Source organism: Colobus angolensis, unplaced genomic scaffold (genome assembly GCF_000951035.1).
Source record: "Colobus angolensis palliatus isolate OR3802 unplaced genomic scaffold, Cang.pa_1.0 Scaffold142, whole genome shotgun sequence".
NCBI classification, from domain to species: Eukaryota; Metazoa; Chordata; class Mammalia; order Primates; family Cercopithecidae; genus Colobus; species Colobus angolensis.
In genome coordinates this window covers 1,220,699-1,292,208 of record NW_012114511.1, presented here as the reverse complement: position 1 = coordinate 1,292,208, position 71,510 = coordinate 1,220,699, and the positions used below count along the sequence as shown (strand labels likewise).

Sequence of the window (71,510 nt, the reverse complement as noted above, 5' to 3'; positions counted from 1 at the left end):
AGTTGGATCTTACGGAGGATCTAAACCCAAGGGTGCTGCTGGTGCTCACCCAGTTAGAAAATCACCTCTGAGTGACACCGTCAGGGTCATTATCTGGCCTCTGCTTCCTTATCCAGACCCTTCTTTAGTCACTTCCTGCACAGGAACCATCAATTCCTCCACAGCCAGCGACTGGCAGCCTCAACACCCCACCTCCACTCTCACACTTTTGCAGGGACTAGTCTCTGCCTGGAAATTCTTCCCTGCGAGCCAGCTTGAGTGAGACTCAAGGCTCACTCCATGCTCCCTTCCTCTTCACCCCCGCCAAACCAGAGGTGGGAGCCACGTCCGGCACCTTCTGCAATATAGCAACTATCTATCCCATTGGCCTTGTCTGCATCCCCCAACCCCAGTCCCAGAACCTCAGGGCCCTGAGTATTCGCCTCATTTCCCACTCCCCACCAGGGCTGTAGGGCTGGGGCTGCCGCCCCACACTCAGCTGACTCCCACTCAGGAAATGGCCTGTCTCTATTTTGAGCAGAGGAACGTGTCACACCTCCTGGGCCAGGACATCTCCCCCCTGCCAAGAAACCACACTCCAACTGTGCTTAGACAATGATCTTTCAGTTCTGCCCTGCAAAGTCCTTCAAGTTGCCCAAATCCTCTGAGCCTCCAAAAAAGTAAATCTTATTTTCTATTTCCTCCCAACAATCAGCTATATATAGCTCCTCACACAATATCTAACCTTGGAGGGCTGAGCATTTGGACAGGCTTGGCCCATTGTCTCAGCACCCGCCCACGTGCAGTGACTTGGAGCTGCCCAACTGGGAGCTATCTGTAGGGAGGGGCCGGAGAAAGGGAGAGGAAACAAGTCCAGCCCTGTCAGTCCAGGTCTTGGCCCTGTCATTTCCTTGTGGTTCAACTTTGGACAGCTGACTCGAGGTTTCTGAGCCTCGGTTTTCTAAACTGCCAAAATAGTGTAAATTTGTTGGGAGTATCAAAATGATTAGTGTACAAGTTTGTCAAGAATCTGACACAGGCTGGAGACGTGGTGGTTTCCAAATAAATACTTGCTGTTAATTATGTTATCTGGTGACTTTTTGAAGCCTCCAGGTATTTGGGCAATTGAGAAAAACATCCTTTCTCTGTCTCTCACAAACACAGCACACTCACACAGACACACTCAGAAAAGGCTCTTTGCTCCTCACCTTTCTGAATGTTTAACTCTTTTCCACTGATGTCCTATCACCAAGCTGGTTCCTAACATTTGCGCAGCCCCAGACTAGAGTATATAAGGAGACTCATATACTATGTAGTCTTTTAATAGCTTTAGTGAAGTGAAATTGATACACAATAAACTGTCCGCGATTGATTTTGACATTGTATATACCCATATATACCTCCATGAAAACATCATCACAATCGAGATAGGGAACATATCAAATACACTCCAAAGATCAAAGATCCCCCCTCTGCCCCTCTGTGAGTCCACCCTCCCACCTTCCCACTGTACCCACCCTCCAGCCCCAGGCAACCTTTGCTCTGCATCTACTTTTGTCAAAATAGATTAGTTTGCATTTTTTAGAGTTTTATATAAATGGAACAAAATAGTAGTACTCTTTTCATTTGGTTTCTTTCAGCAAAATTGTTATGAGATTCATCCCCGTTGATGCATAGATCACTATTTCATTCCGTTTCGTTGCTGAGTAGTATCCCATTGTATGAATATAACACAGATTGTTTATCCATTAATCTGTTTAGGAACATTTGAGTCATTTCCACTTTGGGGCTATAATAAATGAAGGCACTAGGAATATTCATGTACAAGATTCTGCTTCTATATATGCTTTCTTTTCCCTTGAGTAAATATTTTGTAGTAGATTGGTTGGATCATGTCATAGGTGTATGTTTAGCTTTTTAAGAAACTGACAAACTCTTTCTCTTCCAAAGTAATGATATCATTCTACATCCCCATCAGCAGCATATGTGTTCACATCCTTGCCAACACTTAAAATGGCCTTTTGTTTCAATCATTCTAATAAATGTGTAGTAGTATCTTACTATGGTTTTAACTTACAATGCTGAGATTTTTTTTTTCATGTGCTTATTTGCTATCATATATCTTCTTTGGTGAAATGTCTATTCACATCTTTGGTCCATGGAAAAAAATGAGCTGTTTGTTTTCTCACTATTGAGTTATTTTTTATTCTGTATATAAGCCCTTTATCATGCATGCCATTTACAAAGATTTTCTCTCAGTCTGTGGCTTGTCTTTTTATTCTCTTAACAGCATCTTTTAGAGAACAGAGTTTTAAATTTTGATGTAATTCAGTTGGTCAGTTTTTTTCTTTTGTGATTCTTTTGATTTTTGATATTTTGTCTAATAAATCTTTGTCTAACTGAAGGTCAAAAAGATTTTCTCCTAGAAGTTGTATGGTTTTTACTTTTAAAATATTTTTTAATTAATTAATTTTTTCTTAGAAGTAAGGTCTCACTATGTTTCTCAGGCTAGTGTGGAACTCCTAGCCTCAAGCAATCCTCCCACCTTGGACTCTCAAAGTGTTGGGATTACAGGTGTGAGCCAGCCACCATGGCCAGCCAAAGCTTTATGCTTTTTAAGTTATATGTTTAAATCTGTGATTCAGCATTACTTTTAATTTTTATTTAATGGTTTCATTTTGTGTATGGCAGGAAGTGTGGTTCAAACTTTATTTTTCTGCATATGGATAACCAGATGATTCAGCCCCATTTGTTAAAAAGACAACACCTTCTCCATCTAATTGCCTTTGCAACTTTGTCAAGAATCAGTTATCTATATATGTGTGAGGCTATATATGTGTGAGCCTATTTTTGGAGTCTATTCTGTTCCATTGAACTGTTTGTCTATCTTTATACCAATACTACACTGTCTTGATTTCTGTAGTCTTAAAATTGGATGGTGATAGGCTTCCATATTTATTCTTCTTTTTCAAAGTTGTTTGGCTTATACAGGTCCTTTACTTTGTATATAAATTTTAGAATCAGCTCATCAACTTTTTACAAAAAAAGCCTGCTGGGATTTGATCAGGAGTGTACTGAATCTACAGAACAATTGGGAGAGAACTGACAACTTAACAATATTGAGTGTTTTGGCCCATGAACAAGATATGTTTCTCCGTTTATTTAGGTTTTAATTTCTCTCAGAAGTGTTTTGTAGTTTTCAGTGTACGGGTCTTGCACATATTTTGTCCTATCCATTCTTGAGTATTTCATAAGTTTTTTGTGCTTTTATAAATGGTATTTTAAAAATTTCAATATCTAATTGCTTGTTGCTAATAAATGAAAATACAATTGATTTTTCTATGCTGATCTTGTATCTTGCAACTTTGCTAACTCACTCACTCGTTCTTGCAGCTTTTTCTAGATTCCATCAGATTTTCTATATTCTGCCAACAATTCTACTTCTTCCTTTCTCAATTGGATAACCTTTATTTCTTTTACTTGATATATTGCACTGGCTAAAACCTTCAATATGATATTTAAAAGCGGTAAGAGCAGGCTTTCCTGTTTGGTTTGTGATCATAGGGGAAACACAGTTAATCTTTTCTATTTAAGTATGGGATTAGTGGTATCCCCGTGGTAGATGCCATTATCAGGTTTAGGAAGTTTCCTATCATTCTTAGTTTGCCGGGAGGTTTTTTTAAAAAAATCAGGCATTCCTGATGTTAAAATGTTCAAATGCCTTTTCTGTATCTATTGTTATGATAATATGAGTTTTCTTTTTTTGTTTCTTAATATAGTAAACTATGTTGATTGATTTTCAAATGTTTAACCAACCTTCCATTTCTGGGATAAACCCCACTTAGTCATGTTGTATTATCCTTTGTGTAGATTGTTAGATTTATTTGCTAAATTATTATTTAGAATTTTTGCATCTATGTTCATGAGGGACATTTTCTGCTGTTTTCTTATAATGAGCTTGTCTGGCTCATAAAATGAGCTGGCTTCCCTGTTGGCATGCTCTGTCTTTGGAAGGATGCCCTGAGAAAAAGGCCCACATAGATGCTGAAAGCAGGCAGGCACAGGGCCATTCTGGCAGGTGATTTGAGTGTTCTGGTTATGTAGAGCATGATCTAAAAGACTTCTGGGTTAGGTTATACATTTAAATCTATGCTCTATCATTACCTAAATTTTATTTTTTAAATGGTTGCATTTTGTATATGGTAGGAGATATAGTTCAAACCTTTCCCTTGGTTCCTTCACAGTTCCTTATTGCACTGTGGAGAGGGTTACAGGGAGGGGTCTTTAAAGCATTAGGCTTAGGGCAGGGACCCCTTTTGCCCAGGACTAAGGCATGCCACCTCCATGAAGCCTTCTGGAATCCTGACTAGCTATCATTTGGAATCCTTGCCTACTATGAATTCCACCTCTTCTGCAACCTTCCTATATGAATTATGCTAGTGAAAATATTCTCTAATGTATTTTCAACTTTTTTTTTTTTTTTTGCTACTGCTCCTTCTCAACAATGTTTAGACTTGCACAAGGCTCCCATCTGAAAAACCTACAACAAAACAAAGCTCTCCCTAGTCCTGAAGATCCTTACAACCCTTGCTCCCTCTCTCCTTTCATAGCCCAACTTCCAGAAAGAGCTGAACACGCACTCTGTCCCATGTCCCATTCATTACTCAACCATCAAAAAGCTGACTGTCAGTCTCACCTCTCCTGCCAAGGTGAACAACAAACTCCTTGTAGCCAGTCATTTGGGAGCTTGACTGTCTGCAGTCTCTGGCACTGCTGGCCTCACCTCCATCTTGGTCTCTGTTCTGCTGACTTCTCTAATGCCCTGGTTCTAAGCTTTTGCTTCTTCCATAGAACCCTACATATTGATGCTCCTCTGAGATCTCATTTTCTCTTCTCTTCTCACTCATCAGATTGTGCCCCTAAATCCAGATGAAGTATCCCATTCCCACTGGCAGCCATGTATGTCTGCTCAGGTTGTACACTGCATAGCTCCAGAGAGTACCACTCACATCACAGTCATTCTGAAGGGCAACACCCAAATTTGAGTTATGTACAACTTGGCCATATGTGATAGCCTTGCCTATACATACTCCAAACATATCACTTGACATCCTACAGAACAATGATCTGTTACATGTCGTGGCTGTAGGGCTTTTGAAGGCTGAAATTACCCCCTTAATCAACTCTGAAGGGTTTGGCACAAAGTAGATGATCTTTAAAGATGTGCTGAATAGCCTGCCACTGAATTTTAGCCAGTATACATTTCCTCGCTGAGAAGTACCACCATTCCACAAGCATGAGGTTGTACTTCCTTTTGGACTATATATCCTTTTGGACTAGAGGAAGAGACTGTTTTCTAACCTTCCCCTCACCAGGTACTCCCATTCTTTGAGTGCAACACTAGCTGCACATGCTACTTCGCCTTTGAGCCTCAGTTTACTCATCCAGCAAATAAAAGGGTCTACCTTGCAGATTTTGGTGAAGAATATGGAAGTAAAGGTGTGGAAAGCTCCTCTATCTTCTTTTCACTATTCCAGGGCACTCAGGATAATGCCTCTGGCTAAAGGCTAACCCAGGAAAAAATTATTATATTGATCACGAAAGGGCATATGAAGGGGTGGAAACAAACCCCCGGGAGGTATGTCCTGCCTCATCCACTGCTAGCCTTCAATTTCAGTTCTACTCCTGCTTGTTGGTATCATTTATTAATTAATTCATCCATTCATGTAATAAATGTTGAGCACTTTCTACTACCAGGTACTGTGGCAGGCAGGCACTGGGAGACAAGGAGCATACATAAGACAGATATGGTCTCTGTCTTCATGACACTTGTCTCTACCACATTTGGCAACGTCTGGGTTAATATCTTGTTAATGGTGGAAAGATGTAGGCTGATGTGCCAAACAGTAAGGAGGGTGTGCGGAGAGGAGAGAGGTGGCCTGGCCCTTTAGACAGTGTTCAACAGAGTTCTCTGAGGTGGTGACATAAGAATTGAGTGTTAAAGAATGAGACTGGAGGGTGGGGAATCTCTGAGAAAGAGTGAACAGGATGGAAAGGGCATGCCTGAGGAACCAGAGAAGGCAAGGTGGTTGCAGCAGAGCAAGGAAAGAGGAGAGGGGCACCAGGTACTGTCAGAAAGTTAGGTGGGCACCCAATCATCCAGCAAATTCTGTCTGGATTGGATTATAAGTATGAAAGGAGGTCTTTCAAGGTTCTGAGCTGGGAGGGATGTGATTTGATTTAGAGTGTACAAAGACGGAGGTTTTCCTTACTGTCCAGGGACATTTCCCCACCAGGGGGAGCACCTGGAACGCACCCGCTGGGTCCTTTCCTTTCTGCTGGCCAGTTTTCATTCCTAAACCCAGGCTCCAGGCAACTAAGCCAGGGCTGGATCACATCAGAGGCTGGAAATGGCTAGCAGGAAAATGGTCATTGGCAGTTATTTTTGTAATTGTTTACCGAGACTACTAGGTATCTAGCCTGAATAAAATGTGTTATTTCAGCATAACTTCCCATACTTCCCTTCATCAGGAGTGTGTTATCAATAGCCCCATTTTTGAATGACAACGTGACAATTACAATTAACGTATATGCTATTCAGCCCAGCAATTCCACTTCTGGGAGTTTATCCTCACGTTCATGAAATTGCCCATGTTCACAAAAAGGCTTGTGCAAAGGTGTTCATTGGAGTGCTATTGGTAAACTCATGGAAACAAACAAACAAACAAGCAAACAAAAACAAACCACTTCAATGTCTAGCCTTAACAGGGGATGGCAAAACAAATCATGCTTTATGCACTCTTGGGAGCCATTATAAATAATGAGAGACCTCCCAGGCATGCTGTGGAATTTCCCACAAAGCAAGTGCAGAACGATGTGTACAGGGCAGTCCTTCATATCAAAACACAGCCATAACCCAAATAAAGCTATATATTTTTATTTATCTTTATATAATAGAGGACTAGAAGGAGACACAGCAAAATTTTAAAAAACAGTGGTTACCTCTGGGGAGGGATCTGGATTGGAAGCTGCAGTTAGGTCAAGGGTGGCTGGCTTTCACTACCTTTACTGTTTTAATTTTTACTGTACTCGTGGTTTTTGTTTAATACAAAATGAATATGATAAGCAATTATTAAAAAGCTTAAAGCAACACAGCTAGGAAGAAGGGAAGCTGGATTCAAACCCACGTAGGGACAGCACAGTTTCTAGTATAATGGGGTCCTACTATTCCCAGTCACTTACTCACTTAAATGTTTATTGAGTGTCTACTGTGGACCAGGCTAGGAACTGAGGAGGATATAGAGAGACAGCAAAGGACAGAATGGAAGATCCCTGTCTAGTGCAGTTTACCGTTTGTTTGAGATACTTTTAAGCAAGACAGGCAGACAAACAGACACTACAGGCAACTCTTTCTCTTTCTTGAGAGTTCAAACTTTGGTTCTGTTCCTGAATATGTCACTTTTTGTAATTCCTAACATTTCAGTTGCTTATGACCACTGATTCTCAGTTTACTCATTTGCAAAATGGGGGCAACATTATGGATCTCACAGAGTTGTTCTGACCATGAAATGAGGTAAATGTTTAACCAAGAGCATGGCACATGGTGTGTGTGTGCTCAGCAAACAGGGACATTATTAATATCCTGAAAGTCTCATTTTCTTTGTTAGCAATTGTCTCCATCCAGCTCCTGAATCTTTCAAAAGAAAAGTAGTGTAGACAAGGGGTGGGTTGGGGAAAAAGAGGAATGATTCATTCTCCTTCAGCCTTAACAGAGAGTTTCTCTTGAGCTATGAAGCTTTTACGTCTTCAGCCTGTGGTCTCAATTCTGGGCTTACTCCTGGGCCCTGGCGCCCTGATAATCACTCATTAATTCATTCAACTCCCCATCCAAAGAGGATTTGCTGATCATGAACTCCGTCTCCAGGGTCCAGCCCAGGACCTGGCGAGAAATGAAATCACAGAACCCCTGCCTTCGGCAAGTTCATAGGCTGCTTGGGGGCAGTTTTATGGAGGCCTTAGGCTGCCCCGGTCTGCTGGAGAGAACCCCAAAAAGCCTTTGGCGGCGGTACTCCTCAGCAGCCCGGCTGCTGGACCTAGGTAGGCGGCCCACATGCTCCCCCGCGCCCTCCTGCCTCCCCTCCTGCGGTGGATTGTGCCCCCTTCCACGGTTCCCGCGCAGGATGGGAGCGGGAGGAACTGAGAGGCCCTCCAGGACACGCTAGCAGGACGCCTGGCGCAGAGCGGGCGGGACCGCATGACGCAGGCCTCTTGGGGGCGGGGAACACATGCAGCCCGTCCCTCTCCACGTCGTTACTCTTCTATGGTTTAGAAGTTTCAATCGCACGCTTCTAGCCGGGTCGGAGTTAGCTCAAGCGGTTACTTCCTCATGCCGGACTTTCTATCTGTCCATCTCTGTGCTGGGGTTCGAGACCCGCGGGTGCTTACTGACCCTTTTATGCACTAAATTCGGTATATTCTGTCTCTTTGAAGACTTTGTTATTTTTTGTCTCTTTTAACTTTGCTAAATTAATAGGTTGATCATATAAGTTGGTGCCGCTTTGATGGTGCAACAGAAAGTATGGAGGTGGGCCACTGGTCTTACAGGGCGTGCGTGACCGGCCTGTACTGCCAGGTGGGATGCAGGGGGAGAAAAAAATGCTCGTGCAGTTCACGAGACACACCCTGAAGCTCCAAGACCCCACAACTTCGGACCGCGGAGTGTGTTACGGATTTCGTCCCAAGTAGAGTGGAAGTTTAACAGCAATAGCTGCCGTCTATTATTTTATCTGTATGACTGTTTCCTTCACATATATTGCCGCCCACCAGGACTTGCCTGTTGGACCACAGCGAGTGAGACCCGCTCGGAATTTTTCTTTACATCTTTGAAAGCTCCAAGTTTCTTCCTCCCTGGTGGCCTGTGCCTACGCTGTTCTCACCTGTTTGCATCGTGTCCAGACATTTTATGCAATTTTTCTTTACCTTTAGTGTGGGGGCTCCCCGCTAGAAGCCGCACAAGGGCAGGGGCCTCTGCCCTTGCTGTCCTCACAGCGTCTAGTACGTTGTTGACCGGATTTGAGTATTAGCTGACTTAAGTAGCTTAATGCACAGGGACAAGCACACGTGTTTTTCATATTAAATTCCTGTAAGTAGAACTGTGGAACACAACTTGCCTATACTCAAGGCTTTAGATTGAAGTTGCCTCAGTTCCCTCGGGAAAGGTTGGGCTGGTATGGGGAGGGGTCTTTCCCAGGGGAGAAAATGCCTGCGTCTCTAGGGAGGCAGAGAATGCAAGCCCAGAGGCAGTGGGTGTTTGCAGTGATGGGCTCCTGGGGACGCTCTCGGGCGGCCTACAATCCAGAATTGTCTTCTTGTCCCTTGACCCGGTTGGGGACCACTGAGCAGCTGTTCCGCCTTACTCTGGTACCACCACAGGCACCTTTGATCAGGCCCGGCCTTCGCATTCACCAAGTCTTTTTGCTCGGTAATGCCCCTACCTGTGGTGCACGTTGCGCCGCACTTAAATTTTGGTGGGAGCACCTCCCCTCCGGTGTGCGCCTCCGGTCCCGCGCGCCTCCCTTCCAGTGTGCGCCTCCCCTCCTACGCTCGCCCCCAAGCAGAGAGCCCCAGGGACTGTTGGCAGGCCCCCTGCTACACCTAGGGCTAGTGGGAGTTCCTCCCTCAGTTTGGCAAGCAGAAGAAGGCCTTTGGAGACTCACGGACGCCCTCTGTTCCCCACCCAAGAGGTTTGGCTGAAGGATCCTTATAGGGGTTTCAGAAGAGCGAACCATCAGGAGCGAGCACCTCCCTCTGGGAGAGAAACAACCCAGGCACAGAAAGAGGAGCCCAAACTTGAACCTTTTAAGGGAGAGAAACTGAGCTAAGGGGAAACTACTGAGCTAGACCTATGATGGAAGCCGAGACATCAGCAGTGGTGATGGTGGTGGCGGAGTGAGGGAGTAGGGGGATTCAACTTGACATTTGGTCAATCTTCATTTTCCAGTTTACCATGAAGAACACAGATTACTTAATGTAAAATAAAACCAACACCAAATCCTTCCTGCTGTGGGTAGGAAAGGGACAAGCCCCACACCAGCACCAGCTGAGGGTCTTTTAAAAACTTCAGCTTCCTCCCCCGACCCATCCCAGACAGCTGAATCAGAATCACTGGGTGGTGCACAGGAACCTGCATTTTTAAAGAACACTAGTATGGCTATTTCATATTTCCTCTCCTCAAACATTCTCCCAAACTGATTTATCTGCCTTTTATTTCATGCAATGAATTTACGTAAACCTGAGAGTCTCCTCACCTTCCCACCATCAAAGCCAACATCTTTGTCACAATGGTTCTAGGCTCTCTGCCTGCCTTCTCACCGTTTCTAGTGGAGGGGTACGGGCATTCACTACAGGAGACGCCTCCTGCAACTCCAGATCCCAGCCGCTAACCCAAGTTTGTCCCACCTGTGGCCCACAGGCCATACGTGGCCCAGGACGGCTTTGAATGCAGCCCAACATGGATTCATACGCTTTCTTAAAACATTATGATATATATATATTTTTTTTTTGCGATTTTTTTTAAGGTCATCGGGTATCATTAGTGCTAGTGTATTTTACGTGTGGCCCAAGATAATTCTCCTTCTTCCAATGTGGCCCAGGGAAGCCAAAAGATTGGACACCCCTGCCTAACCTCTCACATCACCAGCTCCCCAGCTCTACCAAAATATTCCCATCAACCTTCAAACTCGCCTTAATATGGTCCCCCTCACAGCAAAAACAAAACGAAGTAAAACACAAACAAAGCCTCCCCTAACCCATGTCCCTTCCTGACAACATCTATTTCTTTGTCCCCTTTGTAGCAAAGCCTCTCTGTCCCTACCTGATTCATGTATTCACTATCTCTTCATTGGCCCCTGCTCCGTGCCAGCAAGTTCTCATCACAGGGGAGTGAGAAAAACAAGAGAGGGATGGAGAAGACAGCTTGGACACACTGGTCCAGTTCTCAGGATAAGTGGGATCCCAGAGCATCGTCTTCCTTCTCTACCGTGAAGAGATCCATCACACCTACTCCGGGGTCAGGTGCCAGGATCCCTTCCCCCATAAGATCACCACATTCCCTTTTCAGGGACATATATTCCTCTACCCTGGTGACTACTGGCTTCTAGACAAGAGGTCTTTGGGAGGGGAGGATGGGTCCTGTTGGTTCTACTTGTAAAATACATCCTGAATTCAATCACTTATCATTGCCCCTGCAACCTGGTCCAAATAAATTCTGACTCCATCCCTTTTCACCTGGACTGCTTAACAGCCATTTATCTGGGCTCCCTGCTTTCTGTGAGCACCCTTTGGCCCATTCCTCACATAGTAGAGTGGACTGATGATCCATTCTGATCTCCTTTCCTTCTAATTTTCTTTTATGAAAAAGGCAAGGAAATGCTCAAAGCTCCTGGGGTCATATTGGGATATAGAAGCTAGCTGGCCTAGAGGGATGTGGGGGGATGCTCTGAGTCTATTTAAATCCCTACATCTGAACCTTGTGAGATTGGCTGGAGACACACCCCATCTTAATTCAAGAGCCTCAGGCAGGAAACCAGTGGATGATGAAAAATGCATGTATTTGGCAGAAGATGAAATGGAGACAGCACTCTCCTCTTCCTGCTCAAAGGGAACTCTAACTAGCTGCCTTCTGAAGCTGTTGATGCACAGTTCTTAATGCTCCCTTTGTTTCAGACTTGAAACAGCATTACAGCAACACAACTTCTTAGTGCGGAACTCACCCCTCAGCTGTAAGAGACTTCTCGGTGGGGTTGTGCCCTGCTGCCTGTTTGGCTCCTCTTGTAGGTGTCCTGGATTTTGAAAGCTTCCATTTCAGGGCCAGGCAGAGCAGCTGAGCTTTAAATGGGAGACTCATGTGATCTCCCCAGAGCCCATGAGTGGGAAACTGGAGGACAGGAGCCGTTTTCTGAGAAAGCAGAAGGAACCACTTCTGATCCCCATCCTGAGGTCCAGCTCTCTTGTTCCTTCCACATTCAACTGTAACTGAGCACACTGTCTTCAGAGGGCCAGGGCTCCAATTCAGAGAGGCACAGCCATTCTGGGTTCTGCTTTTTAAGGGAGCTTATTTAGATTTCTTGCCCAGGCCAAAGACCCCTGAAAAGGGTACCTGATGACTCTTGGGGGAGGGGATCCTGGCACCTGAACCCTGGAGGGGGTGTGGGCTTGGTGGGATGGATCTCTTCAGAGTAGAGAAGGAAAAGGGTGCTGTGGGATCCCACCTATCCTGAGAACTGGACCAGTGAGTCCAATCTGTTTTCTCCATCCCTCTCTTGTTTTTCTCACTCCCCTGTGATGAGAAACTGCTGGCATAAAGTAGGGGCCAATGAAGAGACAGTGAATAAATGGACAAATTAGAGACAACTTACCAAATGGTGGTTGTCCCAGGAGGACATTCAGTGTCAATAGCTCTTCTTTTCTCTAGCTTTCCTGGGGATGGTATAGACCTGTGTGGGGCAGTGGCACAGGGAGTCACTGTGCACCAACCTAGCAGACACAAGCTGGCTAATTCTGCACAAGTAGCCATTCGCTTTAGGATCTTTAACAAGTGCCTCAATCCACAGTTTTGCAGGCCCGCAGGTAATGGATAAAGCCACTCTACTTCCCACTTTCCTCCCTGCCTCATGGCCCCACAATCAACCTGTGACTGGGGGCATGTGATGGTTTCTCTGAGCCCCAACTCATTGATCTACAAAATCGAGGGGAGGTTAATAATATTGTCTACCTCATAGAAGTGAGATGAGAAAATGATAAAGATATGACTAACACAATAAAGGGTATTATCATTTCTCCCTAGCATAGTGCTTGGCACACAACAGGCATTCAATACACAATTACTGACAGAATGAATAAATCAATACATGTTCAGAATGATAATCTTACTCCTCCTTTCAAGAAGGTATTAACTTTCTGTATGTCCCCAGGCCACGGAAATCCCACAGCTTTCCAGATATGGGTATTTAGGCTCCAGAAACTGATGCATTAAATTGAGAGAAAACAAACAAATCAACCCTGCATTGCATCTTCCAGGCAAATATTGGTAAGCCAGTAAATAGACATCTGGAGAGAGGACTGAGCCAGATCTCATTAAAATCAAAGTCAAGGGCTTTTCTTCAAGAATGTTGCTTTTTGCATATTTACATAATGATACCAACATGGCTGCCCCTGACCTTGTCGGGAAACTGGAGAATTCATGCTGGATTCCAGATGTGGCTGATAGGACGCTAGTCTTCTTACTACTCAACCTGACTGGGCCCCCTGGGGAAACAGAGTTTTGCCTTTGAGCAAAGAAGAGACCTCTAAGACCCTTGCACTCTGCATGTCCTGAGTGGCTGTCTCAGCAGATGTGGTCCCTTCCTCTGGTGGTGGTTCCCAAACTGGACCCTGTATCACCTGGGGTGGGGACTGTCTCAAACAGCTGGGCACCACTCCTTGAATTGTTGACCCAGTAGGGCTGAGGGGGGTCTCCCAATTTCCATTTCTAACAAGTTCCCAGGCGATGCTGCCAGTCCCAGGACTACTCTTTCAGAAACTTTAGCCTAGGGCAGCTCTTCCACACCTGTTGAAGTATTTGCCACTCAGAGTGTGGCCCCTAGACCAGTAGCAGTGTCTGAAAACTGGTTTGAAATGTAGAGTCTGAAGCTCCATCCCAGATCTCTCGAGTCAGAATCTTCATCTGAACAAGTCTGAGAAACACTGAGCTGGGAGGTATGGTAAAGAAGCTAATTCCTGGGGTCCTCCCTACATAACTGAAACAGGGTGACAAGGTACAGCCTAGAAATCTGTATATGTAACAAGGTTCTGAGGGGGTTCTGATGCATGGTAATATTGGAGAGCCTTTGCTCTACATATTGAAATCACCTGGGGGAGGTTTTAAAACTGCTGAGGACTGGGTTTCCTTAAGGTCAATTAAAATCAGAATCTCTGGTCTAGGCATCAGAATTTTAATAAGCTCCTTGGAGTATTCTAACATGCAGTCAGGATTGAGAACCACTTCTCTGTGTGTTGTTGCTGAATGCACACCCTGTCATTGACCACCCAAGGTAGTGGTTAAAAGAACCTAGAGTCAGAGTTGAGTTAGAATCCTGACTTCATCACTTATATAACAATGCTTCCTTGGGTAAATTCCTGCCTTAGTTCAGGCCTCTATAACAAAAATATCCTAGGCTGGGTGGCTTAAATAACAGAAATGTATTTCTTACAGTTCTGCAGGCTAGGAAGTCCGAGATCAAGGTGCTGGCCAATTCGGTTACTGGCAAGGGCCCTCTTCCTGATGTGGGGATTACTGCCTTCTTGCTGTAGTCTCACTTGGTGGAGAGAGGAAGCAAGCTCTCTCCACTCTTCTTATAAGGACACTAATCCTATCATGAAGGCTCCACCCTCATCACCTAAGTACCTCCCAGACGCCGCATCTCCAAACACCATCACAGTGAGGATTACATTTTCAACATAAGAATTTTAGAAAGACACAGACATTCAGTCCATAGCAATTACTCAATCTCTCTGAGCCTCAGTTTTCTCCTCTGTAAACTGGAAACAAAAATTATAACAAATGAGAATGTGAGTGTAAACTACTGAGAATGAGGCTTTGTGCAAACCAGGCCTTCAGTAAGAGATGGCTTTGATTGGAGGGTGTGAGGAGCTCCAGGGCCCTTTGTTACACAGTCTCTCTCTCTCTCCAGCCAGCCCTAAAGCCACCCTTGACTGCTTTGGGAGCAGAAATTTGAAGCCGTCAGTGTGTTAAAATGCAAAAGTGGACACTTATTCCCAGAAGACCCTGTGGAATCTCACAGGCCCAGCTGATGGGGATGACAGTTTGTCAGTCAATGTCATCCTGATGTGTGTGGATGTCCTCAGGCTGTCAGCTAGCTCACCAGGACAGAAGCCCGGGAACACATGTGGTAGAAGGTGCAGCCAGAGCCCCAGGGGAGTTCTGTACCCTAGCTCTCGGCAGGTCCCTGTGGATCTGAGGGATGGGGAATTACCCTGATTCCTAAGGGTCTTTTTCTTCACAGTAATGCCTCACAGGGCCTGGCCCTGAGGCCTAGGCCCAGGACTCAGACTTTCCATATACTCAGAGGTCTCTGCAGAGACAGAATGAAGAAAATGAAACAAAATTCACAGGTTTATTCCCAAATATGATTTTTCTTAGGAATATAGTAAGAAACATGACAAAGGGCATTTCTTTCTATCATCCACTGGTTTAAAGGCCTATATTAGTTTTCTGTTGTTGCCTAACAGGTTACCACAAATTTAGTGGCTTAAAACAATACCCATCAATGATTTCCTAATTTCTAAAAGTCAGAATTCTGGGTGGACTCAACCAGATTCTCTACTCAGGGTCTCACAGGCATAGTGACAGCAGGGCTCCTCTCTGGAGGTGCGAGACGAGAATCCCTCTCCAAACTAATTTAGGTTAGTGGAGAATGCAGTTCCTTGCAGCTGAAGGTCCAAGGTCTCTATTCCCTCACTGGCTGTCGGCCTAAAGCTGCCTGCATTCTTTTTTCTCATGCTCCTCTTTCTTCCGACAAGCAACCTTGCACCAAGTCCTTCTCAGGCTTCAAATCTCTCTGATTTCTACCTCAGCCACCAGCGGGAGAGAAAAGGCTTTGCTTAAAAGGCTGTTATTTGATTGGGCCCACCTGGATAATCTCCTTTTTGCTATCAGGGAAGTAACATTGTGGGGCAAAAGTCATGGCAGCCATCTTAAAATTCTGCTTACCACAATACCTATATTCTTTTTATTTTGAGACTTATAGCACAATAGGGGAAGACTGCAATATATTATATACGCTCATGTTTTCCTCAAACACAGTATCTGAAAGAATCTGCTCTAGTGATTTGATAATGGTTTACATTTTTTCTTTCTGCTTGCCTATACTTTCTAAAACTTCCACAAGAAAAAAGTGTCAATTTTGTAAAAAGAGAAAAGTTATCTTCAAAAGCAAAGAAATCTGACGGTATGAGTTATTAAAAGATACTAAATTAACACCAATTTACGTGGTGTGATCCAGGTGCAAGCACAGTTATGTAGATCAAAGGAACAGATATTATAGCCCAGAGACACAAGCTGATACGAATAATGAAACATATCTCCAAGAAGGCAGAGCAATACAATGAATAAGGAAATAATTGATACATTTCTGATGGTGGAATAAAAATTGTGAGGTGAAATTAATTCATTAAGACCCTGAATTTCCATCTTAGAGGAAACGAAATTCAAATTGAATTTAAAAGTTAAAAATAACACAATAGACACATTAGGAAATAAAACTAAATTCACAAATACAATTTTTCTAGAAGTCTGGTTAGAAAGATGACAAAAGGGCTTTTATTTTGAATCATTCACCTGTGTAAATTCTATGATCTTCAAACAAAGAGATAGGCTACTGAAAAATGTGTTTGAAGATTTCCTTCCTGGTTGAGTTCTCTCGAGTATGTAAATAATAAACCACAAAGAAGGTGCTTCCATGTTACTTAAGTTCTCAGGGTTTCCCAGCCTGTGAATTCTCCAATATTGAAACAGTTTTGCCTGTGGAGTAAAGGTCGTCTACATTCCTGACATCACAGGGTTTCTCCTCTGCAGCATAATTTACTAAGCAGTGCAGTGCTGTGAGCTCTGAAGGCCTTTCCACAGCCCACCTGGCTATGGCTCTTCTCTTTTCTATCTTGCTTTTAGGCTGCCACTGAGCCACTGGGGGATAGCCTCTATGCCCTGCTGCAGGCAAAGAAACTGGGCTGCAGTTGGATAGCCTAATTCTTCTATGCTTATGCATGACCTACTATGTGCAACGTCTAATGTTGATGCTTTGCGGGTAGAGGACTTGTTGACTGCAAGCAAGAAGCGCATGGTGCTGTGGAATTCAGGTCTGTATGAAACGTATGTCGAGTAGGGGCTTGATATGGTTTGGCTGTGTCCCCACCCAAATCTCATCTTTAATTGTTGCTCCCTTAATCCCCACATGTCACGGGAGGGAGCCAGGGGGAGGTAACCGAATCATGTGGGTGGGTTTTTCTGTTCTGTTCTCGTGATAGTTAACAGGTGTCACTTGATCTGTTGGTTTTATGAAGGGCAGTTCCCCTGCACACGCTCTTTGTCTGCTGCCATGTAAGACTTACCTTTGTTCTTCCTTTACCTTCTGCCATGATTATGAGGCCTCCTCAGCCATGTGGAACTGTGAGTCCGTTAAACCTCTTTTTCTTCATAAATTACCCAGTCTTGGATATTTCTTCACAGCAATATGAAAATGCAGTAATACAGGGTTCAAGGGGGAGTGGTCATCAAAATCGTGTTTATTGTACCTGTGCATTTTCCTGAGGAGAGGATCCATGGCTTTTATCAGGAGTCCCCGGCCTAAGGAAGACTAGGAATCCTGTTCTAGTCTAGAAGTGAATAGGATCTGATTGTAGGTGATTCCTCTCAAAGCAGGGCTGGGATTTGAGGCTACATCTTGGCTGTTCAAAGATCATGTTCTTCCTTAGTTCTCAGGCAACCCTGAACAACTGAGGACCCAGGAGTGCTTATTCCTATACCCCTTCTTTTCTCCTCCCTCCACTATAGAGGGGACCAAGCATTCTTCACTCCAAAGCTGGCTGAAAACAGCCCCTCTAGCAGGGCTTTTCCCCTCACTCTCCGATTCTGGAAGCCCAACTGAGAGCTGTCAGCAGGAAAAGGTCCCTGCATGCAGATGGCTTTCTTGAACTTGAATTATTCATAAGCTGTTGCCAAGAAGCCGCAGGGACTCACCCACCCCACTGACAGGAGAAGAGAGTAGTTTTCCATCTGTTCATTCAAAAACTCATTTCCGCTCAAATGAGGATATTTAATCATAAGTCTTTCCCCTCTGTCTCTGCTACTACCAAATGTCAGAATTTCTTCTAACACAATTAGTATATTCGGAATGGGGAGAAACCCTCCAAGCATGAAACTTCCTCCCCACAAGGGTTAGAGGGTCGAGTCACTTGCTAAAGATGAAGCAGCCCTTCTGCAGTGTGACTCAGCAGTCGTTTACCTGTTCTCTGGGCCCAGATGTTCTCTCTGAGCCAGGGCCTGCTGGCCCAGGGGTGCCCTTTCTCAGTTAGGGAGTCTTAGCCAGAGAGGACTGAGGCACACATAGCTGGGCAGGAGGCTTCCCTGGGAATGGTGATGCTCACAAGTCACCCTGCTTTCCTGAGGAGACCCTAGAAAAGCTCCGGTTGCAGGCTTCCTCCGGCCCACATGCATGAGAGACCCCAGAAGAATACCTCAAGGGTCTGGAGAAGTCTCTTCTTCCTTTTTTAGAGAGCAACAGGGGCCTGAACCCACCTTGTTGACTGAAGGAGCCATTTGTTCTCTGGAAACCAGGCTCTGAGATAGCACTTTTTGAATACGTACTGTGTGCCAGGCCCTGTGCTAAGCACTGGGTGGAGTCCCTACGTACCTCTGAGCAGCTCACCTCCTAGCAGGGAAGACCGAACAAGAAGTGGGGAATTAACCCAAATAAGTCCTTAGGGCTATGGCAGCACATGCATGGGGGTTTAGAAGAAGGAGCTGCTGATTCTGACATGAAGGGTAAGACTGAACGAGTAGATTTCCAAGTTTTCATATGCCTGTGGGGTTCTCAATCCCTGAAAAATGGCATCCATTCAAGCACTCACAGCAGCAAATGTATCCTTCTCTCCTGCCCCCTTTTCTCCCAGCCCAGAGGCAGTCCTCTCATCTCCCCTGAGAATGCTCTTGCCATGGTGCCTGATGACATGCATATGGCTAAACCCATCGGATACATCAATAATTCATCTGAGTTGATGCTTGTCCTTAAAAGGCTGTCCTTCCTCAGCTTCTAGAATTCCATATACATATTCTCAGACCCTTTTTGCAGGTTTTTCTCCCTCTTCCAGATCTCCAAATGCTGGAACTACCCAAGACTCTGCTCAGGCTCTCTTCTCTCTCTATACTCTCTCCCTGGGAGATCACATCCAGTCACTCTTTTTAAATAGCACCTATATCTACTAACTCCCCAACACTCCATCTCAGCCTAGACCTCTTCCTTGACTCTAGGCTTGAATATATAATAGCTATTTGTTAACATCCCACTTGGATTTTTAATTGGCTTTCCAAACCCAAACTATCCAAAGTAGACTCTTAGTTTTCTTTTACCAGTAGCTTCTTCCCTGCTCTGCATTTTAGAAAAAAAAAATGGCATAACCCTTTAGCTGGCTGTTTAAGGCAAAAACCTTGGTACCATTCTTGAATTCTCCCTTTCTCTCATGTTCCTCCTCCCACCTATATTTAAGTCCTATCTGTTCTACCTCCAAAATGTGTCCCAAGTTCCTCTGTGTCCTTCCATCTCTAGTGCCACTGCCCTGGTACTCCGTCATGTCTTGCCTGGATGACTGTAACAGGCTTCTAATTGGCTTCCCAGCTGCTACTCCTACACTCCACTTCAACCCACTTTCCACACAAAAACCAAAACAATCATTTAAAAACATATTTAAAAATTAAGAAGACAGTTCTATGTATGATAGCATCAAAAAGTATAAAATACTTAAGAATCAATCTAGCAAAGGATATGAAAGACTTGTACACTGAACACTGCAAAAAAAAAATTGTTGAAACAAATTAGAGAAGACCCAAATAAATGGAAAGACATCCCATGTTCATGAATTGGAAGACTTACTATCATTAAAATGTCAATAGTACTCAAAGTGATCTGCAGATTCAATATAATCCATATCAAAATCCTAATGATATATTTTGTAGATAGAAAAAATCTACCCTAAAATGTATACAAAATCTCAAGGAATTCCCAATAGCCAAAACAATTTTGAAAAAGAATAACAAAGTTGAAGAACTCATACTTACTAATTTTAAAACTTACTCCAAGCCTACAGTAATCAAAACGGTATGGTACTGGCATAAAAACTGACATACAGACCAATGGCATAGAGTAGAGACCCCAGAAATAAACCCTTGCCTGTATGGTCAAATAATTTTCAACAAGGGTGCAGAGATCATTCAATGGAGAAAGGACAATCTTTTCAACAAATGGTGCTGGGAAAACTGGGTAGCCACATGGAAAATAATGAAGTTGGGCCCTTTCCTTACTTCATATACAAAAATGAACTAAAAATGAATAAAAGGCCTACATGTAAGAACTAAAATTCTTAGAAGAAAACAGGAGAAAAGCTTCATGACATTAAATTTGGCAATGATTTCTTGGACATGACACCAAAAGCACAGGCAATAAAAGAATAAATAAATATGAACCTCATCTAAATTAAAGATGTTTATGCATCAAAGGACACTGTCAATAGAGTAAAGAGGCAGCCCACAGAATGGGAGAAAATATTTGAAAATCATATATCTGATGAGGAATCAATATCAGAATATATAAAGAACTCCTAAAGTGCAATAACTAAAAAAGAAAAAACCCATTTAAAAAATGGGCAAATGAATCAAATAGACATTTCTCCAAAGAAGAAATATAAATGACCAATAAGCACATGAAAAGAGGCTCAATATCACTAATCATTAAAAAACAGAGCAAAAATCAAAACCACAATGAAATATCACTTCACACTCAATAGAATAGTTATTACCAAAACCCAGAAAATAACAAGTATTGCAGAGGATGTGGAGAAACTGGAATCCTTGTGCACTGTCAGGGGGAATGTAAAATAGTGCAGCCACTATGGAAAACACTATAGCAATTCCCCTCCAAACTAAAAATAGAATTACCTTATGATTTATCAACTCCACTTCTGGGTATAACCAAACTAATTTAAAGCAGGGACTCTGACAGATATCTGTACACCCACATTCATTCACCATTATTCACAAGACCCAGAAGGTAGAAGCAAGCCTAATGTACATTAAAAGATGAGTGGATAAACAAAGTGAGTGGTATATATATGCAATGAAATATTACTCAGCCTCAAAAAGGGAGGAAATTCTGACACACACTACAGTATGGATAAGCCTTGAAGATATTATGCTAAGTGAAATAAGCCAGTCACAAAGAACAAATACTGATTCCACTTACATGAAATACCTAGAGAACTCCAATTCATAGAGACAGAAAATTGAACAGAGGTTATCAAGGGCAAAAGGGAAGAGAGAATGGGGAGTTAGTGTTTAATGGAACAGATCAGTTTTGCAAGATGAAAAGAGATTGGTTGCACAACAATGGGAAATGTACTGTATACCACTGAATTGTATACTTAAAATAGTTGAAATGGTAAATTCTATGCCATGTTTATTTTACTACAATAAAAAAAAATCTGATCATTGCACATCCCTCTCTATCTCCTTCCCCCATCTAAAACCCTCCAGTGGCTTCTCATGGTCTTAAGCATAATGTCTAAAATTCTTAACACTAATTATGATAGTACTTAGCCTACGAGGCCCAGCACAGTCTGGCTCCCAAACCTCTCACCAGAGGAATTGTCTCTCTCCTCTCTAGCCACACAAAACTCTCTCACGTTGTCTCAGAGGCTTTATGACACTGTTCTTCAGACTGAATTCTCTTCCCCAGCCTCTTCATTCTTCAGGTCTCTGTGACCTCCATTGCCTCCACAAATGATGGTGAGCTCCAGCACTGCAGGGACTGTTAGGGCCTGCAGGGGTGACAGAGTGCAGCAGCTCTGGGGAGCCTCCCCTAACAGGCCTGAGGCCAAAGCCTCGGCTGCTGCCTTCTGCCCCTAGGTCCCGGAGTCCTCTCCCCAGTCCCAGCTGGGTATGCTGTGCATGTTTTCTCTGCCTAAGGCTGTGTCTTGGGTTTTCCATGCAGGGGTGTGTGTGCGTGTGTGTGTGTGTGTGTGTGAATGCGTGTGCGTGTGTGTAGAGGTTGTCCCAGACTCCTCTCCTCTCCACCCACCACTTATTCTCTGGACAGGCTCTCTGGCTTTCTGGAATGGATGAGTTTCTTTCCCTGCCAGATAGGGATGGCCCAAGGTGGCCTCATTTGACTTCTCTGGACAGGCCTTCGGGCCCATCCCTCATTCCATGGCTTTCTCTCCTGGCTTTGAAAAGAGTTCTGAGCGTAATATTCCAGGCAGCTCTTCTAAGAGCATAACATTGAATTATGCTTTCAAGCACAGAGGTATTTTCCTCTTTTTTTCCTGACATGAGTTCTGGGGCACTCATGGCTATTGCTAATTCTTCTTAATGCCCTGGCACCATAGAAACAAGTTATGGTCTAGGCTGTGCAAGCAGAGACGTGGCCTGCAGGGGCTTCTCAGGAGGGTAGGGGATTTTGAGCCCCTCTGACCACCCTGGCATTCTTGTCTGCTTGTCCATGGCTGCCTTGGCTACCCCTCCTGGCCTCTGGTATAGTAGGGCAGAAGGGAGAAGCATGGTTAACAATGTGGGCTTGGGAGCCAAATGGGCTGGATTTGTGTTTCAGCCTCTTCCTATTTCGTGACCTGGCAAACTACTTTAGCTCTCTAAGCTTCTATTTCTGCAGCAGTAAAATGAGAATTTTAATGGGAATTACCTGTGTCAGAGTATCAATGTAAGTAATAGAAAAAATACTGCACTTAGGTGCAGAGCCCAATGCAGCAGGCCTCTCTGGCCCCATGACTGAGCTGGCCTCTTTGTTGGCCAATGTGGCCACGTTTAGGCCACTCCTGTCCTCTGTGTGGGAAAGGCATACCCCATCCTGGGAGGCCTCAGGGCCCAGTGCTGAGGGTCTTTGCAGTCCTCTCTACATCCCAGAAGGCTTTGTATTCCCAGAGTGACAGCAAAGACAGAAGAGTACCAAGAAGAGCCCATTCCCCTTCTTCCTCTCCTTCCTTTTCCTTGGCTGGGGCTCAGTGGTCAGGGCTCAGGCAAGGCCTGGGTGACCTCCTTCTAGCTTGGGCTACCCTCTGGCCTTCTGACGGGGTGAGGCACACCTCCCTCCCAAAAATCACCCAGCCCTGGAAACACACAGTGCTGGCCCCTCAGCTCCCTCCCTCCCAAAAATCACCCAGCCCTAGAAACACACAGTGCTGGCCCCTCAGCTCTAAGGGTCCATCCTCCAGATGGCAGCCGTAATTAATGCTTAGCCTGAGTCTTCATGAGAAAAGAAGGGGTGTGGATGGTTAGGAACCAGAAAAGGGAATTTGGCCTTCTTTGGTGGGAGAGGAAGGCTGTGCCTGGTCCTCAACCACAAGGAGTATTGCTCTCCAGGGAGAGTTTGGAGAATAGAGTAGAGCCCACATTACTAGGGGGTGGGGCAAAGTCAGGGCAGGGAGTGGAAGGGACAAATGAATGGGAGAAGTGGAAACACACATCTTAGTGTTTGGCATTTATAATGGATTCTGTAGTGATTTTTACTTTAAATTTAAGGGTCTTTAAACCTTATGCTGATCACCTCTTTGGTTTCTGAGGTCGTCTTGGTAAAGTGCAGTGTGTGTATTTTGGGTGCTCAAAGTGAAGCATAGCATAGGATACCCAGCATGATCAAGGCCCTCATTAGCCGTCCAAGCCCGCATGGCTGCCGGGGAGGTGGGAACTGCAGGACAGAGCTATGGGAGAGTGACAGGGACCGAGTGCACACCCAAAGTTAAGCTTTACCTCTCAGGACACCTTCTCCCTGAGCCCGCTAGCCTGATGCCTTCCTCTCCAGGTAAGTTCCTTCCATTCCTCTCATCTCCTCCCACTTCTGGGAGCTCCTGGGCATTCCTGCTTCCAAATCCTTCATTATCTGTCACAGAACCACAGTGCTGTCCTCAGAGTCATTAAGAACACTCAGGCTGTAGTGCCATTATCTGGTTGACAATTATCTTCCCCTGCATCAGTAGAGAAGCCTCATGAGAATGACATGTCTATTCCCTAGGGTCTAACATGGGGGTGCACATAGGTGGCCTTCAACAAATATTTGTGGAACCAATGGATGAATGATTTTAATGGATTGATGTCATATCTGTCTTTCCTCAGACTGGAAGCTACTTAAGAGAGGGCCTCTGTCTGCCACTACCATTGCTGTATTCCCAGCAGCAGTGGACTGTCCAGCAGTAGTGCTGGGGATATATCTTTGGGTCACTGGTTCCATGAAGTGAAACGAGCTCCGCCTGCTGTAGTGAATCAGCCTTGGCAGCAGGGGATGTGGGTGGGAAGGAGGTCTGTCTCCTTCTCCAAGAAAGTGGGCCAGCCCACCTGTGGGAAAGACACAAATAAAAGCTCTCAGGTGCATTGATCCTGAGCAGTCCCAGAGAGCAGGATAAAAATAAGGCCACCTAATGCCCTACCAAGCATTTTATATGGATCATCTCATTTCATCCTCACGATAGACCCACGGAGTAGATGTGACGGTCATCTCCCTATTACAGAACAGGAGACTCTGGAAGGTCACATGACTGGCCCTAGGCCACACAGGTAGGGGGCAACCGCACCACAGCCACATGACACCACCTCTCAGAGTGCTGAGGATATTCTAGATGCCAGCGATTACGGGAGCCAGGGAAGGAATCCGAACGTGGGTTGGCACAGAGGGGATGGGCCTGGAAAACCTGGACTTGTTCTGTTGTCAGTGGTGGTCCCTGAGAGTCAGGACGCATGGGTTGCAGTCCCAGCTCAGCTAGTTTACGTGTTGCCGGTGGTTCTCCTTTCCCTGGGCCTTGGTCTCCTCATCCGCATAATGGGATTGTACTGGCAACCACTTCACAGGTTGGTGCTGAGGATTCAAAAGTCCAGCACACAGGCAGAGGATCACCATGCTGGAGGGAAGGTACTTCCAGATAATAAGAGGAATAAAGTGCGGTGTGAAGGGAACACAGAAAACTTGAAACCCCAGGGCCAGAGGAGGGTGAAATAAAAACCTGTTTGGCAAAGACAGGCCCAAACCCCCACGAGTTGTCTGGGTGTCTGAGGGCTGGCTGCTGGAGTCTCCCCAGAAGCATCCCTCGGGGCTCTTTGCTGAGCTTCTCCAGAGCGGAATTGAGGTGTGAAGCAGCATGACCTCAGGCCAGCACACTGTACCATGCACACGGGACGTACGTTTCTTTGGTTTTATTATTACAAACACACCATGGCTCTGTCACAATAGGGAAATCTGAGCTCTACATGCTCTACATACCATTTCTTTTCTACCTGGACAGGGCCCCATAAAAGCATCCGAGCCATGTGTAGATGCGAGACACATTTGACAGAACAGTTCAACTCATAGCTTATAATGATGCCATTTCTCCAGCTGTGCAAGGGCTTTACAAAAACTGTGCCAGGACTTCCCATAAGGCTGGATTGCTTGATTCATGTTTTATGAGCCCCATAATACTGAAGCTCCTTTTCCAGGGACTTGGCATAGGCAATAAATTCCACATTTGGGATAGGTCCTTTCTGGAAGCGAATGTCAGGCAGTGACATCCAAGTTTCTGCATGCAGTAGGTTAACAGCCATGTTTAGAGGAACACAATTTAAAAAGTACATCTCTCTCCCTCCTCCCCCACCTGCACAAGGCTCACATCTCATTATGGTGCGGCCCATGTACATTGAAGTATGATACTTGGTTTTGAAAACATTCAAACAGTCTCCGTGGAAATCTGAGAGAAATTGGCGGGGAGCTGCCGTGGTGCATTCCTCCTGTAGTCCTTCATACTAATGCTTCATCCTCTCTAATAACCTCTGATAGACAGGGGCTGAAAAAGAGAAGTTTGTAACATCAAATAGGTGCAGATCTCCCCATGTCTGTCTAGGACATTGTCAGAATCTCAAGGACCGGGGCCAAGCGGCCTCCTTCTGCTCTGTTCTCCTGCACATAGCAGGTGCTTTGTGGTTTGTGAACCTTCACTCTTACTCAAGGCCTGATGTTCTGGTTTTCTGTACCTATCAACTTGGAACTAGATCCTCATGATGGGCTCCTGCCAAGCCCTTTGCAATATTCCCAGACTCCCTAAACTGAAAACTCACATTAATCCTAAAAGGTTGTTACTCTTGTGATCCCCATCTTATGGAGAAGGAAATGGGGTGTTCTGGGTCTGACCCCAAGTCACCCTGCTGTTCTGACTCCAAAGGCCAGGCTTGTTTTACTGCACCATGATGTTCTTATCTATATACAGCAGATGGCAGGCTTGAACTTGCTTGGGAGTAAGGCCTAAACAGGTCTGCAATGACTTCAAACCCAGACCAGACTTACCTAGTCGCACAGACCTCTGGGAAGCCTGAAAGAAAACACAAGGTGTCAGGTTTTCTAGTGAAAGTTATACCTGCACCTGCTTATGATGATGGCTTTGCCCATTGCCACCCCTACTCAGAAAAAATGCTGGGGTGAGGAATAGAAAGGGGAAGGTGGAACTTATAGGCCCTGGGGAGTTCCTCAAGTGGTCTTGGCAGACATAAGTTGTGCAAGCCCCTATCAAGTGTGGCTTCAGGTAGACATTCCTAGGAGACCCCCAAGCCAGGCTCTCCCACTGAGACTACAGCCTAGAGTTGAGGGAGCTGGGGCTGCACAGGAATGGCCTCAGGAGTAGGAATTCAGGGCTAAGAATCCTTCTCGAGGGCACTAAGGAGACCCCTGTGTACAAAAGTGAAGTGACACGGTAAGCTCCAGGCCTCTGGGTTCAGGACCGCTCCCTGCAGCCTCTCCTCTTGAAGTGCAATCCTTCTGTAAGGCACCTCACATTCCCACGAAGCTCCACCTGATCCGAAGCAGCAAAAGAGCCAAGCAGGGCACTGAGCATTGGCCAAGATGGGGAGCAGGAAAGGAAGCTCAGAAAGAGCCAGAGAGGGTTTGAGAGGGAGGTGAGGCTGGGGCAAGGAAGGGATGGCTCCACACACATAGCAAGCCCAGTATCCCTGTATCCAGAATCCACACAGTGCCCAGGAGAGCCCCAGCCTCACCCACGATGGGCAATGCCATGGACAGCAGAAAAGTGACCCAGAGGCCCGGGCTCAGGGCAGGCCTGGCCACAAGATGTGCTTGGGATGGGATGCCCTCTTGGGCAGATGGCTTCCAGAGCTGTGTCTGTTCTCACCAGCAGTGACCTCCCCATGATCTGAGGCTCAGAGGCCTCTGTGTGAAAGCCTGTGCTTTGGCCCATGAAAGTCCAGGAGTTGCCTGGGTTCTTCACTCTGAATCTGACACAGGCTGGGGCTGAGGATGCCCTAGTGGGAGTGGGGAGAAGTTTTAAGAGAGCCCTGGGGAGCAGCCAAGGAAGACAGGGGCTGGAGAGGCTCCTCTATGGCCCAAACAGAGGACCTAAGGCTGCTCAGGCGAGGTGCAAAGCTAGCAGGCATCTTACCCTGGAAAACGCTGATGCTTGTTTGAAGATCTCAAGCGCCGAGTCTGCAAGTTCATCCCCTCTTTCCTGAGGTCTGTTGGCTGAAGAGGAAAGAAAAGGCAGGTTTGACCAGAGAGAAACCAATAGCATGTCATTCATAACAACCATGACTGAGGGACACTGGTGGGCTTTCTGGCTCACATTTCCAAAGACATGTTTTCTCTATAACGTTTCATAACTCATGGTAGAACTTGGCCCATGGGGAGAGAGCACCAAGAAAGGTGAATGCACACATGAGGAGAGGCAGGATGGAAGTTCAACTGCACTGGAGGCAAGGAGCACACACTGATGTGAGATGCTGTAAGAGGAGTGCTGGGAACCGCGAGGACAGCATTCACATGAATACAGAAAACTGGGCTGTGTCTGAGGGGAGCTAATACATCTCGGCAACTCCACAGAGAGCAATGCATCCTCATATTCCTTAGTGTGGTGCATTCAAAACCAACAGCTCCCAGTTCACTCTGCAATCAGTCACACAGGCACAGTTTAACTATCACAATTACGTGTTATTCTGATCATTGTTTGGAACAGTTTTTCTTCTCTCCACGAACTGCCACGTGGAGAGAAGGACTGACTGTAGAGCCAGTGGGGATGCGACACTTACCTGGAGGCTGCAGAACGTTGGTGATGACATGGACCACGCCATTTGTGGCCATGATGTCAGGCTCAGCAACAGGCTCTTTGTTGACACTCACCACATTGTTTTTCTAAAGGAAAAACAGAGAGTAGTGGTTGAAAGTAGAGCACATTTCTTTTACTCACTCAGCAAGTGTTTACTGAACACTTTTCATATGCCAGGTCCTGGGGCATAAGACTGGGGATACTCTGGTGAATGAAACAGTCTCTGCCCTTGACAGACCTTCAGTGTGGTGGATTAATTCAAATCTCCTGTGTGGATTTAGCACATTGCAATCTACATAATGCTCTTTTGTGTGATCCACTTAGTCCTCACAGCAGTGTATGATAAGGAGAGTAGATATTATTGTCCCATTCAACAAAAGAAGAGACTGAGACTGAAGACAGGAGAAGTGCCTCTTTTAAGCTAAGTAGGTGGAACAGCTGGAAATGGAAGCCAGGCTTCCTGCTCTGGACAAAAGTCTCTTTCCATTTTGCCTGGGTGCCTGACTTAAGATTTTCTCACAGGATGCCCACCCAGGGCAAATCTATCTCAGGCCTTCCTGAAGGGTCCATGCGACAGACTCAAGGGTGTAGGAGACACAGAAGCCTGTGACAGACAGGACCCCAGCATCTGAAACCAGGTATGAGGAGATTCTTGAGCGACCTGCTAAAGTCAAACAAGTCATGCCCATGTCTACCTCCCTACATGCATATCTTCCTATGCTCCTGGTGAGAAACTGGTGAGCAAAGGATGGCTGAACACCAGGAGAAAGGAGCAGAAAGCAGAAGCAGCCACACACTGAAGAGTGGTCCCTCCACAGAGGGGTCAGTGGACTCTTCAGGTGCAGCCGGGGAGATTTCTGGAGCTCGGCTGGCTATCTGCTTTGGGGACAATCTTAGCGCAGTTCCAAAGTGGAATGTATATCATCAATGTGCAGAGCAAGGGGCTCACAGAGCAAGTGTCAGAACTCAAAAAGCCTCTTGGGATGGTCTGGTTCATGGTACAACTCAGTGAACTCCTGGGTTTAGGGGGGTGGGATGGGGTGAGTATAGAGACTGATCTCTTCAGTCACGTTAGTTGCCTACCATCTCCTTAACAGAAGGAAGATCTAATAGCCTCTCTCCGATGCCAAATCAGATGCTCTATTCCCACGTAAATCTGGAAGTTCTTACTCATGTTAACTACGATCTTACTTGATTTCCCTGAAGACCCTCTTCACATTTCTCTTTTTTTTGGATGAATTACACTCAGAAGTTCGGGCTGCATCTTGAAGGTGTGTAATGCCATCCCGGGGATGAGATATGTCCTGGAGCCCTGGTGGCAGGGCACAGCCAGCCTTTGATTTGCAGGACACTTACCAAGCTCACTTCCAGCTTGTCACCTTGGAGAGACTTTAGCCGCACCAGGGCCCCGATGCCTCCACTAACCAGGATTTCATCACCAACGTGGTATTTCAGGATGTTAGCAAGTTCCTTGGCATCTCCTACAGGTTGCGGGAAAAGGAGATAGAGTTAATCCCAAGAATGGTAATTAGCCTGGTGAAGGAGGGCCCAGAGGAGAAGATGTAAGTGGTCAGCCCTGAGAAGAAGAACTCCCTGCCCAGGGAATGAGCACTTATTAAGCTCCCAGTGTTACTCAGCGTTGTGACCCACAGTCTGTCTAATGGTCAGAGGACACAAAACACATGTTCATGACCACAAATCTGCCCCTGCAGTCAGTGGGCTTCTGGGTTAAATATGCTCTCTGGGATGCTGGGCTCCCTGGCTGCTGAGAAGGAGTTAATCCATACTCCTCTGTGAGTATGACTCATGTTTCCATGAGATAAATATTTGCTTGGAAAGCTAGGGACCTTTCCAGCACCGGCATCTGGGACGTTTCATCATCAGCGTGGCTCCCGGCGGTTATAACACAGTAGTGCAATATTTACCCATTCTGCCCTCAAATGCTCATTCTGTTTGAGACGGCTGTTTCCTGAAGGCCGAACTTAAAAGAGTAGACAGCTGTACTGTGGAGGAGCCATGGAGCCGATGAGGTCAGGGCTGAGGGGGATATTCCCTCCACAGCATCTCTCCTCGTCACGTCTCAGCATTCCTTTCAGCCCACATCAGTGTCTCCAGCAACTGGGGCAGGCATCTGATTGCCCATAAAGGTGCACAGGCATTTCCCAAATTAAGTGTGGGAGGTCATTCCGAAAGTTTCCAGCTGCCCTCTCATCTTGGATACTCCCATTACCAGCCAAATGGCTAAATTTCCCCAGGGCTTATGAATAGCTATTTCCAGCATCTTGAAACTGAGAAGGGAGGAAGTTTTAATGTATTTTGGAGAGTTCACTTGGTTGTTGACAAATCCACATGAGTGCCAGAGGACGGAGCCACAGGGTACCAACCAATTTTCAAACATCCACAACCTGGAGCTGACAAGGTTCCCCTTCCACAAAGTACTGCCTGGAAGTGCAGAGCCACACTAACCCCTGGGGTGCATGGGATGTCCTTTCAATATCTCTAACACCTGGACCAACCTTTAACACCCTCTGTTCCCCAGGGGTGCCTCAGGCCTGGGGGAGGGTGTGTTAGGGAAGCTTTCTCCATCCCCCTCCTCAACTCCCACATAATTGAAAATGGAAAGAAAGCCAAGCCAGCTCGGGCCACCTGGGGAATATTCCATTCTTGCTGGACAGAGAGAAGTTGAGAAGTTTATTTCATAATGAACTTCTCCCCTCTCTTTAGGAATATACATCAGCATCACAGACATAGACATTCATTTAGCAATAAAGAAAATTAAACATGACACAAATTCACCTTGGAGCTGCCTGCAGCCTGAACTTTCTATTCTGCTCAAGAGCAGGAAGGGAGGTGTAGACAATGTGGGCCCCAAGGTTTGTCAAGGTCCTTCCTTTTCCTCCTCCTTTTCCTCAGTCTCACCTTTCTGTGAGAGCGGAAGCATCTCTCACAGGCATGCAGCTGAGCTAACCACTGCAACTCCCAATCCCGCTCCACTCGCCCCCATCGTCATGGCTATTATTGACCAGGGCTGTGTGCCTGGCGCTGTGTGTGGCATCCTATTTAATCCTCACAACACAGGCTGCAAGATACTCTTACCTTCCTCATTTTTCTTAGCCACTTGTAACCACTAGATCCCCTCCCAAGCATCCTCAGCTAGATCTCTCAGAGCCATGACTAACTTCTTGGGAAAGCTTTTGTCTGGAGGGATCGTCAGTGCAGGTAACTTCATTATCACTGTGCTCATAGGTCTCCAGTGGGAAACATGCCTCATTGACTGGGCTGGTCGCAGCCACCCTCACTTCTTTTCTACTCCTCTCTGCCTGGCTTCCTGCCCAGGAGACTGAGCTCTATAAACGGCATCAGTGGGCTCCCTCCTGCTCTCGCATCAGCCAAAGACAGACCCAGATGGCAACTGGAGAGAGGGAGGCTGGGGCGCTGAGTGACCCTCCTTGCATGGTTCTGACAGTGGCTGCACATGGCACTGGCTGCTGTTCTGTGCCCTTGTCCAAGGCCCATGACCTTCCTGGTTCCTGCTCTAATCCTCCCATTCTCCCAGGCCTAGGGGTAGTAAAGGCTTCCCAGGGTTGCTAGTCCCTGGTTGGCCTCATTCTTTGCTAGTTCCTTTAATCTCGCCCACTCTTCCACAAATAGTCTTGTCATTAAACCCCTTCAAGCCAATCCCTAATGTGCCAACTGTTTGCTGCTGGGGCCCTGAGGGATCATTACTTTAGAAAAGTGGAGATGTGTACTTAAGTTGGTCTTTACCCAAGAGTCTGCTCCGTTCTCTTGGTGGCAGGGCTCGGAAGGCTTCATTTGTGGGAGCGAAGACTGTGTAGACTCCTTCCCGGTTGAGGGTCTCCGTCAGTCCTGCAGACTGGATGGCAGCTACCAGCATGCTGTAGATACACACACAGAAAATGTCATCTGTCCTGGGGGCCAAGAGGTATTTTCCTTAAATACTTCACCACTGGGGATAGTAGAGCCCAGACCACTGGAATGCTCACACCTTGGTTTTCACACTCTCCCTGTGTACAAAGAGGGAGCGATTCTAGGCTCTATCTCCTCTCCACCTAGCAAAAATGCTAAGCTCTGTTAAATGGCCAGAGGTCAGAGGCCACGGGAGAAAGGTGGAAAAGAAAGGGCAGAGGTATGGCTGACCCAGAGACTAACTGAGCCTCCAGGGATATGATTCTGGGAGGGCAGAGGGGTGTGGTCTCCAGGCCCTTGTGCAGGTGGCTGAAGTCAGTGACAGGGAAACATTCAATGTGACAGCACTGCGACGTGAATGAGCAAGCCAGAAATGGAGATAGCAGGGCAAGAAAACAAACTCACAAAGGTGCTTCAGTTGCAATAAACAGATACTGCACAGAGAGTGAGAGACTCATCATGCCCTGTAAACTATGTGCTCTCGGCTCACTTGGAGCTTTACAATGAGCAAGTGATGTTTTCCTTGCACTTCAGTCATAAAAATGTAGTCCCCCCTCCCTGCTTCCCACGCATGTGAGGATTACACTCTCAGAAGTAACCCTTCTTCCCAATGTAAGCTTTCAAGACGACCCTTCCCTTTTCCCCATCCCAAGTCTGGAAGGTCACAGCAGTGCACCACTAGAGTTAATTGAATTCCTAAGGTAGAAGAAAGCTTGATAAGTAGCTGGGGCCCCACATCCCACTCCAGCATGACTACTGGGCAGAAGCCCCACCCAGGGATGGAACTAATTACCTAAAGCGATTGTCTCCCTTCAGGACATCCATGACAGTCCCCATTGGCGGGGTCAGCACCCGGTCCATTGTGAACAGGGTCCCGTACCTCCCTCTCTTGTCGTGGGCCGCGATGCAGCTGTTCTCAATGCACAGGCTCTGCACAGAAGAGGAACAGAGAAAGAAAGGACTGGTTATCCTCCCACAAGGGGCCTCCTGATTTGTTCAGAGCATGTAGCAGGGTCATCATCCATGAAGATGAAGGAGTACACATTGGGGTGGGTTATTAAGGCTGGGATAAAATGATGCATTTTCTCAATAAATGGTCTTCCTTAAGGAAAGAATGGCTAGAGAGGCCCCAATAAAGTTACAGAGGCCCCATAATGAGAATATCAGTTACACATGAGGCCCATTGACAATGTTCAAATAAATAGATTGAACCCATTTATTTATTTGTTTAAGAGATGATAGCCATCTTTAGTCAAATGGTGCTGGTGGATGCCAGGCAAGAGCTGTGTTGAGTCGTACTTCCTATTTGATTTCCAGGGTAACTGTTGGATTTGAAAACAAAGAAGATACAGCAGAAGAGAGAAGGCACCTTTTGGACCAAGGAGGGCTGTATTTTAGTTTAGGGGGCTTCTCTTCTCATAAGCTCAGAAGGAGTCCGAACTCCATCCCTCCTCCTAGGTGTTCATTCCTAAATTCAAGAAGGACTTGTTCCTTCACAATAAAAGTTGGATAATTGTGTGGTTTATTCTCAAAGGCCTCCAGAAAAAGAGATTCCAGTCCTTCTGCAGGATCTCATTTTGGTATCAATACTTTTCCAGAAATTATTTCCTTCCTTTTCAGCAGTCAGTCCTCATGCAAACTCCTGCTTATAGAGGACTCTTTTTTTACACTAATACAAGTCCCACATTATGGAGTTTCCGAGGAGCATGATTTAGGACCCAGAACTTACATTACGATAAACAAAAACTCTCAGTTTTTTGCCGCCCAGAGTTTCTAGGGTCTGTCCATGGTACAGATACTTAGAGGCCAGCTGGTCTTTAATTATGTGGTTCCGAAGCAAATTCCTTGTATGGGCATCAATTGGAGGGGTTCCATCTGTAAGAAAGGCTGTGGTTAAGTCCAGAGAGATGTGCTCCTGCAATGAAAAGAGTGATGAGAGCTAAATACAGTGAAAAAGCCTGTCCATCCTTGAGTTTGGAAACAGGGATTGAGAAACCAAGTGGAGCTGCCAATATTCCTTAACATCTGGTATCTTCTATGGAGAAACAAAGAAGATCCAGATAATCAAGGGTGTTTGGGGTTTTGCTCTAAAAGGGAAGGGCAGGCACACATACAACTTGGCCCCCTTCTCTGCCTTCCTGTGGCTGCAGCTCAGCTGTACCCTCACTCTGACCTCTTGACTATACGTTGGTAAGTGACTCTGCAAATAGAAAGGCAAGGGAATGCTCTGCTCTCCCAGATGTCAAGTCTTGAGTTCTGCGGAATGGCTCCCCAAAGGCATTCTCTGCACTGCCTAATGAAACAACAGAGCCTCTGAAGTTTCTGCTGAAGTCACATCTGCTTTTGGTTGAGCTGAGTGGAAGTTCTAATGTCCCATGGGGTGCTGTAAATCGGAGAGTGTTGTAGAGGTGACAGGAGTGGGGAAGCTGCCTCCGGGGACAAACTAACAGGGATGTCTTCCCCATGTTACCTTTGAATACAGAATTCAGGGGAGCCAGGAGGGTCAACCGCTCACTTCCAGAGAGATGAGTGCCGAGGCCGGCTTGTCTGAAAAGGTCAATGGCTGTGGACACATCAGACTCTGCAGCCAATTCAAATAACGTCTTGGCTACAAGGAAGGAGAACGTGGGTTCAAAAGTTAAAAATGCTGTTTTCATTTATCATTCATCCACCCCAGGGCATGACATACATCAGCAGGAATGTCATCTCGTGAGTCAACAACCCCTCTAAACACTGCTGGGGCCCAGCGGGCTCATGTCATCAGGGGAACAGTCGCCTAGAAAATCTAACCAGTCAGGAGGAGAGGGAGGAGAGGTGAGCTCAGTTAGGCAGAGATCAGCTGCTGTCCCAGGCCCTGTGGGCTGCTTGGTCAGGGCACATTGTAACACTGGGGAGAAAGAAGACAGTCTGTGTGATGGCTTCTGGGGTGTAGATAAGGCCAGCAACCGCACCCATAGAAGCATTTTATTTTTCCCTATGAGATTTCTTCACTCATGGACAGATCTCACTGGAAGACTAGAGTGGGGCTAGGATTCTGAATGAAACACAAGCCAAAGTCCATTCAGTCATTCTAACTGGGTCAGTGACCATGGGACAGCTTGGGCACTATTGAGAAAGCACATGCTCCGAGGTCAGCAAATGGCCCTCTTTGCCCATCCACAGCAGGCAGATCTTCTGAAAGGCCTCTGCGATTGTGTCTGTCCCCAGACCCCTTCAACGGCTCCCCACTGCCTCTCCACTGCACTTGCATGCCTGAAACTGAAGATGCATCAGTCTGGTCACAACCCACACATTTGCAGTGGCCGAGAGGCTGTGAGCTGAGTCCAGGCAGGGAAGTCGCCCAAAGATCCCTGAATTTCCCCACCCCCGCCACAAGGGATGGCAGAAGGGATGGTGGGCCAGGCAGGGCCAAGACCCTGGAGGCCTGGCCTACCTGAGTCTGGAATGAGTAGCTCATCAATGTAGTGGATCACCCCGTTGGTGGCCAGGATGTCTTTATTGGAGATGATTGCCTTCCCATTGATGGTGAGCATGTCCCCACTGCAGCCCACCTCCAGTGTCGTGCCCTCTAGGGTCTCCAAGGACAGCCCCGCAACGATGGCTTCGGCACACATAGCTGACTTCAGGATGTGGTTATTCAGCAGGTCTGAGGGCCAAACAGACTCAGGTCAAGTCAGAATCCGCTCCAGCATGACCTCAGGGGCTGCTTGCAGCCTGCCCACGCTGTGAGGATCCTGTTCTCTCAGATGAGGACCCTCATATGAGGCTGGGGCACCACAGGGCCCAGATCCTCCTCGCCTCCTGCCTGCTGTCCTAGAAAACCAGCTGGGGCTCTGTGGCCAGACTGCCTGCTTTGAATCCCATGGCCACTTTCCAGCCGTGGGACACTGGGTAAGCCATTTAGCCTCTTTGAACCTCAACTTCCTCATCAGTCAAGTGGACATAAGAATTGCGTTCATCTCGTAGGGCTGCTGTAGGGTTGACATGAAATTCTGAATGTAAAGCACTCAGCACAGTGCCTGACAACAGAGTAAATGCTCAACAAATATTACTGATTAGCTTATTTGTAGCTGAACTTCAGGGATACAAGAAAAACTCAAGAGAGCCTACCATGGGATTTTAGAAATCCACTGACCTTTATAAAAATGTAAACTGTAGTAGGAAAAAATGACCAGTGTACACATGACAGTTTTGAATTATTTGTACACTTTATTTGTCCAGATTTCTATTCATTTAGCCCAAGGGTCCACTGGCTGCCAGGATATATCTTAAGGTTTGGTGATCAGTAAGACATGGCCTTTGCCATCCCATTCACCATACCCATAAATAATAAGTATAATCATGTATTTGCTTGTCCAAGTGCTACGTTAGGGGGCAGGGCAGGGCTGAGGCCCGAGGGGGACTCCCGACCCATCATGACTCCTGCTGGCCTCCATTGCCTCGGAGAGCCCAGACAGGCTGGACAGAGGCGAATGTAAGGACCAGTCAAGGAGGAAGAGGCCCTCCCCACCCCAGGCTGAGCAGGTGGCCTGGACTGCTGCTCACCAAGGTCACCAAGGCTCTTTGTCCCACATTCTCACCACAGAGGCGAGTTTCAATCTGATCCCGAGTGTGGGAACCAAAACCACACTGTCATGGGCAGGAGGAAGCTCTGAGGCCCTGCAAGACATCGGGCTGCTGCAGACGAGCTGATGGCCTTGAAAGCCGGTGCTGGCCACATTCAGCCAGAGGGAAAGAAAAAGGGTGAGAAGGCCGAAGGCCTATGGGAATGAGGCCTTGGGGACTGAGCTTCTCAGAGAAGGAAGGTGAAATCCGGGGTGTGGTAGAGGAACCTGCCAGGGCCACTTGGAGGGTGAGCAGGGCCAGGGCTGGAAACCAGTCTTCAAATGGGACATACCACTAGCCCTGGCTGCTTCTTGCCTGCCTGCCTGCCAACCTGCTGGTAACAGCAGGAGACTGTTGGGTGTGGGGCAATGACCTCTTCCTTCCAGTCTGCAGCCACGGCACCAAACAGAGTGTCCTCGCTCTGAACCAGCCAGTTATTGATTAGGAAAAGGCAGATTTGCAAGAGGGAGGAAGTAGAGGCTTTTTTTTTCTTATAATTTATAATAAGGAGGTTTTTTTTTTTTCTTTCTTTCTTTTGAGAGAGTCTAGCTTTGTTGCCCAGGCTAGAGTACAGTGGCATGATCTGGGCTTATTGCAACTTCTGCCTCCCAGGTTCAAGTGATTCTCCTACCTCAGTCTCCTGAGTAGCTGGGATTACAGGTGCCTTCCACCACACCCAGCTAATTTTTGTATTTTTAGTAGAGATGGGGTTTCACCATGTTGGCCAGGCTGGTCTTGAACTCTCGGCCTCAAGTGATCTGCCTGTCTTGGCTTCCCAAAGTGCTGGGCTTATAAGCATGCCTGGCATATAGTAAGGAGTTCTGAGGTCTCCAAAACAAAAAATCTGCTCTGTACAAACCATGTTTTAATAGGGAATACAGTTCTAAAAGCCTTTGGGCCCCTTGAGGCTGTGTGTGTCCCAACACCTGCCCTCATTCCCCATTTTGTGCTGTGAGTATCTCTGTCATTGCAGTCACCAAATCAGATGCCAGCAACCTGTTTTAAAGCCTGCCGTTTCTACTAGGTCTTAAGTTCCTTGGAGGCAAAGGCTGTGCTGTATTCATTTTCATGGCCTCTGTCCCCAGTGCTGGCCAGGCGCATAGAAGTACCATAATCATCTGGATACAGAACAAATCCTGTCTTCCCATCTGTGCTTTCAGAAATATGCCCTTTCCCATTCCTGCACAGATAGAAGGAGAGCACTTTAAATGTATAGCGTGTCTGAAATGCATTAGACATTTTATACAGCCCATTGACAAGGTGGGTTTAAATAGATTCAAAAGAAATGAAGTGATCCTGGAATATGTTTGAGAGGAAAAGTGTGATGGGGTGCACCAGAGACGTGGGGCATACCCTGCGTTTCAGGGTACTCAGGCAGCAGCTTTGTGCTCAAGGCCTTTCAGAGGTCCTGGAGTAGAAAGGGGCAGGGTGGGGGAAGGCAGAGTCCTCCTTTCTCATCTCCAAAAGGAAAACATGTGAAAACATGTTAGCTCCTTCCCTCTCCTGCAGCAATAATCAAGGCATTGCCTCACTTAGCAGCTCATTGAGGAGGACATGATGAAATCTGAAATGGAGAGTCAAAAGTTGACTACGACTGTTTTTTGTTTTGTTTTGTTTTTCTTGTTGTTGTTGTTGTTTTGAGATGGAGTGTTGCTCTGTCACCCAGGCTGGAGAGCAATGGTGTGAACTCAGCCCACTGCAAGCTCCACCTCCTGGGTTCAAGTGATTCTCCTGCCTCAGCCTCCTGAGTAGCTGGGATTACAGGCACCCACCACCATGCTCAGCTAAGTTTTGTATTTTCAGTATAGATGGGGTTTTGCCATGTTGGCCAGGCTGGTCTCAAATTCAAGACCTCAGATGATCCGCCCGCCTCGTCCTCCCAAAGTGCTGGGATTAAAGGCGTGAGCCACTGTGCCTGGCCTATAATGGGTTTTTAACTGTAATTTTGGTTTATCCATAAGGCTTTTAGCCACAGAGAGGAACAGTGAAGAGTCGGCGTGAGGAATTCATTTCAAGGGTGCCAGTATCTGTCACCTCCACACCTGTAAGCTATTGCTCTACCTGTTAGCCTTGCTCTGGCCTTGGCCATTCGAGCCTTTCACTCTCCTTGTTTCTGGCCAGGGCCAGCTATGGGTCTCTAGCTATGTCTCTCTTCAGTCCAGCTGTCCCTAGACAAAAGCTGCTGGATTCTGTACTCAGCCCTCAGAGCAGCGTGGCTGCTGCAGAGACATGGTTAGCTGAAGCAACGGGATAGGATGACCCCAGCCCATGGCTGCAGTGGACATCCTGAGGGTCACCTCATGGCAGGTGGCATGTCCGTCTTGGACTAGAGCAGGTCTTGGGCTCAGTCTAGCTGCACAAATGAGGCAGCAGCAGGAGCCAAAGGATGCTCACCTCTCAGGGCTTCTGGGTCGCCCAGGATACGGTTCAAAGTCTCACTAGGGATCTTCTCGAAGGCCTCATTGGTCGGGGCCAAGAGCGTGTACTGGCCATTACCTTCAAGCATCGTGTTGAGCCCTGATGCAGCCACAGCAGCCTACAGGGAGGACAGAAGATGGAGTACTCCGTGAAGACTCTAGCATTCCCCACAGAAGATGCACACACAGCTTCGCTGGTTCCTCACAAGAGCTCAAGGCTTTTGCAGAAGCCCAAGACGAAAACAGAAGCCAAACCCAAGCTTGCCAATGACCCCCGGGGGCCTTGCTGGGCCTGAGCTCCAGCCAGCCTGGTCATCTTTCACATCCTTAACCTGTCTTTCCTCTTCCTGCCCCCAAGTCCTTGTCCCTGCTGTCCCCTCTGCTCTTCCCTCTTTCTTTGCTTCTCTGATTGTATTCCTTCTTCCACTAAAATAGCATTTCTTTGGGAAGTCAACTTGGCACACTTCCCACCTCATCCCACAGCCAGACAAAGGTGTGTCTGTCTGCTGTGCCTATACTCATGGCTTGCAGCCCTCCTCACACTGTCACTCAACAGTTATTGGTAATCACATACATGAGCGCATGCATGGAAGGATCACACCACCCATTCTCTACACAGCTGCCAGAAGGATCTTCTAAAGGCCTGAGTGGTTTCCTGCTGCTCCCAGGATGGAGACGGACTCTTTCTCAGGTCTGCAAGTCCTGGAGGATCGGGCCTGGCCACTCTGACCTTGCCTTTACCTGTTGTATGCCCTTCACATGTGACCTGACCCACTGGTCTCCCCCTTGCCCTTCCTGCCCCGAGCCTTTGCTATTGCTCTCCCCTCTACTGGGTGTGCTCTTGCCCCAGCATTTTGTATAATGGACCCATTCTCATCCTTTAGACTGCAGATCAAAAGTCACCTCTTCCAGAGAGAACTCCCTGACTTTCCAATCCTCCTTGCACTACTGTCACTCCCTATTTACCTGCCCACTTGACAAAAATTATCACAGCCCATGGCTACCTTGTTGATTTGTTTGTTGTCTCTCTCCAGATAGAATATTAGCTCCACTGAGAATAGAACTTTGCCTGACTTGTTCACCTCTATACTCCTGGAACATAGACCCACCTGGGAAGTAGCAGGTACCTAATAAGTATGTGTTATAAGAAGGGAAGATGGGCACAATGGAGGGTCAGAAGAGGGAAGGAAGAAATATTTACCAAATCTAAATAGTAAGAGAAGGTGATGCAAAGGGATCAATTGCTGTTCCTGTGCTGCCAACTATGTGGGAACATCATTTTCTTGCAGATCCCTGCCCTTCAAGCAACCCAGAAGAAAAGCATGGGAGAGGAGCTTAGAGAGCCAGACTCCCAGCTAACAGCCATCTGCGCTTGCAAGGCCCATTAGTGCCAGCCAGCCCCAGTGTGTTTGTCTCTCTGTGTTGGAGATCTCTAGGGAGGGCCCACCCCACTCACACTTGTATCCTTTGTGGTTAGGAAGTTCTCCTTGAATCAAGGCAAAAACCCTGACAGGGCAGCCTGCCTCCACTTCCTCCTGAGCAGCCCTTGCCAAGAGGAACATGCCTTCCCCTCCAGTTGTAAGACAAATGCCTGCTGGGCATGGGGGAAGGAACCGTATTCTTGTGGCCCCAGAGCAGTCAGAAGCCAGGCTGGAAATCAGACCCTTGACTTCTGTGTCCACACTGGTGGCGTCTCTGCTGTTCTGGGCTCCAAGAGAACATAGGTATGGTTGGAACCAAAGTCCTAGGGTGGGGACATGTGATCCCAAAGCACACACAGCCTGATAGGCCATTTATTCTAGTCCCCTATGTGGGAACTGCCACCTCTGAAAGCCACAGTGCGTGTCCAGGGCTCAGAGGACCCTGTGCTGCTGCAGCCACACACCACTGACATTTCCAGGGGAGGCAAGGAAAGGAACACTTTATAAAGAAGACAGATGGGGAATTTCACAGGTTAGGTCAAGCTGAATGTCTGGTCAATGGATTCTCCATGTTCAAGGGCATTCAGGGGAACCTGCTGTATGTTCCCCTACATAAGCCATCCTCTACCCCTCCTGCAGAAGAGTTCCTGCTAGGCCCCTCTTGGGAGGCAACGTGTCCCAAGCCTACGCCTCCATGCAGAGCAGTCCCTTACCCGAAGTGTCTCAAAGGTGTCCTCGATCTCGATGATCTGCTGGATGTTGTTGGTGACGGTGGAGATGACCTTATCGATGAGGTGCACCACCCCGTTGGTTGCATGGTGGTCGGCTTTCAGCAGCCGGGCGCAGTTCACAGTTACAATCTGCCCAGAGAAGCAGCAAGGATGAGCAGTCAACACAACACAGGCATAGTCCCAAAGCCCCAGAAGGAGAAAACAGTGTTTTCACACACAGTAGCAGAATGTGGGTTTTACAAGCTGTGGAATAGAGGGCGCAAGGAGAAGCAGGCACAAAGGGGAGGGTTATCTACAGCTTAAACCCCAGAAACCAGCCCACCCATGGAATCGAAGTGGGTTCCTTGTGGACCAAGGGCCATGCAGTATGGCTGGGGATCCCCTACCCCGTTAGGATAGTGATGGATCTGGATGTCGGAATTCTGGTACATGGAGGTGAGGGTCATGCCGTGTTTCAGCTCATCAGTCAGGACTCGCCTGCCCACCATATGATAGCGGAGGGCATTGAGCAGCTCAATGTTGACATTGCTGACCAGGGAGTCCAGCACTTCCTAGGAGGAAGGACAGGGTGTCAGTTAGGGGCTGCAGACTCTATGTTCAAGAGATGGGTCCCTGCAACTCTGGGAAACATGTTCTCAGCCCCCATGAGTCCAGGCCTCTCTTCTGCCAAGGATCCCTCCTCAGGAAGCACCCAAGTCTTTCTGCCCAGTGGGCACAGGGGGCATTAGACGCAACCTGGTAAGACATATTTTAGCTCAAGTTCCATAGCCTTTTCTAAGGGGTTAAGTAAAAAGCTTCCCAAAACAGTAGGAAATGACTGTAGACTCCCATTCATCATGCCCACCCCTCGGGGAAGTAAGGCAATTCCCCATAAGAGTCCCCCGGGCAGACAGAGGTCATCTCACAGCTGGCAAGGAGGCCCAGGCCTCGTTGCTAGGGGCGAAGATGGTGAAGCTGCCGGGCCCCTCCATCTCAGGCCTCAGCTTCTCCGTGCGGTCCGTGTACAGCTGAGTGGTGGTGGATCCAACAACTCCCAGGGTCTCGTAAAGGTTTGAGAGTGGTAGGGCTGCAGGAGCAGAAGACAGAATGAGGGATGGCCTCCAGGGGTCCAACCCAACCAGACCCTCCCTTCTCTGCCAGAGAGCACGGTACATCTGCAGGTGGAGAGGACGAGGAGGCATGTCGGAAAGCCCAAAGACAGACTGTTTCTAGGGGGCTTAAGGCTTGTTACAGTCTTCTTAAAACAACTCATGAACTCAACTAATTGGTGATTTTTAATATAAACACAGCAGAGCAAAGCTCTTGTTCCCAGACGTTTAGATAACAGAGGCAGGAATGTACATTGAAAACAGATATCCTAATTACAAACTAGTCTTATAGATTTACCTGTTTATTGAAACTGGTTCTCTAATGGCTTCTGTTAGAATGAGAGACTATTATAAATCTCCAAAGTACTGTGTGTATTTGCAGGTAATGAAATGTTATTTCTTAAGGAAGCTTGAAGTTTAGAAGGGATTTCTCAGACCTTATAAGACCAAAATGAGTTTCATGTTCATTTGTTTTTTTGTTTCTTAGACCAAAATCTTAATATTCATTTTGAAGGGTCTGAAATTAGGGTTCAGAGTTGAGCTCCCCTTCTAAGGTCAATCTTCTTTTCCCATCCCATTTCCCCACCTGTCCCTCAACTTGACTCAGTACCTCCATGGCCCCACCCACACCAACCTCTCCCATCACATACTCCAGGGACCTTGGCACCAACCAAATTGCCCTCCTTCCTGTTATGTCTCAGTCCCACGATTTATTTATTTATTTATTTTTGAGATGGAGTTTCACTCTTCTTGCCCAGGCTGGAGTGCAATGATCCTATCTCGGCTCACTGCAACCTCTGCCTCCTGGGTACAAGTGATTCTCCTGCCGTAGCCTCTCAAGTAGCTGGGATTATAGGCGCCCACCACCATAACCAGCTAATTTTTTTGTATTTTTAGTAGAGATGGGGTTTCACTATGTTAGCCAAGCTGGTCTCAAACTCCTGACCTCAGTTGATCTGCCTGCCTTGGCCTCCCAAAGTGCTGGGATTACAGGCGTGAGCCACTGCACCCAGCCCAGTCTCATGATCTTTAAGAGACAAGGTCTCACTATGTTGCCAGGGCTGCTGGTCTCGAATCCTTGGCTCAGGTGATCATCTTCCCTCGGCCTCCTAAACTGCTGGAATCAAAGGCAGGAGCCACTGTGCCAGGCCTCAGTCTCACATTCTTAACTAAAAAAAATAGCCAATATAGTTGGCCCTTCATATCTGTGGGTTCTTCACCCACAGATTCAACTAAACATGGACCAAAAATATTTTATAAAATACAATAAAAATAACACAAAAATTTAAAAGAGGATATAACAACTACTTACGTAGGATTTACATTATATTTGGTATTATAAGTAATCTTGAGATGATTTAAAGTATATGGAAGAATATGCATAGATTACATGCAAATACTATACCACTTTATATCAGGGACTTGAACATCTGAGGATATGGCAGCCTAGAATGGGTCCTAGAATCAATCCCCCACAGATACCAAGAGATGACTCTATTTCAAAATTAAAACAAAATACTAACTCCCCTGTACAGTCACTTGTGTGTGGTACTAAAAGAAAGGCTCTAATAAAATTCACAGGTGCCATGCTGTCTTTCGCCCAACGCAACCGTTTGTGGGACTCTCTGCTGACTCTGGGTGAGCCCACCTGTCCTGTGGCTGTTCTCCCTGCTGAACTTCAAAGGGCCAAGTTTAGACACAGGGAGATGGGGATGGCTTGGAGTTGCCAGCCCACCAGAGGTCCCCTCCTCCCACATCCCATCTGCTCTCTAGCAGGGCTGATCAGAAACTGATGGCCTATCAGGCCGACCCTGCTGGATGTGTTTAGAATCACTCCTAGCCAGAGGCAGAGGCCAAGAGCCTAAGCCTGAGCCTGAGCCTGTGCCTACCAGGAAGGGCATGGACAGGCCACAGTTGGAGTCTGCTCCACCAGTGTGGTAAGGAGGCCAGAAGGAGCAGCTCAGGAAATGCACTGTTTCCAGCTTCCATCCTTAGCCGCTTGCATAGAGCCTGGGGCCAATGGGCACGTGGGGAGAATGCCACGTCCTTGTGCCACCGCCCCCATTCACATTCTGCTGCCTTTTATGTGGGGACTCCTCTCTCCCACCATTCCCCTCCACCCACACCAACAGGCGAGGCCCAGTGGATTCATTCACCTGCTGGACAGCCCTTCTCCCCAGGAACCTTTTCATATCCAGGACAGCACTCATAGCTGATGACTCTGTAACAAGACAATCATACATTGTGTTAGGCAGGGCTTCACTGTTCCTCACAGGTCATCGGGCCCCTCTCCACAAAGTCACCTCCACAGCCAAGGAAGAGGAATGGTGGGTGAAACACATTCCTCTTAGGAGTCATTTGCTTAGTCATAGGTCTGCCTTTCCTGAGCAAGGAGAGTCTCACGCCTCCTCTGCTCTGTAGAATGTTCCTGGCAACCTACAGCCAACCAACTGGGAGAACACAGGACTCTGGCAGCCTAGTCAATTTTGTGACTAGAAAACATAACACACGAAGGATTTTATCTCAACATTATTCACAGGAAAAATCCGATGGTGAGTGTTCCTGAAAGGGAACAGGAAGGAACAGAAAGGGGCCTGCACCAGCTCTGGCTCTGAGACTGTCACTGACCAGCGGGGACATCCCCAGCCAATTGCATCATCTTTCTGGTTCTCAGTTTCCTCATCTGTAAAACACATATGTGTATCAGGCAGTGGTCATTAAATCTCTCATGATTTTCTAGTTCTCTGATCGAATAACCAAAGAGGGGAGCATATATACAATAATCAAGTTCTTCTCTGTCTTCACAATCAAATTTTAAACTTTAAAATTAAAGCAAAGCTCCTCTTATGAAGATACTTTTTATTTTTAAATTAAAAAATTAATCAATAAAAACTTTTTTTCTGGTTTGAAATTGAAAATATATAAACATTGACCACTGTCTGGAGATCTGAAATACACAGCTTTAATGAACCAATATTCTAGGGATGCCTAAAACACTGAGAATTTCAAATAATATTGCAAGGAAGGAAGCATTCTGAAAGCCCACACCTAAGAAAGACTTGCTTAAAACCAAATCCCTAGGTTCTGCTGAAGGCTACCCTGTACCGGCAGGGTGAGCACGACCTCTACTCAACAGGCTTGGAACCAAATGCAAACAGCCAGTCCTTCCCTTTCCTTTCTTCTACATGGACATGCCCTTTGAGACAGGAAAGGACCCAGACTTTAATTGCAGCAGGTTTTACCACAGAAATGCTCACTGTGGGACTCTCACACGACGTTTAATGACATCACCAGAAAAGAAACAGGCTGACTGGGAAGAAATACAGGCTTTAGGGCTCTGGTGGGGCCTCTGGAAGGTGCTCTCAGTGTGCCCAGGACATCCTGCTCTTGTTCATTTTTACATAGAGTCGTCTCAGGGAAGACTTAGTTAAGCGAAGATGAAGGCTGATTCATCTGTTATCCAGGGGGTGTTTCAGAGACAGATCAGCTAAGATGCTCAGGTGGCCAGGGAGTTGCAGCTGTCACTTTGCTAGAAATGGGCCCCCAGGAAATGACTGAGGAGTGACAAGCTACGCACATTCTTTTTTTTTTTTTTTTCCTGTTTGCTTCCTCCTCCTTCCTTCCTCTTTTGCTTTTTTCTCCAGTCTTCCTTCTATCCTGTTTCTTTCTAAGCTTTCATCCCTGATCTTATAAGGGCTAAACAGGCTATTATCTTGGGACTGATCTTGACTGACTCACAATTTTCTCTTCAGAAACTAAAGTCATCCTCTGCAACTAAAGTAAGATTTGATTGACACACTTTCAAAAGCGGTGTGGTGTAACAGAAACAGTGCCAGAATCGTGAGATTTGGCTTGTGATCCATCAGTAACTAGCAGGGTGAACTTGAAAGTCCATTTCTCTCTCTGGTCTCAGTTTCTTGGTCTATGAAATGGGGTGAAGTTAAACTAGATGATTTCAAAAGTTACTTGCAATCAATCTCACACTCACAATTCTAGTCAATATTTCTGGAAGACAGAGAAGAACTCTTTCAAAGGACACTATCTGCCAACTTTTCCCAGCTAAATCCAGGGAGAGCTCCAAGCCTTGAACCCACAGGACTAGGGATGCATATGCATGGGATTCTAGGCTTTCTGTGATAAATTCCAGGGCTGTATTACTGCGGCTGGGATGTGGGATTAGGTCAAGTCCCCCAAAACTTAGTTTCTTTCCAAAAGTGTGTGTGTGAAAATCCATGGAGTTGCTGAAGTAGAGTTGAGGAATAGTGTTATCCTCAAAGTCCTCATGTCAGGGCCCCCTGAGCACATGGGTGCAGTACTCTGTATGGCATGGAGCCCCTGGGCAAGCTGGCCAAAGACTCTTTTTCCATATTGTTGGCTTCTGAGTTCCATCCCCAAAAAACCACAAGGGAGCTGAACAGCTCAAGTGACCTCACCAGGATTTCATTGAGGACAATAGAAAACCAACTCCTCAAATATTAACTCATTGGTTCCTGTGGCTAGGTGTGTGTGTATGTTCAGGGGTGTGTAAAGAATGACACTAGGAGAAATGGAGGTTGGGGGTTTAGGAGGAAGGGATAGATCTAAGCAGAAAAGTCTCAGCTTGGAGTAGAGTAACTCACAATAGAATCAGAAAGAAAGCTGTAAGGGCTCTGAGGGGCGAAGGAGTTTCTTCAGGTCATAGGTAGTTAGTAATAGACCTAGGACTCTTGTTGCATTCCATCAAGTCCAATCCTTTTTCCATTGCTCTTGAAAATGCACGTGTTTGGAGGATAGCAGACAGATTTGGAAAGTCTGACATCTAGAAGACACAGGGGGTGTCTCCAAAGTGATCAAGGCTAGCCCTTTTCAGCACTCACTGTTCCTCTCCATGTGGGCTTTCAGCACCCGTGTCCCACAGTGGCTGGACTACACTCTACTGTCACACATGGATGACTTATGCAGCACACGCCCCACAACCAAGGCTCAGTCCCTCAGGCCACTGAGTCTTCCTGCGCCAAGGGCTTTTTCCTGGTTAACTGAGTGTGGCTTTCTGCCAGGAAGCTCTCTCTTAATCCTCTTGCCTTCCTGCCGCCCAGTCTGGCATCTCTGTCACTCTCTAGGTGGACAGGGGTTAGCAACGCCTTCAGCCCCAGTGCAGCAGCCTGTGGGTCGAGAAGGTGTCAAAGCTTGCAGTCCACCTGCCTCCAGCTGCCCCAACAAACTAGCTCTTTTCTGAGCTGGTCTGCGTGGCCCCAGAGCAGCAGAAAGCAGCTGTGACTCGAAGGCTGAGAAGATTTCAGAAAACTTTGACCAAAATCTTCTGGGCTGGCAGTGGCCTCTTCCACTCTCCCTATACTGAGGTCAGTGTGCCACACTACTTGGCCCTGGTCCCAGGGAGAACACAGATGCTGTGGTTGGATGGGCTGGGGGCAATCACAGAGGCGTGGGTCTGATGCCATCCCTCTAGGATGAACATAGGAAAGGATGGAAACAATAGGGGGCTTCCCAGCTGGAGCCCCCCAGTTCCTAGGCTCCCCTACATAGAAAAGACCAATTTGTTGGTTTCTGAATCTAATCTCATCAGCCAAAGCTGTTCTGATTAAAGGCTTCAGACTTCTCCTCTGCCAGACATAGTTTAATAAAGAAAAAACTCAGGTCAGAGAAAGCAGATCCCTTAGGACAGTGATCCCCAACCTTTCTGGCACCAGGGATCAGTTTCATGGAAGACAATATTTCCCCAGAGGGTGGCAGGTGGAAGGAGTGGTTTTGGTATGAGACTCTTCCATCTCAGACCATCAGGCGTTAGATTCTCATAAGGAACGCACAAGCTACATCCCTCCCACGCACAGTTCACAATAGTGTTCAGACTCCTATGAGAGTCTAATGCCACTGCTGATCTGACAGGAGGCAGAGCTCAGGCAGTAATGCTGGCTTCCACCACTCACCTCCTGCTGTGTGACCTGGTTCCTAACAGGTCACAGACCAGTACCGGGAAGGTGCCTAAATTAGGGAATGCGCCTAATTTAGTAGAAAGTTTAAAGGAGTGTGCAAAGAGATAATGTCAACCCGAAGTCTATGTGTAGGGATGTCTGGGAGGCTCTCCACCAGTCCCTTCTAACATTTTTATTCATGATTGGATAGAGAGAAGTACTGAGATTTCTCTCCCTAAAATAGGTTTCCAAGAAGTTAATATAATTTAAAACAACTACTGCACTTCACGGATTTGGCCGGCTGCTCTGGCTGTAAATGCCTGGGGATTAACTAGACTTGAGAAGTCCTTGGAGCAAGGCATGGCCCTGTAGGCCAGTCACCTGCGACTGAAGGTAAACTATGCAGGGCATCATAGTTTCCAAGAGGAATGGCAGAGCAAACACAGACCCATAACGTCTAGACATCTGACATGGCCCATAGACTACTTGCCTGGGATGGTTTGCTTTCTGCCCTCCTGGTCTTGGAAGCATGGCTGAGCTGATTCTGAAGCCTCCCAATAGAAAATCAGGGCTTGCTTTAACCTACTGTCTACCACCAAAGGCCTCAACCACTACAGCTTTTGCCAGGGGCCAGCCTAGTTAGTGATGAGGACAGAGTCTTCAGAACGTGGATGTACTTTATTTGTGGTAATCTATGTGCAGCATGTGAGGCCATTTTCAGGGCTCCTGGAGGCTGACTGTGTCTCCTCAGTCCCCAAGTTCCTTGTCTGATGAGCAGTCTTGGGGATCCCCTTTACAGCAGGGGGTGAGCAACCTGGAGAAGGTTGATGACTCTGAGCCAAAGGCATCCTTCTCTGACCCTGAGGAGGCCTTGTCTCTGGGACCCACAGTCACAGGTTTGAGGCTGTAGCGAGAGACCTGGGGCAGTTTAGTCAGGTCCTACAGGCCTGCTCTCTTGTTCACCTCCCAAGTCACTGACACTAACTGCCAGACTTGATACTCCCTGGGGGCAGCAAAGGGGAAGTAGACAGACCTCCTCAGCTTATCAGTGAATGACTTTGACCAGGTTGCATAAGCCTTTTGAGCTGTCTCCTCATCTGTAAATAGGCTAATAATCGTATTTATCTTATAGTGTGATTGTGAGAATTGAATGAACTAACATATGAGAAGCACTTAACAGATGCTTACGGTTTACTAAGTGGTCAGTTGTGAAGCTTCTAAAGAAACTCCAGGTATAAACTTTAAAGTTGAAGCTATGTTAATAACTTCATTGAAAGCAATGTCCTACATGAGATCATGGATAAAAATACATTGAAATAAAGAAAAATGCAGCTATAACTCAACAAATAAGGCCTGTGTTGGCTTCCCATTGCTTTCTGTGACAAATTACCACAAACTTAGTGGCTTAAGATCATGCAAATTATCTTACAATTCCAGAGGCTAGAGTCAGAAATAGGCCTCACGGGGTTAAAATCAAAGGCTGCATTCCTTACAGAGGCTGTAGGGAAGAATCCATTGCTTGTCTTTTCCAGCTTCTAGAAGCTGCCTGCATTCCTTGGCTAGTGGTTGCATCACACAAACGTCAGCTTTCATCATCACATTGTCTTCTCTGACTCTGATCCCACAGTCTCCCTCTTTTTTTTTTTGAGGCGGAGTCTTGCTCTGTTGCCCAGGCTGGAGTGCACTAGTGCAATCTCAGCTCACTGCAACCTCCGCATCCTGGGTTCAAGCAATTCTCCTGCATCAGCCTCCTGAGTAGCTGGGATTACAGGTGTGCACCACCACACCTGGCTAATTTTTGTATTTTTTTTTTTATTAGAGGGGGGTTTCACCATATTGGTCAGGCTGGTCTCAAACCCCTGACCTCGTGACCCACTCCCCTGAGTCTCTCAAAGTGCTGGGATTATAGACGTGAGCCACCACACCCAGCCTGCCTCCCTCTTTTAAGTACCCTGATGATTATATTAGACTCACCAAATAATCCTGGATTATCTCCTACCTCTTATGATCCTTAACTTAATCACACCTGCAAAGTCTCTTTTTCTAGTAAGAGAATATATTTACAGGATTGGAGATTAGGATGTAGACACTTTTGGGAGGTCATGTTTCTACCTACCACAGGGCCTTACCCCAGGTGGGTAGGTTCATGTAAAAACTCAACAAAATAAAATTCCTTGTCAGCTAGTCAGCCTCCTAGTTTACAGAATGGGACAGAACCTTTAGGAAACACTGCCCAACAGAGGCGTTTGGTCAATTTCTGCTGTGTGGTATATGTCCAATCTCAGTACCCCCAGAGCAGCAGCTGGCTGCCCAGAAATATGAAACAGGAAAGGAGGCGCTAGTATGGGTCTGAGGTCTGCTTGGATGGCTTCCCACCATCTTTTTCTTTTTTCCTCTTGGGACCAAGGTTGTGGGATATAAGGGAGGAAAAGGACAGCTCTTCTTTAGCTTCACATCAGCTGTCCCTGGTGCCCTGCCCAGAAGGACACCTACTGAAAAAGCCCTGCCAGCTGATGGAAAAGCTCGACCATGCACCAGCTGATCTCTTTAAAAGTTAAATCTCTGAGCATTAATGCAGTGCTGAAGAAGTACTAATATTTTTGCCCATGGGCAAAGCAACACTTGCTACTAGAGAAACAGGAGTGCTCTGCCAGCTCATCTTGGCTCCAGAGAAAGGCTTTGCACTTGTGAAATGTGTTGCTCGTGAAACAATTTCAAGACTTTTGGAATGAATAGCTGTCACCCATACCCACTAGCTCCTCCACCAGCCCTCCCTATGCCACGTTTATGATGTCTGAGCTCCTGCTATGACTATTCCAGCCCCATGATGTCAACTTGGACTTGGCTGTTAAATAGGCCTCCTCTCCCTGGGGTTAGCACAAAGGAGGCCTGTCGAGAGGCAGCCAGGCTTCCTGACCACAATTTCCTGCACCTTTGCTCAAAGTGCCACATGTAAAAAATTTTATGGCTACTAATCAAACCAGGGCCTGAAATCACAGAGGGGGATGCTGACTGTCTGCCCTCCACAGTCCTCTTTGATTAGCCATTGTGTCACTCCAGTGCTCTTTAGGATCTGAAATAAATGCTAAAGTGAATTTCCAAACAATAAAATTTACAATAAAAGCCACTAAATAGGGACCCATTGGTAACCACTTCCTGTAATAAAATCCATATGTCAGCTTGACTCATTGCACCAGAGACTCAGGCCCTTCTCTCTCTGTAAATGCAGAAAAGCTTTTGTATGCAGGCAACAGAGCTTCACCTGATGATAGCAGTGGAGTTCCGGGCCTCACAAAAGCAGGCAGGTGGCTCTAGGCTCCTGTCTCACCAGGTCGGCTCCTATATCTCTGCGTGACTTCTTACCACAAAGTCTTTCCCTGTATGCCTGGTACCCCTTGTCTGCTTTCAAGGTGAAATTCTCCTTCTGGTTTTGGGACGCTTGATGACCTGAGCTGCCTCCTCCCCCATGATACTTTGCTCCTTTTCATCCCAACATACACCTCTGCTCCAGTCTCCTTCTCTGGAGTCTTGCTGAGAAAATTCCAACTGCCTATGGACCCCATGCTGAGACAGTCCTTTTTGCTCCAACCATTACTGTGCTCCCATTTCCCAATCTGGTCCTCACCCAACTAAAGACATCTAGGGACCTGCTTTCCCCAGGATGCCATCAACTCCAGCCAGCACAGCCCTCTCCCCTTCCCACCTGACCACTACTTCCTTTTCCCAGAGGACTCCCCTTGTGCTTACTGGGTAAGGGAGCTGTACCACCACATCATCACATTATGATATCCAAACCTGCCCCCAGGGGGATGACCCGCTCATCAGGGACATCGTGGCAACACACAGCTCTGCTGCTTGTGCGTTGTTCTGGCACATAAAGATACAGGTACAAGAGCCAAGGCGACTCATCACTGACAGTATTATCAGGCTGGACACTGTTGGAGAATGTTATCAAGCTATTGTTAACTAGCTGGGCAAATGCCAGCCCAGGGGCACCCCCGAAACAGCGTGGCAGATGTTACCCTGTAGCCAGCTTGTCATCATAAACGGGTCTCCATTTTCAGAGAAACTTGAACTAACAAAAAAGATGGTCCTCTGAAGCCCAGGGCTCTTGAGATATAGAAGAGTTGTTTGCTTGGCACTAGTGCTCTAGTCACCTTCCAAGAAGCAATTAGGTGAGGCCTGGCTTTGCATTTAATTAAGTAATTAATTGTTAATTGAGTAGATAATATACACACATGGGAGAAAATCAATCAGTACTAAAGGTTTTCTTCTTTCTTATTTTTTAAGTCGGGCATTATGGAAGAATGGGTAGTATATAATTTGCATAGTCTCCTTTCATTTGTGGCAGCTTGAATACTGCTGGGTGTCTGTTCGCTGAATCTTGGCAGTGTGCCCTCCTAGCTCACTCAACTGTTAGCTTGCAGGCTGGGCTCTTGATCAGGCATGGAGCAAGCTGCCACCGACCTGCCCTGGACAGGCTCCCAGGGTCTGCTGGTATCTCCCCAGGTCTGCCATGAATCCCAACTTCCCTCAATTCATATTAGGATTGCTAGCTGCCTAATATGATCAGGGTCACACATTGGGATATTTATTTCCATGTACAGTTTAAGGAAAGAGCATTATCTCTTCTTTCAGTTGGCTATTAAATTGGAGGAGATGTCTGCTCAAAAGCAATGTCACAACAATAAACTTAGAACTCCCTAACATTGGAAAGTGCTCAAGATAGTGGTTTAGACTTTCTTAATTGTTCCATTATGTATGGAAGATAGGAGGAAGGTCAGGCCCTCACAAGTGGCTCGGGAGATTTGTCACACACATCTTCCTAACTGTAGGAGAGAACCAGCTTTGAGATCTGTTGACAGTTAGCACCAAAACAGATTAGGTTTCCCCAGAATTGTTAGAACATGCACCTGATTCAACCAGGGAGCTGGGCAGTGGGGTAAAAGCTGCCTCCCTCCTTGCTGATACAGACGTCAACAAGCCCTGTTGTAACCACGCTGGTCCACACCCCGTTGGCACTCTTACTTCTGTTTGTGTGGTCTAGATCTGCAAATTCTAGGGTAATAATAATAATAGTAGCTAGCATTTATTGAGCACTGACATGTGCTGGGCACCATATTCAGTCTCTTATGTACATTATTTCATTCAATCCTTGTAACAACTCCATAAGGTGGGTCCTTTTGTTATACCAACTTTTCAGGTAAAACAATGGAGGGTTCTAAAGATGAATCAACTGGCCCAGGTAGAGCCAGGGTTTGAATCAGGAAGTCTGTGCAAATACTATATGCTATGCTGTCTCATAATGTGCGTATGTAGCGCTCTAAGTTTTTTTGGGGTGTTTACCTTAGGACTGTAAGATAGAGGTAGTGTTCTTAGTACAAATTCACCAACGGGCTTTCTTTTCCAGAGTCACATGCTGGTGGCTTCTCCACTGCATATCTGTATTATTTTGTGAGGATTGAAAAACACACAGATGCGTAGACACACACACACACACACACACACACACACACACACACACACAGTGTTTCATGTTTCTTGCAAACCCAAACCAGCCCTGAAAAATGTCTCCAAGTCTTGTCAGCAGCCTTAAAAATGCAAAACAAAATTGGCCAGCTTCCTAAAAATGCCACTCCCCAGCACGCAGGTCCCAGACACGTTCGCACATGCATCTTCATGGCTTTTTAGGCAGCCTGACCTTTTAGAAGGCTGGCCCAGGCCCTGGGGAACCGCAGCCAGCATGTATACAACTTGGTCTCCTGGATGGTTACTGATACTCACGTTGATTTGCCACAGATTTTCCTTTGGTACCACTGCTTGCAGTTGGTGAAGTACTTCTTATTGGTGCCAATAACCTTCTGCACGGCGCACACATTAGGGCTGAAAACAGAAGCAGCAGAGTTAGGAAGATGATCATCACGTCCACCCCACTTCAATGACTCCCACAATGTTGGCCTCCTTGGGTCACTGGAACTTTCTGGAGACAGAGGAGAGACAGTCATTTCAGTCTTGGTACTGGGGGTATCTTGGGTGTAGACTTTGGTTCTTTTTACCTAGATTCCCATCAGCCCCCCATGAAAGCTTCCCTGCAAAAATTGTTAAAATCTGTCTTACACATTGATGTAACTTCATGTAAGTATCCTTCTTCAACACGGGCAATTGATAAATGTAAACGAAAGCATCTCTCAGGTAGCTCTCCACACAGACATGCTCTGCATCCCTGGACCAGCTGCTTGGCTCCCAAAGACGAGCCATTGTTACTGTCCATCCAATAAACCAGAGGCTTTATAGCTGGTTTAAAGCATAGCTGGTTGCTGTCAGGACCCTGATAGGATAGGGGATGCTCTCCCATTTAACTCTCAGTTGTTCATTACTTAGATACCAGCTCAAGTCTCACTTCACCCAGACAGCCTTTCTCCAGTGTCCCAGATGACATGCTGCTTTCCATCCTCTGACAGTGGATGCAGTCCTTATTTGATGTTGGGTTCCAAACAGAATTCCTATAAGTGATGCAGGGAGGTGGGGGGTGTCTCTTCTCTGCATCTAACACTCAACAGAACCTTGAGGGCAAGTGTTCTGCCTTGTTCTGTTGTTCACATTCTAGATGGGGCCTAGTATCCAGGCAGGGTGTAGAAGGAGCGTGAAATGAACTTGTTGATAATACTGCTCCCCAGACTACCCAGATCCAAAGGATCCTCAGGAACCTTGTGAAAAAGCAGAGTGTAAATGCCTGGGGGTTCTGCTAAGAAGCCTTTCCAGAGCCATAGGATTTTGATTTTGTGTATTTTATTCACATATACCAAGTCCTGACCCAAACCGTGCTCAGGCCAGGTGACTGTAAAAGCTTCATTAGGAGCCCCTAGGACTACGTAGGCGGTCACAGTTAGGAGAAGGTTGATGTTCCTGAGCCTGAGGCAGGCATGCATCTGACTGAATCACAAGTCAGCGAAAGCAAAGAAAACAAGCAATACTGAGGGCTTTCACAAGACCTCCGAGCTCAGAGGACTTCAGGTATCACCCAAAGGGTCAAGTATTTCTTTAACATCAATTTTCCTATTACTTTAAAAATGCCATCCACAGACATCACTTGATGTGTGGCGTATTTTTTAAGAAGACACTGATATTGCAGTAAGAACTACACCTACTGTCCCCATCACGATTCCTCTGCAGGAACTTAAACAATTCTCAAATGTTCAGAGTCAGGCTTCTGGGTGGGTGTCCATTCTGCCCCTTCATTTCTCTGCCCTGTCTCTTCTACGGTGATATAACTATCACCTCTTGGCCAGTTTTTTGTTTAACAGGTGAAAGTGAGTGGGCCCAGGAGGGATAATGAGCATTAGTGAATGCATATAAGGATCTGGGGGCAAGAGAAGTGAAGGCTGGAGAAGGGACCACAGCCAGAAGAGGACTGTGCCTCCCTAGTCCTAGCTGGGACTGACCAAATCCTCCCGATTTCTGAATACCTGGTTTCTGTTTGCTGCCTAGGATTCACAGGTTAGACAATCCTGGAACAACTCCCGAAGAGTCCTTGCTGGCCTTAATAATCCAGCCCCCGGTCCTATTTATTGTTATAGAATAGCAGAAGCTCTTCAATCTGACCAAGCAGGAAACAATTACTGTCGATGAATTCCCTGCAACTTTCCGTAGGCGTTTGGCGAATCTTCAGTAAGTCTCTTGTGGATGTGGCTCCAACATTCCTTTGCTGAGTGTTTCCACTGCTGCTGTCCTTGTGGCAGCAGCAGAGGCTGGGGGCGGCTGTGACTCTCTCCTTCTCACATCGAGGAGTGTGGGTGGGCTGTGTACATAGGAAATTTATGCTGAAGCTTAATTGAAATGAGCAAGTCGTTAGCTTAGATTTGAAAACCAAGTGCTTCAGGAAATTCAGTTCAGTTTCTGGTTGTTGATGTTTGGACGTGTGATCGTATTTTTACTTCTCTTTCAGTATTATTTTTCCCCTTCCCTATAGCAACACAGATATAGCTGGGAGTCAAGAGACCACATCATAGTTATTACTCTCCCAACAGCATTCTGTTTCTGAACTAAGTCACACTCTATCTCACTAAGCTGCAGTTTCACCACCTATAAAATGGGTACATGAACAGTAGATCTCGCTGTGTTGTGGTGAGGACGAAAGCAAAAGTGGCGAGCAAGTGCTGTGCACAAGCAAGGCACAGCTATTACTTCTTCCTCCGTATCAGGCAGCATGCTACAATTCCTTAAAATAGCAAAGTTTTCCTTCCCTTTATACCAGTTTCCACTTTGAGTGAAAGGCTGGAGCTTGAACAACGTTATCCATTTGCACGAGGTGCCACACCCATGTGTGCCAGGCCAGGCAGCCCTGTGGCATTAACAGGGACAGTTAGATCACGGTAAATACAACTGTGCCTGCAACCATTTTCCTATAGTTCATGTGCATGCGCATCCAGATTCTACTGGGCGAGGGATGCTCCTGTGACTTCTTAGATTACTCTGCCCATCACAGATTACAATAGGCCTTTCCAGCTGTGCTGCAGGAAGCTAATCAAGAGGATTTACCTGCAGGGGTATGGTGGGGAAGTTGATCTAATATCTGGAACTCATAATCAGGAGCATCTGCATTTAAGAAAAAAAACCTTATTTTCCAGCTGGTCACCACTCTTCTGGGCTCTGAAGGGAAAGATGTTTGCTATAAAGATGGCTCTTGATGGAAAGCCCTTCACACCTTTGAGGATCCTTCACTGTGGCTGTGCAGAGAGATGCCCTTACAAGTGACACTGTTGCAGGGCATGCTATAAGGATCTTCTCCTGACTTAGGGTGAAGACACAGAAGAAACAGAAACCTCCCAAGCAGATTGAGGCACCCTAACATAACACAGTTCATTGGCAGGAAAGGCAGAGAGACCAACGGAGAGGTGGGCAGAGACAATAAAAATGCCAGTTGCTCGCATTTTGATGTTGAGCCTCATATTCCTCTCATTTTTCTGACATCCCCCCTCACTCTATTCTGCACACTGCCCAAGTCAAAGGTGATTCTCCCACTTCCAGAAAGACCCCAGGATATCCCCAGTGTTCTCCTATTTCCAGGAGGGTGTTGACACTGCAGCCGGGCCTGGTTTGATTTCACTCTGCAGGGTGGCCAGATGTGTTCCCAGCAGGCCCTCTCCCCCAAAGTTCCAAACTCCTGAAAGGCCTAGACCATAAAGCCACAAGCAGAGGAAACAAGGGCAACTATGCCCTACAAGGGGCAGCCTGTACCCGTACCAAGAGCACTCCTAGTGCAAGGAGCCAAGGCTGTCAGGGCCTATGAAGTCAACTCTATCACTCCCACCAATAAATTTGATTTGAGTACAGATCTGCCCAGTCTCTTGGAGGTCTGGGCATCGCTTGTGGGTGTGAATGCCAGACCCTGATGGTATTTGGGGACTCCTCTGAGGAGTCACTACAAGATTCTACTCATATATAGTTGTACCTAGTTGTGAAAAAGAAGTTGGTGCAACCAGGTAGGCTGGAAGCTGCAGCAAAACCTAGGTATGTGTGACGCAGGTATGGCCTGGTTTTTGATGTAGAAATGTTGCCTGCCTCTGCCTGGGTCTGTGTTAGGGCCACTATCAGATCAGACCTGCTTGAGTTTGTCTCCTAAAGTCAACACATCTTCAGTGTCTCAAAGGAATTCCTGCAACTCCTGCAACGATAGTGTCCTACATCTACAAACCCAGCTACTACTTTAAGACAGACTCCAATCCTGGTTCCAGTGCACACTTCAGGACTGTGGGAAAGTGGAACCACTCGGGACTCAGCTTCCCCATTTGAACAGTGTGTGTGAGGGCCCAGTGCATTCTCCTGCTCTTCATCAGGCAGGGCAAGAAGTGCCGCACTGCCCTTGCTGTGCCCAGAGAGTAGTGTAGGGTGCCAGCAGTATCTGAGTGCAGGGCCTGGCCAGGTGCACAGGAGCCTGGCACACCTTGGATGCTGCCACCGTGTGTGGCCTAGGTTCTTGTCTGGAGTCGCTGGCCGGGGGCCTGGCTGGGTTGGAATAGGTGCACTACTGGGTGGGCTTTGCCCTCGGCATCTTCCCATGGTGATTATGGCCAAAGAGTTGCCATTTCCCCCTTTCTCCAGTGGCTGGGAGCAGAAGCTGAAAGCGCTATCCGTCTCAGGCTCTTGGCCTGAGTTGAGGATCTCTGGTTCGCTTTCCTACTCACTTCCTCTACAAAGCGGCGGCCGACCGCTTTCCCTCCTTGGTCTCCCACCTCCCTCCCTCTCTCCTTCCACCGCGTGCGGGGCTGGTGTCCAAGCGCTCCACGCTGCCGGCTTTTAGTTCGGGCTTTGTTCCCTGAGCCCCCAGCCCACTTCAATGCCCCCAGCGGCGTGCGCTCCGAGCCCCGACGACCTGACCCTCCGCAGCCCCTGGCCGGGCGACTCGGCTTACCCGTGCTGGCGGCCCCGGAGCCGGCTGTGCTGCAGCACCAGCTGGTAGGGCGACTTGGCGGGACCCGCCAGGGTCGCGGCGGGGTCCAGGGCCAGAGCCAGCGCGAGGGCCAGCAGCCGCACGAAGAGCGCCATGGAGCAGGGCGACGCGCACCGAGCGAGCTAACGACAGACGGGCGAGCGGGCAGCTCCAGGGAAGTGAGAGCGCCTCCGCCGCCCGGGCCAGGTTAAGTAAGCGGCGAGCGGGAGGGAGCGGACGCCAGGGGCGGGGAAGCTGGGCCGGCCCGTGCCTGAAGGGCGGGCCGCCTGGCGCCTCCCAACCCGCGCGCCCCCGGCTGCGCTGGGCACCCACCCTGTTCCGCACTGTGCCAGTGCTCACAGTTTTCCCAGCCCTCGCCCTCACTGCCAGCCCTCCCTCCCTCCCTCTCTCGCCACAGGCTCCCTCGAACCAAGGGTATGGGCCCCTTAGGCCTCCTGTGGTTGCTTCCAAATGGGGACCTTGGGACTGAGGGACAGCTGTCTCTGGGGCCTGGGTCCTGCATGCTGGGGGCCCTCACTGATCTTGAGGCTACAGAACACTGCAGGGAGGGGTGAGGGGAGGCAGTGCTGATTCCCAAAACACTGTGGCCCATCAGACTCGTTTCTGCACCCCAGGAGCCGAACCCCGCTCCCCAGCTCCTCAATCTCTAATCCCTCCACCCCCACCCCACCTGTCAAGCTCATTGAAAGACTGATGAGTAAATCGTGTGATCCACAGAAACGCCAAAAATGTGGGGCAGGTTTTGTTGGGCTCTAAGCTGCTTTTGGAGCCCGTGGGGAAGGGTGGGGTCCTCACCTTGGTACTAACTCATTCCCTCCTTCAGTAAACATCTCTGCAACAGTACCTGCCAGATACATGCTGCAAAGTCAAGAGTCCTGCCCTGGAGGAGCTCAGGGCAGGTAAACAAATTGTCACATGGTAAAGAGGTAATACTCACTTAAGCACCTATTAATGACCCATCAATTACTTGACACTGCTAGCCCTGGGGAGACACAGATGGATGAATAGAATGAGTGAGACCTAAGCCCTTTGTGAAAAAGCTCCAAGTTGGGGAAATCCGCAACCCAAGCCAATGATGTTCCATGAAGAGTAGCTGAGGCTGTGGGAGCTGAGAGAGGCACCTGGCCCTGACAGGGTGATGCCGGCTCTGAGGCCTCAAAGTTGAAAAGGAGTTAACCAGGTAAACTGAGGCATGCATTCAGGAAACTCAAGTTATCTGGTTGACTGAAGCACAGGGAGGTGGAGTCAAGGGTAGGGAAGAAGAGAAGGAAGGTAGCAGGGCCCAGACTCCAGCTAAGAGCCTAGCAGGTGATGGGTGGAGGCAAGTGACATGGCCAGTGTCATGAGCAGGCTTAAGGAGGCAAGAAGAACAGGCAACCAGGAAGGGACCATGTGAGAGCTTGAACTATGGTTGTAGAGGCAGAGATGGGGAAGGCTGGGCAAATGTGAGGTGGGTAGGAGGTAATATTCTCAGTAGAACTTGGAGTCTGTATACAGACTGTACACAGGGGGAGAAAGGAGAGTCAAGGATATCAAAGGGTGTTTGTGGTCTGGATATTGTGGCAGGTGATGGTGCCACGTTCAGGATGAGGCACATGCAGGGTGCAGGCTTGCCAGGTAGGTGAGTGGTTTGGGACACCCTGAGTCTGAGGTGCTTGAGATTCATCCTGGTGAAGCATCCCATGAGGATAAAGCTGGATATGAGGATCGGGGGCTTGAGCAAGGGACGCGGGATGAAGATTCACACCTGGGATTAATCCTCCAGTGACAGAAGAGTCCAGGAAGTGGGGAATGTGGGGTTGTAGTCAAGGAGGGGTATCCTAGTAGGAGAGCGCTGCTCAAACTGAGGATTGCTGCCAGCAAGACAGATCTGAATGGCGTCCACTGTGTCAGAAGCAAAGAGATCACTGGAGACTTGGCTGTGGAGAGCAGATATCCGAAGGTTGAATATGGTGGTTTGATGGAGAGATGAGTAGCATGTAGGAGCTTGCCTGAGAAGGGAAGGGGCGATTTAGGATGGAAGCCAGGGAAAGACAAGAGGGGCTTGGAGAGGTTAGAACTCTAATAGAAAGAAGGTGGGAAGGGGGAAGGAGAGGGATAATGAGAGTGAGGGGACAGGAACAAGGGGAAGCAGGAAGCAGAGTGGTGTGGGCACTGAAGGAGGAATTGCCTGCTAAGAGCGTAAAGCAACTGAGGGCCTGCATGGGGAGTGACCAAGCTAGTGGAGAGGAGGGAACAGGTGTATGGGCGATTTCAGTGGCAGCATTGATTAGACTTGGAAACCCCTTGGGCATGCAGGGTTAGGGAGGGGGAGTAGAGCTAATCTCAAGGCTCAGGCTCGTAGCTGGCAGGAAGGGATGCCTGTGTTGGGCACCCTGGTGAAGGTGCACATTTGGGTGTGTGAGGAGAGTGCTCCATTTGTGTTCACATTATGCGTGACAAGCCAGCCACCTTCATTTCCAGGAAGGATGGACAGGAGGGAGCTATATTCAAAGGTCTAGAGCTCAGGACAGGTGTCAGGATTGGAGATGCAGATTTGAGTCACCATCACGAGCAGGCAGTAGCTAAAGTCATGCACTGGATGAGCTTCCTCAGGAGCAGGTGTTGGAAGAGAGGATTAGGAGGAGGAGGAAGGGGAAGAAAAGGAGAAGATGGGTTCAAATACCAGTCCTACTACTTCCTAGCTGTGTGGCCTTGGGCAACTTATTCAACCTCAGAGAGAGGATAATAAAACCCACCTCACAGGACTCTAAACTAGATTACATGATACAATTCGACTAAAATGGCCAATAAATATGCATTGCTATTATTATTATTATCTCTCCCAGTAATTGTTCTATATAGTAGGGTTCAATGAAATGATATGATAGTTTTGAGAAACTACAGAAATAATTATCTGAAAATGCTCATTTCACTTGTTGAAAGCAAAACATTTCTTGGTTTCGGCATGACAGCTTGGCATAGGATAATGGGAAGAACCCAAAGGGATTCAAGCTCAGGCTGACTCCCAGAATAAGTTTCCCCTGAGATCAGTAGAATTTGGCTGCATTGCAGTTTCTAGGAAAAATGCTCCTTGTATGTAAGAGGTCAGGAGCCCTGCCATCTGGTTCCAGCTCTCTCTAGCAAGATTTAGGGCAAGTCAAGCAAGTTCACTGGACCTCACTTCTCTAGTCTGCAAAACTAACATTCGATGACTTGAGTTTTTCCATGAGCTCAGTAAAGAGATTGCAGTAATACTTTATTTATGGTTTAGATATTTTTTTAAAAATCCCACCTCCATGACCCACCACCCATTCCCTCTTTCAAACATGAAAAGCAGAATCCTGTGAGTATAAACATTCTCCCACCTAAGGTTGGTGCTTCTTTGGAGAAAAGAATGATGCTGCTGGAGGTAGGAGCAGGGACCCTCCCTCCATCCCCAGATGACCCAGAGCCAACCAGGCAAACACAGAGCACCATAAGCTCTGTCATTTGAGAAAGAATTTTTTCCTTCCAGATTAAACAATCTAAACAGGAGAAAGTGAGGCTTGCTTAGAAGAATCTTTACTCGACTTTTTCAAGCACTTTAAAAAATGACTGCTTTTACATTCTGTGGCACATGAAAGGTCACCAAAAACAGTTCAGTTTTTGAAAATAACCCTGTAGGGCATGACAACAAGCTTTACGCATGACGATAAATTAGTCGTTCCAACAAGTTCTTCACAAAGAAACTTAGGAAAGAAACTGGTCTGGGCCTGTTGGTGGGAGAGCTGGCATCTGCAGCCCAGCTGACCCCAGGCCTGCCTTTTCCATACTCCCTAAAGTTCCTGGTGATGCTTGGGCATCCGTGGAGACAGAAGACACAGTCAAAATCATTTTCAGAGGGCACATGTAGCTAAATAAAGAGCTCTTAAAATTCAGCTCCCCAAGACTTGCTAGGGAGGAAAAAAAAAAAGGTAAGTTTTGGCAAGAGATATCCAAATGAAAAGACGTGAATCAAATTTGGGGGAAAATTGCCATCCCTTGTATAACACACAGAACTTAGAATGGTACTTCATATACAGTAATTATTTTTTCCATGTTACAAATAAAGGTAAGAAACATCCCAGTTTACTAACATTAAGGCGTGATTGTAGTACCATTTAGGGGATTTTGGACTGATTTCTCAAGGATTTTCCACAATCTTGCCACTCAAAATGTGATCTGCAAAACAACATCATCGGCACAACCCCAGAGTTTGTTAGAAATGTGGAAACTTTTAAAACATTTTTATTTATTTATTTTTTTTCTTTTCTAGCTCTCGTGAAGAAATGTGAAATCTTATAACCTCCCAAGACCCACTGAATCCACATTTTTACCAGATCCCTAGGTGATTTGTATGCACAGGACTACAGGGTCATGTTAAATAGCTATGAGCTCAGAGGCGGTTAAAACAGGATTCGATTTATGTAGGCATGGAAGAAAACGGAATGCACCTGAAAATGCATACCAGTGAAATGGCCACAGAGGAACTCTCATCTTCTGCTGAGACCCAGCTCACTTTGTGGATGACCTTCAAGATGCCAGATGCAAGGTCAGTTGTTGCATATTCAGTGTCTTCCACACACTGGATGGGGAGGGGAAATTGGGCTCAGTCAACTTCCATTCTTCTCTCTTTTCAAAGCCTGCAAGGGAGGCTGGGATGGTCAACAGGTTTGTAACGGCAGGAACTTAAAACAAATTTGAGGCTTCGGGCTCTGCAATTGATGGGAACAGAACAGCCGTCGCAGCCCTAGAATGGCATCAGGCCCCAGTGTTTAGTTTCTTAAATGACTTGGCTGTTTTTAGAACTTCTCCAAACACTAGCTTTCTCAATCAGGGCCTGCCAAATGCTACTTGTTGGTTAGAACCCAATTTCATTTTCCAGGGAAATTGATTTTTCATGAGAGTTTCATTGATTTGGCTCTGCTAAAATATCTAAGAAGAATCCAGAGGCACTTTTGAGGTTGCTTTAGTTGCCTGACCTCAAATACTTTAGTGGAGGGATGCCCACAGATGATTGTTGGCCTACACATGTCTTTCCTCTGCTTCCCTTGAGTTTTCTTGCACGTAGAACAAAGGCCTTCAGGGAAATGGACACCACCTGGCAGTGATTCATTCCAAAGTGCAGAAATCCCTTGGCTTCTTGGTCCAGCTCCCCTTCCTCATTTCTTCATTCTTGCCCGTGGTGCAGCTCAAGGTTGGAAATCTTGCATTCAGTTTTGCCGGTCCCTGCTCTCTGGTCACCCACATGCAATCAGTCACCAAGATCCTGCAGGTGTTCTTTCCAAGTCTCTCCTAGATGTTTCTGTTCCCCCTTCTACTACTCAAATACTCCGGGTCCCCACTGCCTTGCCTCTCCCCACCCAGAGCCTCCAGCCAGTCTGACATCAGCTCCCACCCCAGTCATCTGTCTCCCAACGTAGCCGGTCTTATCTTCTTAAAACACCACTTCTACCAAAACACTGCACTTCTAGGACACTCCCGATGGCTTCTATTGTTTGTAAAAGAAAATCCGGACTTCTCTGTTTATTTATTTATTTTTTTGATGAACATCTCATCCTCTCCAGCACCCTACCATGTTAAAAAGAAACACAGGCACATCACAAAACAAAAATACAAAACAAAACAAAACAATAAAACCTTAAAAATTACAAAAAGACTAGATAAGAGGAACACATACATCCATAATCCCTATACTGAAAGAACACATACATCCATAATCCTCATGTACTGCCCTCTTTCTGCTGTACCTGGCTTCTAAAGTCCTCTGCAAAATTCCCCCTTTGCTTCATGTAACCTGCTTTCCCTGTGTCCCAGTTTCAGCCTGGGCTCTTGCAGGGCCGGCCTGTGCCTCTTCCACCCACTCAGGCCCCCAACCCCAGCCCTGCTCTGCTCCCCGTGTAGTGAACACTATGCTCCTTTTTTGCCTCTACACACGTATGTGATTCTCTTCTTCCAAAACCAGCTTTGCTGAGAAGCTTTACTCAGGCAAATTCCTCCACCTCTCTGGGCTGCTGTTTTTTCAGCTGGTCTCCCTTCCGTGGCTCTCCCACTGGATGGAGCCTCTCCTTTTTGAAGTCTAACATCCATCATCACAGTGAGCCCATGTGTTTGCTCCCTGATTCTTTTACAGCCTCCTAATAAGTCAGCATGGAGCCCAGTTAGCATTTGCGGATCCATCAGTTGACTGGCTTCCCAAATTCTTTCTAACATAATTCACACCTATTCTGTAATAGAGTGGTCAGAATAGACAAAGACATTTGTTGGCTCTGCTGTAGGTGACTGCTCCACTATATGCTGTGGACTAGACTCATTTGCGTGGCCCTCTGGGTCAGGCAGGGATTCTGAAGGGCTTTAAAGAACATTGGACCTGGCTCCCTCCCCATCTTCCATAGCACAGGCCTTAAGTCCCAGCATGAAGGAGAAGGAGTGAGCTTCTCTGGGACCGGTGCTCCCAACATCACATCCTGATCCTTTGGATGCTCCCTCATGCTAGGTGAAAGAAAGTCTCTGCTTCCCCAGCTGCAATGTTGTGCCAGCATCAGAAGGTAGAAAGGGGAAGCAGGGTTGATGCAGCCATGACTGATGACTCCACAGCAGCCATTCTGAGAGCCATTTTCAAAATTGCTAAGAACTTGCTGCTATCCTGACCCCATCCACCCTACTCCAAAACACCCTGGACATTCAAATCCATGGTATAGAAATTAATTTGTGCAGGCTGGAGAGCTGGTGAGATGAGAGCCACCATATTTTGCCTGCTAGTTTTAACATTTTAGAACTTGCTCATTGTCCAGATCAGTACCTTTGCCCTGGCAGGAAAGGACAAAAATTAAACCCCATGTAGAGTGCCCCATGACACCCACCCCAGACTTCTCTGGACCCTCCACTGTCCCTCATCAAGTGATTGGGTACTAAGCCCAGTGGCAGGCCAGCCATAACGCCCCCTTCCTCAGTCTTTCCCAGCATTTGCTTCCTCAGTCTTCCATCCATGGGACTCCTCATATTTCACTGGGACAGGAATGGGGTGAATACTGTGCTCTACACAAACCACATAGTGCTCTGCAGTTAAGATACAAACGTTTAGAATGATTTCTGCTTCTAAAGATAACAAAAACAAGAATTAGCCTCCAAGCTTCCTCCAGATGAGGCTGCGTTTAGGAAAGGCTATACATTTGAGAATGAGGCAGGGAAGCAAGCAGAAGGAAAAAAAACAGGTATGTGCATGCATGTGCCCACGTAGAATACTGGCTTATTAAAGAAAAATAAGAGCTTACCAGTGTCAGGTCCTATTCTCAATACCTTTATGTATTAGGTGATTCCATCCTTAAAATAATCTTATGGGTTGGGTGCTGTCCTCTTTTCTGTTTTCCAGATGAAGAAGGCAAGGCTGGAGAGGTGAAGAAGTTTGTTGGAGTGGTGACAAAGCTAGTGGGTAGGAGATCCAGCATTTGAACAGAGGCAGCCCAGCCCCCAGTAGTTGTGCTACCTAAACCACTATGTGTCCCCTCCCCAGGTAATGTAGTTGCATATTTTTGGAAAATCCTTGATATGGTTTGGCTGTGCCCCCACCCAAATCCCATCTTGAACTGTAGCTCCCATAATTCCCATGTGTTGTGGGAGGGACTGGGTGGGAGATAATCGAATCATGCGGTAGTTTCCCCCATACTGTTCTCATGGTAGTGAATAACTCTCATGAGATCTGATGATTTTATGAGGAAAAACCTCTTTCGTTTGGCTCACCTTCTCTCTTGTCTGCCACCATGTAAGACATGCATTTCGCTTTCCACCATGATTGTGAGGCCTCTCCAGCCACATGGAACTGTGAGTCCATTAAATCTCTTTTTCTGTATAAATTACCCAGTCTCAGGTCTGTCTTTAACAGCAGTATGAAAACAGACTAATACAATCCTTAAATCTTCTCCCTCGCACACGTGTTCACCGAGCAACACTCTAGCAGCTTCTCTGGTGAGTGAGGCAGGCTTGGGGAAGAAAGCAGCCAGCATATAGCCACTCATCTCCTTCTCCAGACAGGTAGGGGACATGAGCTGCTGGAGCCACTCTCTAGATGACCATGAATCAGTATTCCTTTCAGTGTATCAACTAGAATTGCTTAGTAGTCCTCAACAACCTTTAATCCCTCATTAATCACTGATGAAATATCAATTAAATATCAAGATTTGAGAAATCTTCAAACTCGTGGCATGGTCATTTCAATGAACGTTTTATACACCAAAATTGCAGGACAACAAAAAAATTAAAATGACCTCCAGGGTGCCTAGAAAAGATTTGCCATGTTAGTTAGCACATTCCTGAAGTAACAGTCTAACTAGAAGTTCAGTTAGTCCTGTTATTCTACGTTACTTTTTAAATATACTACTGACAACGTGTGAACAACCAGCTTGCTCCAGAAAGAGGTTCTTGATAGATTCTACCAGTATTTACTGAGCTCATGTTAGGAGCCCAGCAGTCGGCTGCTTATTACAGTTCTAGACGCAAGTGAGTCATTCTCTGGTGGGGAGCCAGGCACATATACAATGAAATAAGTGCCAAATGCATGGCTATACGCAAAAGGACTCCAAAGGGAAGTACCCAACCACACACCACACAGTGGGGGTGGGAGGGTAGCAAGGATTGACAGGGGGAGTTTGGGGTAGCCAGAGGGGAACCAGATTTTTCCCAGAAGAGGTGATTCATCATCTGGTGGACAGTGAAGCCAAGTCAGCAAGGTAGACTGCAACTCATCAAAATAGAAACCAGAGACGGGGTTAGTACTAGAGACAGGATTGCCGGTCTGAATTTCTGGTTCTTGTTAGCGCTTTACAATTCCTGAGACATATATAAGCCTGAAGGAAATGCTTTCCTCTGTATTCACTCTTAATGGCCACTTTTATTCCTCCCTCTGTTGTAGAGAGATCTACTAAATATCTTATGACTTGATTTGGTCCTTCTCAAAAATAGGTTCAAGTCTTCTCTGTGGGCACTTTTCAAACTCCAAAACCAATAAGCCCTTGTGGATTCTATTTACATCTTCGGGGCCTGATCAGCAAGTACCATCACATAGCACTGGTGCTACACAAACACAGTTCAGGTTCCTTCTTAACTTTCTAGTTACTTATAGCGAAAGAGGCAAGGAAGGGCAACAAGTGTGTATCTGTGTGTATTGGTGTGTGTGATGTGAAAATAACAGACTCCTCTATCTGTGTGTCCAGATCCAATAAGTACAAATTCTATCAAGCCCTTGAGACAGATAGGACAGAGTTCTGCCAAGCTGGGGAGGGGTACAGAGCTTAAAGCAAAGCTTAAAAAGGCTTGGCTCAGTGATTAAAGTACAACACAATAAGTAACTTTAAAATGTGTTTATTTAGATACAAACTCCATCCAAGACCCCATAAGTTAGACCTTGGCCTGTTTTTGTAGATTGGTGTGACAACAGTGGTCTTTAAAAAATTTAGTTTCTATAACTTACTCTGGGGACGTAGGTTGATCACTCTAAACCAGTACGTTAATAAATAGAGCAGCAGAAAGGAAGGCTGCAGGGTCATGAGACCCAGGCTTGCATGCCTCTTCTTTCTTGATAACTGTTTCCAGATGTGGGCGTTGGCACAGTATCAGCTCGGTGACAAAAACGAATGAAAGTCTTTTCTCCCCAGCTAACAGCAGGCGGCTACTGGTCCCGGCAGAAGGCCTGCTTGTGTTTTCATTTCAGAGGACTCACGTGGCTGGAAGCATTTGCTTCTTGCTGAATGTTTACCTGGCATATGCTATGGATAGCAAACGACACAAGAACCTCGGGATAAGATGTCCCTTGAAAAAGAAGGTGGTAGAAAAGTGCATACATCTAATAATCCTAAACAACAGGGAAAGACATGGGCTGGATTTGGGGTAAAAACATCTCATAACCAAGGAAATGGTATGCAGGAAGTCGTCAGCTCAGCATCCTGTTCTTATCATGGATGAAATGGTTGCTTCCTCTAGAGTTCTGGAGGGGAGAGGTGAGGGAAGATTGTTCCTGACTTAAGAGTGCATATGAGGGGTCAATACGCGTGACACAAAACAGACATAGTAAAGGACTCACTAAAGACAGTTGGGTCTGCTTTCAGTAGAGAAAAGAGGTGCACTTAGGAAGTGGTAGTTTCTGGCATGGTTCAACTGGCCTGTCTCCATCTGTGTGGAATCTCACCTTTGACCTCAGACCTTGGTCATGTATCAGCCAGATTGCATGTGGCCCAAGGCTTGGAGACCAGGCTAGCTGAGCCCAGGCTTCTCACATTCTGCTTCCATCTTCCTTTGATTTTTGGGAAAATCTCCTCCTGCTGAGTTTCATTTGCTGGCCAACCTGCTTGCCACAAACCAGGGAAAATCAGATATGAAGTTTGAAAACTGGAAACATAAATGCATTTGCCATAAACATGGCTTTCTCCAGCAGACACACAGGAAGTAAGCTTACCTATGTATGTGGTAGTATCATGGACCACCTTAGAGCCTATCATAACTAGCATTCAGTTGGTGTGGATGGTGTAAGAATAAATTTCATTGCTCTCTAGGACACAAGGAGCACTTACTTATGGATTTCCAGGAAAAGTGTTCAGCTAGGAATGCTCTAAAAGATTACCAAAAATCTTTGTTTTCATGCCTCAAAAGAAATATCCCATCTCAGTTGGTTTTGACTTGGTGACCACAGCTTATTTCCCAAAGTCATTTGCAGGAGTCAGTTTTGTGGACTTGATCAGAAAGCCTTGAAGGGTGTGAGAAGAGAACAGATGGTTAGCAAGGGCCACTTTGGGACAGCAAGAAAGGCCGAGTCCATCTGCTGGTGACTGGATCTGACCAGTCCATGATACAGCCAGAGGCTGACTGGACAATCCTGCTCTCTCCTCCCTCCTGCCAACCCTGTCCCCTTCCTTGGTCTTGGACAGGAAATACAGAATGAGACAAGCCATTCATTGCCATTCATCCATCCTACAGAATCAGAGCCCCAGCCCCAGGGCCACTGGCTATGAATACCCCTTGCAGGTGAAATGCTCCTATTAATACATAACCCTGAGTTTGGGATAATGCATGAAAAGATATTTCAGAGCATGGTTTCCTGGAGATACATGTCTTAAGGGCCAATAGGTGGATTCTGTTAGCCCCTTTCTGGCTAGAAGGGATTCTATACAGTGCTGCCCAGTCCCAGGGAATGTAGAAATGAGCTCCAAGGAAGCTTCAGAGAGGTCTCCTTTTCTAGTAAGTTCCACACCCACTAAGCATTTATTAAAGTGTCAGCTGTGGATATTGCATAGTCAAGCAAATACAGGGTAAACACGAAAGATGTAGAAGGTCCTTCATGTCTTCCAGAAGCACACTATTGTCTGGGAGGGCCAAGGAAAGGCAATAAATCAAGTTCAAGACTGGAAAACATACATTTTGATAGCCAAGTTTACTAAAATATTTTCAGTTCTCTGAACCTAGCATGCTTTTTTTCCACCTCCAAACCTGTGAACACAGACCTATGTTCTTGCCGTCTGGCTTCCATGTGTCCATGAGATTTGAGTTTAGACTACACTTTCTCTGGGAGGCCCTCCTTGATGCCCATAGCCTGGGTAGGTGCCCTTTCCGTGGGCTTTTACTGGCTCCTTTTCTTCTTCCGCCATAGCATCTATCAGTGACATGTCTGTTTTCTCTACCAGATGGCAAGTTTGATGAGGGCAGGGAAAATGCCTGCCTTCTTCACTACCCCATTCCCGGTATTCATTCATTCATTGGTTAATTAACTGTGGAGTGCCTGGCATGAGCCAGTCAAATGATGAAAGAGAAATGTCATTGTGAAGCTGTGTTAGGGAAGGCAACTTGGGGGAGGTGCATTTTGAGATTTTCTTTGAGGAAGTTGAAAAGGGAAAACAATGGGAGGCACGAAACTTGGGGGCCTCATGCTACCCCCTCCCTCTCCACAAGATGTCTGGGCTTCCATGGGAATCAAATCTGGGAACCATTACTAAGGGGAAGGGCACTCACATTCATGGAGCTCTTACCACATGCCAAGATTTGCCAGACGCAAACCATGTTAATAATACTTGCCATTCACCCTGAGTTGGCTGCAGGCCAGGCCACTTCTTGGGCTGTCTCATTTGATCTTTTCAACAACCCTGCTGAGATGGTTGTTCCCATTTTTACAGATGAGAGACTAAGCCTCAGAAAGAGTGGGATTTGGCCAAGATGGCATAGTGACTAAGCCAAGAGTCATAGCCAGGGCTACTTGGCTCAAAATCAATGAGCTTCAAATATTTTGCTCACAACCCAACTCTAAGAATTGGCCTTTTTTGCACACTTTAAAGTTGACTTATAAAGATTTTTTATCATGTGTTTAAATAACAGTAAAAGATGTCAGAGCATTGTATTTTGAATATGAGCATTATATTACGTTTTTGTCAAAATAATGGAGCTTTAGATTTAGTTTATGCAGTTGATAGAAAATTTCTGCTGTATCTCAGCTCTGTCCCTCTTACCAGCCTTGGGAAAGTTACTTAACTGCTTCTACCTCAATGTTTTCTACAAATTGAGAATAAGAATAATACCTACTTACAGGACTACTAGGAGGATTAGATGAGATAATTTTATGTAAAGTACTTAGAAAAAGGACTGCTCCACACTTCTGTGTAAGTGTTTGCTATTATTATAAACTCTAATTGCACAATGAGAGGCTGCCTTTTCTAATTCCCCTTTGTTAGAAGTCCTGGCACTATGCCCCATGGTAAGCCAGGTGAGAGGGAAATCTTGCCTTCATGGAGAAGGGAGGTTGAGGAAGAAGTAGGAACATCGGCAGAGGGGAGGCACATGCTCAGGCTGATCTGTTTTAGGAGAGGGTACATGTGGAAACTGAGGACTTGGAAGTTGATTCTGGTAAAAATTACGCATGCTCCCTGAAAGGTCTTCCTATAGCCCCAAGGATGTGTGTGTTCCCGTTTGAAGTCCCCATTTGTCCTTGAAAGGCAGCAACCACCAGTGAATGAGGCAGCCCTCTCTTAGCAGGGCCCAACATCCCAGGGAATAGCTGATGAAAAAAGGTGAGAGTTTTTGTAATTTCTTCTCCCCAGAGAA

The 71,510-nt window shown here is 46.8% G+C and overlaps 1 protein-coding gene across 1 annotated transcript; it reads right to left on the bottom strand.

Annotated features, from left to right (window-relative positions):
* Window positions 1–24,985: 24,985 nt before the first annotated feature.
* On the bottom strand, window positions 24,986–58,791 carry TGFBI (transforming growth factor, beta-induced, 68kDa). The gene is made up of 17 exons (XM_011935258.1): window positions 58,395–58,791; window positions 53,768–53,866; window positions 44,231–44,295; window positions 41,892–42,052; window positions 41,373–41,537; window positions 40,969–41,115; window positions 38,812–38,953; window positions 35,246–35,458; window positions 34,283–34,420; window positions 33,542–33,687; window positions 32,606–32,742; window positions 31,651–31,781; window positions 29,242–29,366; window positions 27,869–27,971; window positions 27,226–27,305; window positions 26,121–26,145; window positions 24,986–25,623 (listed from the first exon to the last, which is right to left on the bottom strand). The coding sequence occupies exons 1-17, from the start codon at window positions 58,526–58,528 to the stop codon at window positions 25,583–25,585; spliced, it is 2,052 nt and encodes a 683-aa protein (XP_011790648.1). The 5' UTR covers window positions 58,529–58,791; the 3' UTR covers window positions 24,986–25,582.
* Window positions 58,792–71,510: the final 12,719 nt, after the last annotated feature.

What these genes read in the sequence shown, in the direction of transcription:
- TGFBI (XM_011935258.1), bottom strand. Translation starts at nt 58,528, where the DNA reads ATGGCGCTCTTCGTGCGGCTGCTGGCCCTCGCGCTGGCTCTGGCCCTG. An exon ending in AAAATCTGTGGCAAATCAAC is followed by an intron (nt 44,296 to 53,767) that starts GTGAGTATCAGT and finishes GTCTTGTTACAG; the next exon opens with AGTCATCAGCTATGAGTGCT. An exon ending in AGAACGGAGCAGACTCTTGG is followed by an intron (nt 29,367 to 31,650) that starts GTAAAGACCAAC and finishes CGCAACCTGTAG; the next exon opens with GAGATGCCAAGGAACTTGCT.